Below are 72089 nucleotides of genomic sequence, written 5' to 3'. Positions count from 1 at the left end.
ATTTTATTATTTTTTATTCTATATATATTTTATTTATAATTATTTAATCATTATATATTGAATTATTGTTATTTGAGGGGAAATATTTATGTATGTGATTAATTCTATTAATTCGGATAATTAATCGGCATACCATGTAATTAATTCGATTAAAAATTGTAATCAATTGACAGCCCTAATTAAAATACTTATTTTGGGTGGCTCAACTGCATGCCATTTTTTTAAATGTACGCTACACATCCAAAACAAGCCAAGAATTGTTCCTGAATGACTTTAAAGCTGTTTTTTCATTGTCTAAATGGTCCACTTCACATTCACCCTTTAAGAAGCATAAAAACAAAAGTTGTTACTCAAATTTTTAATCAATTATACACAGAATTGAGCAACAGACCTGTCTGTGACTGGCTACAATGCTCAAATGCTGCAAAGCACATGTTAAAGGGATAGTTCACCCAAAAATGTAAATTCAGTCATTGTTTACTCACCCCTGTGTTGTTATAACCCTATATGACCTCATAAGGGAGAAATTGTGAAGAAATGTTGTGCTCAGTGATGTCATACAATGGCAGTTTATGGTGACCACCTCTTCAAGCTTCAAAAGAACACAAAAGTATAATTCAGAAGTCTAATAAATTATTCATGAGACTCACGATTGTTATGAAAGCATACGATAAGATTTGATGAGAAACTGAAATCTAATGTATTATTTAGTGAGAATGTTCACTGACCGTTGATCTCGTGTGTGTGTTCATGATAGGACACGAGAGCAACAGTTCACGCAGTCCCCTCGTGACATAGGGGCGTTCAAGAGGAAACTCGTTTTGTTTATCTAAAAACAGCGATAGTGACAACAGAACACAACACAGTTGCACACAAAACAGAGAACAGAACTTACTAAACATGTCTGAAGAGTTTATAGAATTGATGCATTTCTATGCCCAGCCTTATTTTTTTGAATGGAGTATTCGTAAATCAAACAGAAACATAGACGAGCTACAGGCCGCCACAGTCACTCCGTGTCCTAACCTGACAGCAATCGACACGTGATAAAAGATGTATTTTCAATGGTAATCAGAGTTTTTTCCTAACCAGCAGTGACGAGCGACAGTACATTCTATCGATCGCTTGTTTTCTATTTTCGGCATCATGCGGGTAACTCCTCCGCTGTGAACTGGCACCGGTCCAAAAACTTAAAAAATAAAAAATAAGGCTGGGCATAGAAATGCATCAATTCTTGGACTACAAACTCTTCAGACATGTTTAGTAAGTTCTGTTCTCTGTTTTGTGTGCAGCTGTGTTGTGTTCTGTTGTTACTATCGCTGTTTTTAGATAAACGAGTTTTCGCTTGAACGCCCCTATGTCACGAGGGGGCTGCGTGAACTGTTGCTCTCGTGTCCTATCATGAACGCACACAGGAGCTCAACGGTCAGTGAACATTCTCACTAAATAATACATTAGATTTCAGTTTGTTTCTCATCAAATCTTATCGTATGCTTTCATAACAATCATGAGTCTCATGAATAATTTATTAGACTTCTGAATTATACTTTTGTGTTCTTTTGAAGCTTGAAGAGGTGGTCACCATAAACTGCCATTGTATGACATCACTGAGCACAACATTTCTTCACAATTTCTCCCTTATGAGGACATATGGGGTTATAACAACACAGGGGTGAGTAAACAATGACTGAATGTTCATGTTTGGGTGAACTATCCCTTTAATAGAAAATGATATAGAAAATGTGGATGCAAAATGTATTATTAATTATTAATTGACACTTCTGATGATCAGTTAATTGTGGCAGCTGTTAATTGTAAACTCTTTTAATTTTATTTATTTATTCGATTAATTGTGCAGCCCTACAAACAGCTTTTCTCCCAAAATCAATACATGCACTTATTTCCTTTAAAAGCACGTCACATAAAGTGTTCAGGAACCATTCTTAGTGTCTTTGATTTTATCACTTAAATTGAGTACAAAAAAAACACGGCAAGTAAGTGTTTGGAAACATCACTACTAAACAGTCAACATCAACATCCGTTTCAAACTCTTTCTGATAAAGCCCACTTATAAATGTGAGGTCATGCAAGTGTGTAAGTGTGTTTAAAGTGGAACACACCTTCATTTTCAAACCACAGACACTGCATGAATAAACCAGCATCTCTATAGAATACAATCTCTCTGGTTTATGTGTTTGTGTAGCTGATTACACCTGCATATTTGACTGTGTTTGGCACACTTAAAAGCTCCTAAATAACCTGAAATAACCACTATTGTAGGTGATGCCTAACAAGACACAAACTCAGCACACAGACAGCTGTATTTCAGTAATCCTCACACAAACGCCGATGCTGAGAAAGTGAATCAGAGCAATCGCACGAGGATAATTGTGTTTCAGACTGATGCTGTTGATTCAGATCAAATGAGTTGTGGCAGAAACTCCCGTTTCCCAGCAGCCCTTTTCATCTGCGTCACACGCTGAACTGAGAGAGACACTGTGTCTACAGGAACATGAAAGAGTACGGCGGTAATACCTCACAGCCTGAAGAAAAAAGACCATTCGGCTGTTTCAAAAGGGAGAAATGGCTCATTGAAAAGTCATGTTAAACATTATTATGTGTAATTTGGGCTGCTTTTTTCCCCTCATACTGGCTGTTTTAAGTAGCATTTGGCCATTCTCTCCAGATAAAAGTGTTCGTGGTGCTTTGAAGCAAACGGGACGTACCAGCTACTGTTTCATGCAAAATAAGCACAATACATTTTTTATTAAAAGCCAACCAGATGCACATACGAAGCAGGTTTAATATAAAGGGGGGAAAAAAGAAAATCAGCACACAATTTTATTCTTTGTTTCTCTTTCAATCGACGTCCTGAGCTCATGGTGAAATAATTGTTTTACACAGCAATATTTCAGCTGCTTTCTGTCATTTATTCATTCCCATTTTACACCTCACAAAGAGTTCTTCAAAGCAGTTCTTATTAGAAAGTAATCTGAGAACTAAACATGTCCGAGTGTGCTGGTGTTGTTCTGTTTGTCTTACTCAACATTCACCTGAATAAATCTGCAGTAAAACAACAACAGAACCGAGTGTCTGACGGGAGAACTTGCGCTAGTTAGCCGACTACTTAGACAGTATCTTAAGACAGGGTTTTCCAAACTGGGGTCTGGGGACTCTCAGGGGGCCACAAAAAAAAAAATAAATAAAACAAAATTCAGAGAAAAATGGTGTAAAAACAAAAACAAAAAATAAACATACTGACTTGACATTGGTACAGTTTCATTCTGGTTTCTGAAGACTACAAATAAATTAAAAGGATTATACATATACATTACTCTTATAGTGGTTAGAAAAAATGTAACACTTTCTATGAAGCTCATATTTATAATGCATTAGTAATGTCTCATAATACACCTTATAATATGTTATAACGTCTCATACATAATTTTAAGTGTTATAATACATTATAATACTTACCCACTCATAGTTATATCTTAGAGTATAATGCATTATAACACAATCAACATTTCATTAATCTGCAGAAGCTATAATATATTATATAGATTTGTCATGTATATAATAGATATGCTTTAAGTGACAAAAGCAATGTCTTATAAACATCCATCAGATGTTTTTAAGTGGTTATAAGACATTACAAGTCATGCTGGAAGTTATATACATTACACATGCACTAAATACTAAATAACACACATTCAATGTACATTGAGATATTATGGAAAACACTAATAAAGCTACAACATTAAAATAGATCAGAAAAAATATGTATGTTGATCACACATGTAGCCGATCTTCGAGTATAAACAAAAATCAAATTGATTCTATATTTGAATCTATTCAATAAACTTTAATGTTTGTGCATCTTATTTGGAGACTTATTTAATATAGAAGTTTGGCTTGTAATATATAAGTTCATGTTATGGCGTTTATAAGAAGATATTGCTTTTGTAACTAAAAGCAGACAAAGCGCACTTATAATATGATCATTTTTTACACTATACAGCACTTACACCATTACCTTTATGAACTTCTGCTGCTTTAACATTGGATGTTGCTTGTGTTATAATGCATATACTCTAAAGGGGTGTCAAACTCGGTTCCTGGAGGGCCACAGTCCAGCAGAGTTTAGCTCCAACCCTGATTAAACACACCTGAAGCAGCTAATCAAAGTCTTCAGGAGTGCTTGAAGATTACAAGGAGGCATTTTGGAGCAGGGTTGGAACTAAACTCTGCAGGGCTGCGGCCCTCCAGGAACTGAGTTTGACACCCCTGTAAGTATAACTATGAATAGAGGAAGTCTTATAATGTGTTATAACTGTAGTTATAATTATTTATGAGAAGTTATAACTTATTATAAGGTGTATTATGAGCAGGGCTTGACATTAACCTTTTTGCTCACTGGCCACTGTGGCTAGTGGTATTCCAAAGTCACTAGCCACTCAGCGTTTTCACAAGCCAAAATCCCCTGCCCCACAAAAACTGATAAAGGTAACTGGAGACTGCAACTGCATGCATTTCTCTGGACATTTTATTTGAACAAGAATGATATGAGTTCAGCAGGATGCAGGTCTAATGATTTAAATCACAATCATGTGTCCATGGAAGTCCAGATGGTAACACCTTTAACCATTATAAATTGCCTTCATGAAAGGTTACCATTGGGTCTACCATTTATTAACAGTGGCATTTGTAATAAAGCAACAATCAGACCATGGAAGGCTCCACATTATTACTGTGTAAATACTAACAGCCTAAACACACATAAGATCTTTAACGACAACTTTCACTGTAATAATTCCATTGAGTACAAAAAGAGATGTTAGATTGATTAAACTCAGTCACCATTAACTTTCATAGCACCTTTTCCATAAACGGAAAATACATGAATCTTTTTCCCATTCATGGAAGAAAGAAAGTCCTATGGATTACGTTGAGAAAATGATGACAGAATAATTTAAGTCTTATATATATTCACCCTAATTGATGTAATATGCATCTATAGCAGATACCAATTAATGTTACTGCGTTATAGACCTTTCTCACACTCCGGGTTTTGGAACGCAGAAGTAAACGTTTGCAGGGTGAATGGGAGTGAATGGGAGATCACAGCAAATGTTATTTTCACTTACACATTTGCTCCAAGACCAAAGGGAAAAAATCCACTATTACGTCTGAATGACTTTCCAGAAAAGGAGAAAATAGAGAGCGATGGATTACGACAGATGAGAGAAGATGCCAAATTTACTGTCACTCTCTCAGCAGCTGTAATTGAAACCCCTTCACAGCTGTGCTAATTCAGTTTTTCAAACTAATTCCAGTGTAATATAACACAGATAATAATGTTATAATCTTACACTCAATATTTAAAACATTTTTAATATAAAAAAATTGTGAGATTTACGCTGATAAATAAGGCGGAAACACGTCATCACAGTCACAGGCAACTCCCGCTATTGATATAATTAAACGTCAAAAGACTGGACGAAAGTTGTTTATACGTCACCAGCTTGACGACACCTTCTGATTGGATGATTATCTTATCCATCTTCAAGATAAGACATTAGGGTGCTTCTAACTTCTGACACTTTGCCATTCCAACAGTAGAAAAATTATTTGTGTTTTTTCTTTTTATTAATAGTAAATGTCTGAATAAATGTGCTGGACAGAAAACAGTTATATGTGACATCACTTTGTCCTGAATCATGATGAGTGATATTCTAAAGCATCAGTATACATATTGAAAGTATGGCAGTATATTGATCACCACAGCCCAGTTTACAGTGTCTCTACATCACAGGTGGATGAAAAATAAAAGGGCTTGATGACATCAGCTGAAAATTATATTTAATATATAAAACAAAATGTGTGTGTGTGTGTGTGTGTGTGCATACGTTTGTGTGTGCGTGTGTGTGTGTGTGCGCGTTTGTGTGTGTGTGAGTGTGCATGTGTTTGTCTGAGTGTGTATGTTTGTGTGTGTGTGTGTTTTGTGTGAGTATGCGTGTGTGTGTGAGTGTGTGTGTGTATGTTTGTATGTGTGTGTGTGTGTGTTTGTGTGTGTATGTTTGTGTGTGTGTGTGTGTGTGTTTGTGTGTGTATGTTTGTGTGTGTGTGTGTGTGTGTGTGTTTGTGTGTGTATGTTTGTGTGTGTGTGTGTGTGTGTGTGTGTGTGTATTTGTGTGTGTGTGTGTGTGTGTGTGTTTGTGTGTTTGTGTGAGTGAGTGTGTGTGTGTGTGTGTGTTTGTGTGTGTATGTTTGTATGTGTGTGTGTGAGTGTGTGTGTGTGTTTGTGTGTGTGTGAGTGTGTGTGTGTTTGTGTGTGAGTGTGTGTGTGTGAGTGTGTGTGTGTGTGTGTGTTTGTGTGTGTATGTTTGTATGTGTGTGTGTGTGTGTGTGTGTGTGTGTATGTTTGTTTGTGTGTGCATGTGTGTGTTTGTGTGTGTGTGTGTGTGAGAGTGTGTGTGTTTGTTTGTATGTGTATGCATGTGTGTATGTCTGTGTGTGTGTGTGTTTGTGTGTGTGTGCGTGTGTGCGTTTGTATGTGTGTGCGTGTGTTTGTGTGCATATTTGTGTGTGTGTTTGTGTGTGTTTGTGTGAGTGTGCTTGTGTGTGTGTGTGTGTGTGTGTGTGCGTTTGTGTGTGTGTGTGTGCGTGCGTGCCGTGTGTTTGTGTGAGTGTATGTGTGTGATTGTGTGTGTGAGTGTTTGTGTGTGTGTTTATTAGAGTCGACACTTTAGCAAAGAGTACAAAGCGTTGAGGAGTTTTGAAGCACAGATGAAAGAGAGAACAGCATTCATTCTTACAGCTGATCAAAGATTTGACTCACGAGAGCCATTTATGTTACGATTCAAATGAGGGGCATTGCTAGGGTTGGAAGAGATAAGGGGCCCCCAGAGGACCACCGCCACCTCGTGATTAATTTTGAAATACGTAAAAATTAGTATAATGGACGAAAGTGTATACTACAACAATACCTTCAACATTCTGCATTTATTGCATTTTGAACATTTTGAATAAACATATTATGATTCCCAGTACTCTTGTTTTTCTTTATAAGTTATTGCCCTCTTTCTTGATTTTAAACCAATCACGAGCTAACAGTGAGCTACCTTCTGGAAATTACTGATATTTCTTTGTTTACATTGCATGGAGTTAAATGACTAACTCTAATATATTTACATGAATCACTATTCATTAGAAGTCTGGCCCTTTAAAAATAACTGTCTGCACAAATCTTCTCATCTGTTGGTCTGTCATGGGTCATGTTAAACCTCGAGCTCTCGATCTCCTCCTGACTGGAAGTGTCTGTCTGTTTTCTGAAAAACTTAAATAATTTTCTGCATGTCTTCACATCTGAAAATATGATTTATGATGTGCTTTAAGAGGTCAGCAAACATCCAACCATTGTACTACAAGGCTACAAGCATATTAAAGGTGCTGTAAGCGATTTTAGCTGTTCTATTTCCACGAGACTGAGCCATTGAATTAGCCACACCCCTCTTTCCAAAACCCTGCACTCCAAATATACCAAATGAGCTTTACTGAGAGCAGAAACAGTTGTTAAAAACAACAGCAGCAAAATAGCGCCCTCAACAACATGGCATAAAAATGGCAGTATGCCTCAATAATTCGCTGAAACTACAATACTATGAGAACATGCAAAATGATTGACAGGTCGAAAGCGTCAGAGACCGCGGCCCGCGGACACGTTTTTGTTTGCTGTTTACAGAGTCTAGAGTTGTCACAGAGACAGGTGAGATATCTCAGGACACTTATTTCAATAATATCTTTCAGGGAGTAGGAAAATCTTTTCCATTTCCATGAAAAAAATCGCTCATTGCACCTTCAATTTGGGCAAAGGGGTTAATTAAAGTTGCCATGAAACAGAAGACTTCTGTATTGTGATGTATTTCCGAGTGAGTGGCTTATCGAATAAGAAAAAAATGTAGGGTGGGGACTTGATTTTATCCATCGGTTAATGATTGGATTGAGATAGTGGAGGCAGATCTGAATGTGAGTTTGCAGTCGACACACAGATACACATACATCCCCTCTTCTGTGCTGCTTGAGCCAGAGCCAGTTAACCAGCGATCTCAACACACTGATGATCAAACTGACAACATAAATGCACAAACACATTGCGGTCTTTGCTTAATGAGGCTGTAGCCGTTGAGAAACAAGCAAGTTAAATATCACAATATTTCAGAGTTTTGAATCACAATACACTATATCCCTATAAAAAAAAATGAAAAAAACAATTGTCAAAATATGAATAACTACAGTCTTGACCAAAACAAAATAGGTATCGTTTGAAAGCTTAGAAGCTCTACTTTCCAATGCATGTAGACATTATGACCAAAACTGAACAAGTGCTTTGAAATCTGCAGACAAATCTGAAGGACATCAAGCTCATCAAATATCCATGTGTCATATGCTGTTGGAAAGCCCTCAAAGAGTAAAATACAAACAGCCTATTTGTTTTACTCACAGACAAAAATATAGTGATTGTCTTTGACAATTATGTTGGTGTTGCTTATATGACGTGTTTTTGCTTATAACTTCACAAAAAATAAACAGAACATAAAATATCACATACCATTACTTAGAGGAGGCGATTATCTTTCAAACGAGTCCACACACAAGGTAATCAGATGCATAGATCATTAGATAATCCACATGAAGCACAATGTTACATATGACCACCAGGAGATGGCGCCAAATACATGACACAGACTCAATGATGACTCAAATGACACAGAATGAAACTCATTCTGTTGAAATCTCATTACTAAAATCATGTCTGCATGCTATGCAAACCTTTAGTCATTGTTGTGTTTGCATGTGTAATTAGTTCTTATGTACAATTATGATGTTTTATTTGTTTGGAGATGCTTTTGGACACATGGAGACATATTTTTTTTTCCGATTAACATTTTTTATTGATTTGTACATATAACAAAGAAAAACAAAACATATATACACTGAATCAACATTTAACCCCCACTATTACCCCTTCCCCTCCCCAATCACCAACCCCACCCTGACCCTCAACAACATCCCTGTGGTCACATATAAATATACAAAAAAACAAAAAAACAATAATAATAATAATAATAATATATACTGTGTGTGTGTATATATATATATATATATATATATATAAATAATCATACACATTTAAAACTAAACTTCTCTATCCACAGCCCCTCCCCGAGAGACCCCCAAAAACGGCAAATAACTGCCCCATTTCCCGTCAAACAAATCCCAGATCCCCAGCCTTCTACATGACACCTCCTCGAAAGCTGCCACCCTCCCTATCTCCCGAAATAAGGGCGCTCCAGCCGACTTCCATCCCCTTAAAATAATCTGTCTGTCTATCATAACACTGGTCAGAGTGGATTGTGAGGGAGGTTAACCCTCTGGGGTCTGAGGGTGTTTTGGGCCCTGGAGAAGTTTTGACATGCCTTGACATTTATGATTTTTTCAGTTGCTTAAAAACATATTAATGGTTAGGATAACATTAACTGATAACACTGTATTCAGCACAAACTGGGCTACAATACTATGTGAGCAACATGTATGAACATGTTTGTATTTTTGAGAAAATAATGTTTATGTGTGGTTTTACATAAGTCACTGAAATAAGTCCATATAACACATACTAAACATTTGTTCACAAGACTTTTGAGAACTGGATCTTGTAGCCTAGAGTTTTTGCTACAAAATGATGTGAAAACCATCCTGATCACTCATTCATACAAAACAATTGTAAGACACTTTTAGTGTTAGAAAGGCCATATGCGAGGAGGCGTGGATGATCATGAATATTAATGTGATTCACACCTGAGGAGACAAAGACCCCTCCCCTGAGAGAGAATGAGTGTGAGGAGACTTAATGATTGAATGTATTATCTGCCTATACATTTTCTGTACATAAAGACTTTACTTAAAAACTTTAGACCTACACTACCGGTTAAAAGTGTATAGATCTGTAAGATTTTTTAATGTTTTTAAAAGAAGTCTCTTCTGCTCACCAAGGCTGCATTTATTTGATCCAAAATACAGCAAAAACAGTGATATTGTGAAATATTTTTACAATTTAAAATAGCTGATTTCTATTTGAATATATTGTCAAATGCAATTTATTCCTGTGATCAAAGCTGAATTTTCAGCATCATTACTGCAGTCTTTAGTGTCACATGATCTTCAGAAATCATTCTAATATGCTGATTTTCTAATATGGGCATATTTACAGCACATTTTACACATTTACACCTGAACAGATATTTACAAGCACAAGCTTCGTTGATGATAATGAGGCAGCATAAACACTAGTTATAATCTAATCTAAACATTCATATTATTTTTATATCATATTACATATCATATTTATATCATACAATATACAATTTAAATACCTGCTTTAGCCGAAACAACATTTAAATGTAACTAAAACTTGCCTATTAGGACATATTTCACATTTCAATACACTGAATACTGGCTGGCAAGTCTGGAAATAGTTCAACTAGTAAAATATGTCCATGTTTATATAAAATAGCATGTCAACTAATGTACGTAAAACTAAATGACTTACTCATCCGGAATTGTATCCTCGGCTGGATCAAGTCGCTCTTCAAAATGCAAACGTTCCTCGTCGGATTCCCGCTCTTCTTCTGAGGAAAATGCGAACTCTTCCTCACTATCCAGGAGCTTCCTCACCTGTGTAGCGTGCCATCTTCCAAACGTGCAGAACAGTGAATGAACATGATGTTTTTTAAGGCATTGTTGGGGGCGTTCACCATTTGCATTGATCGTCTCAGCACATTAGCGTATGAATAGCGCCCTCTGCTGGTGGGTGGGATCGCATTTGCGATAATGAGCTGAACCAGGAGAAACTGTACATCACTGTGTTTCATACAGATTACATTGCAGGAGAATATGTGTTTTAAATTTGAATTATTTTATTTAAAAGTAGACATTTTAAGCTTTCTTTAGACATATGTTTCATGTTTGTGTGATAAGTATTTGTGGAGTTTCAGTTCATTTTTGTGACATGTTTCTGAAATATGTTCGCGGAGACAGAGACGGCTGAAAGCACACCCTGTTTACTTTCTTTATTTTACAAAAGCACAAGGTTTTGTTGTTATTGTGAGTGTACACAAATAAAAGTAGACCCTTTATAGTTTCTAATGATGGTCTTAAAGTCACACCCACCTGCTGGTGATGCCAATCAGAAGATGGAGATGCAACCCGTGTTTTTTGGTGGTGTGTTAAGATACAAGAATTGTGGTTGAAGGTTCAGAGTTTTATGTGTGACGTATTGGGCACTCAGTCAATTTATATCCTACCTCTTCTGCAAATTACAGTCCCTTGCACTATCTGTATATAACAGATTGTATTTGTATATACATATATTTTTGTGTCTTATTGTGTATTTTTATATAAACTTTATATTCTATTCGCTTTTTTATTATCTCTGTCTTGTTGTTGTATTATTTGTGCACTAGAGCTTCTGTCACCAGGTCAGATTTCTTGTATGTGTAAGCATACTTGGCAATAAAGCTCATTCTGATTCTGATTCTTGATAAAATTGCTTACAGGGTTAACTGACGTTGCGTCATCATGGCAACAAAGTTGTAATATTGGATATAACTTGTCATGAAGTGTGATGCATGTATGTGTGCGTGTGACTGAATGCTGGTGGGGCTGTCCAGTCAGTCAAAGCTTCAAAGATCTGAGATGACCAAAAAACAGTGGAGTTGACAGGGTTCTCATGTTTGAGCCATTAAATACACTTAAACCATTCCTCTACACTACAGCGCTCTGAGAGAGAGACAGACAGAGAGAGAGATAGACAGGTTGTGGGGGCAGTCTGCGGCGATGAAGGGCAGTGTGCTTTCATTATTGCTTTGACCTGTGGGTCACACAGCACTTGCCGCAGGGGAACCGGTCATTAGTCACCTCTCCATCACCGCACAAATCGCACGCCCGGATGTGATTCATCCCCCCACCCTCCAAATGAGCTGATGACACTGAATCAATCCAACCACAAGGCACTGCTGTCTCAATGTCTGCTGTTCGGCCAATCAAATGCTACGGAGAGATTTCCCCGCGTTTGCAGTAGATATCAGCTAGATCTGTTTTCAATGAATATAATCACTGCAGCACTGCAGACACAGTCAGAGTAAAAACAGTCTGTGTGGAAATGAGTGATGTGAAGGACAAACATGCTCACATGTGTGATTTTAGCATGTTGCTTTATAAATCAAAAGTCTGACTTCTTAGTAAAATAATCATTATTTGACCATTATAAATTGCCACATTAGCCAAACATATTAGGTGGCAAATATTAAAAGTGATGACAGTATTGAAATGTGAGATTAATTGTGATGAAATGAGAATGCAGAGGATGTGTGTGGTTCAACACAATCACAGACACACAAACACAGCAGTATTGATCAACATGGCGAGGTAAATACCTGATCAATACACAGCAGTCACAGAGCATACGACACTGTAAGCAGGGCAGGGGTGCTCTCAAATGCTTATTTATATCAGACTGATACAGAACACGTATCAAGAGACTCTTTGAGATGTTCTTGAAAACTGCAGTAGCTGCAACATCATTTCAACATGACATTTGTGACATTTATCACATGCATTAATGTCCATCAGTTTATCATTATATCTGACTTACAACACAGATACACTTCACACTAAAGTATGACGTAGCTGCACACTTCTGCATACTACATACTGTAAAGAACATTTTAGTTTCCAGCAAGACTTTGACTGACATCTAAAGAAGGGACCAATCACAGTTTGTTTTGTTCTAATGTGGTGTTTGGGGTGAGTTTCTTTTAAACAAATGATACTACAATAATAGATCAGAATGAATAACATACATTTAAATAATAATGTGAAAGTCTCTGCAAAGAGTTGCACAGAAAACACTGAAGAAATGAGCAGAAGTGTGTGTAGACTTTATGTCTGTCCAAAAGTATTAAGTACTGATTACTTCACAGATATAACTCTGAAACAGTGGAATATAAAGTTCTGCCTGTGAAAAATCTAGATTACGCTGAGTATGTTTCAAAGATTTAATGTCATTAACCTGTCACACTTTGTCAAATCCATTGACACCTCCATTGTTCCTCCATTGTTCCTTAACGTCCTGAGACTCAAGCGTGACTGCTGTGTGCATTTTCCATTTCCCCTTTTGATTCGTAACTAGTAGCACCTAAAAAATAATCTAGAGCATATAGTTTTCCTAATAATGTATGTCCTCATATGTGGACAGTGAGACTAAGTTGTGAAATTTTAAATAATATCAAGTTATAGAAAGTCAGATTTATTTCATCAAATAGTTTATGATGTTTCCAGGAGTGTTGATTATTCATGTTACAGACATTACATCAGAAATTATCATAATTAATTCAGATTCAAAGTAATGTCCAGCATCATCCAATCACTGTCAATCATGTTAAAATAAAATGATACATTATAAATTCTGAATCTATGTACTGATTATCATTGTCACATGTCTGTCAAACATGTTGAGTGATCCAAACATCATCTGCAGCCTGAAACTGAACTTTTGATCAGATTTTAGGAGTGAATGCACTTAACTGCATAGAGAGCTATAGGATGCTCCCTTGCTCCCTATTTAGTGAATGACTTAACCTCCAGTGTGCTGTCTGTCTGCACTGGTCTCAGAACAGTTTGAAATGCACCTTATTTTCATCCTAACTCCATATAAAGCCTCTGAAAGACACATTTATACAGCTGTTGCATGAATACATTTATTCTCAATGTGATAATGTGCAGTAAATATAGGAATGCATTTACTAATGTTAATGAATAGTGATAATAAAATAAAATATAACAAAATGTATGTTAAAATGACGCAAAATGACCCTCAGATGTGTTACTTTGTGTTTATTAGCGCACCAAAGCATGAAAAATGAATGAAATATTTAAAGCAGCATATCAAACGAAACTAGAGACTCTACTCTTTACAACCAAACAGGAAGCAGTTCATGGAAATCGTCACCATGGTGTTTGGTCACATGACTCCATGCATCCGAAATTTAACCCTTAGATGTCTCAGAGTGTCCTGAACAGTATGCAATGTGTTTAAATGAATTTGAATTATGAGGTGCGTATAGCCAATCCAAAATAGCGAGTACTCGCATGAGGCCGCGGGGTCAATCCAATCCTCCGACTACTGGAAGTTGTGTAGAAGTAGAGCCCTGTGAAATCTGTTCTATTATTTGTTCCAAATTTAGTTTAATTTCTAAATTTTAAAATAAAAATGTTCTTCTAATTTGATTTTTTTCTGAATACCATGTTTTTAAGGTTATTTACATTTTATCATCAAAAATAATTAAATTGAATCCATAGAATTTTAATCAGATGAAAGACAAAACAATAATTTGTTTATCAAATGAAGTGTTTCTATACAGATCCTCACAGCACAACCCAAAACATTGGAGTTATTATTTGTCAGATTCATAGCTGCACTGCAGAGCATCACAGTATTAATGAAAGAACTGATGAAGTCTTTAGCTTGTTTGTATGCACTTACTAAATACAGTAATAATTATATTGTCAAATTTCAGCACTTTCAAAATCTGCGATTAACTACAAATAATTATGCAATTAATATCAATTAAAACATTTTAATCAACTGACAGCACTAATTATTATTTATTATTATTATTATTATTATTATTATTACTACTTTGAATATTACATTTTACTATACAGCAGTAGTATATAGCATTTATGTCATATTTTTTTATTTCACGCATCTATTTTGGTGGAAGAAAAAAAGAAGCATTTTTAGTTTGTATGTTTTTGAAAACAGCTTCACAGCTCCAGATAAGATGTACGGTATATGACTTAATGCGCTTATTAAACCACAAAAGGCTTCAATTTAATTCTATAAATACACTGTCTGCATGTGCCGTGTGCTTCAACGTGAATAAGTGCTCCGCTTTCAGTCATTTATCACTTGATTCTCATGATGCATGTTTTTGTATGAGCTTCACACATTCACTTTGAAGTATGCAGAACATGCAGACTGTTCATTTATTTTATTTAATTGCAGCCTTTCGTGGTTTAATCATTACACTGTGATGTGCATTCATGCATTCACTGTATTCCACAACATATCTGGATTCCGCGATTCCGTCCATGTCTTTTGCATCGCGGAAATCACAGCGCCCTATAGAAGTCAGCCAGTCCGATTGAAACTGCATATATTCAGATAGTGCGCACCAGTTTAGTGTTCAGTATGTATCAGTTGGTCAGTGAGCAGACCGTAGATCGCTTGAGGCAGAGACTTTAAAACTAGAAGATCAATGAAGGCAGTTTGAGACAAACATGTCAAGCTCCATTTATAAACTTTGATCAAAAGCTTCAAATCGATCTTGTCAAACTCTTTAAGCCAAACGTCCGTGGACATAAACATCGTGACTCAACGTACATTTCCTCGAGATCAGGTCAAACAGATATTCAAAAATTCATTTTGACTGCAGAACATCGACTCTTCAAGATTCATTTGAAGGGTTTCATTTGATAAATATTTCGATATTATTTATTCCACACACTGGGAATGAAAAGACTGAGGGGTGAACTTTCATATCACATTCACAAACCACTTGAAATCTAGTTGAACTATGTGTGCTGGAAGAGTGATGCACTGGATTGAAATAATCATTGTCATTCTATTCAGCACAAACACACCTCCTTTCAATGTAAATAAATCTAATGATAGATTCTACTTAATTAATCACAACTGCAGTGAAGTATGTCAGATTGTGATATTCTGCTGTAGTTCATTCTCAGTGAAATCCCCTCAGAATATGATCATTTAGGTATTTATATAAGTTTAGATTAGATTTATCACGGCAGGTTTTCAGCAGATGAAGTTTATTTCACCTGCTGTAACATTATAATGAATCTATTAGCTATAAACTCGACTATCTTAGAACAATCTGATTCATTGCTGTATAAGACCAGAACTATATGTTCATCAGTAGAAGCAATGAGTGTTTTCCTCTGAATAACAAACACTGATACACTGCAGTAACATTCATATAAAAACATGCAACACAGTCATTACACAGACAATAAACACTAGTCAATGCTTTGACACACTCTGACGTGTCTTTGCTAGTAATTAAATCCACAAATAAACATTATCTGAAACTTAAACTAACATCCACAACTTTAAACTTCCTCTCCAGTCCACCTAAAACATTTTTTGAAATTAAACTGCAAAAACAACTTGTTGGCAAATCATCATGATTATGACATCACAACCATGAGCTCATTAACATAAAGGAGTTCATTTACATATAGAAGTCTTAAAGGTACAGTGCAGGGTTTAACAATAAGGATGGCCTGATGGAACTTCCCATGTGCACATTTCGCTGATTTAAACTTGTCACCAGGGTAAATGTATCTAGTGAACATATACAGTATCTAGTTATTTAGAGGTTTTCATCGTGATATTCTCTACTGTGTTTATGAATATAACACTGGAGTTACATTATTGTTGTATAATGCACAAATCCTAGTTTATTCATAAAGAAAACATAGGATTTAATGAAAAATATATAGGATTTAATGAAAAATATAAATATATACATATGAAATACATAGCTAAAATTTTATAAAATGTATATATATACTGTATATTTTTGTGGTGCACTGACAATTATTATTTGGTGAAATTAATATAGCAGAAAATATTAAATACTTTTAACATTGAATAAGTTCATTTAAGCATGAAATTTAAAATATTAAGTAAATTCTACATTTGCATTCAATTCAAATATGAAAAAAAAATAATGTTCTAACTTATAGGTAAATATTATTTATGATTGTTTGACAACACGTCATCATTTATTAATCCTAAAGTAGAAAACCTTGTCATATTTATTCTAACCATAACCTCTTCTGTGTGTGGTACATAATTAAACATGTGTTCATAAGGAAAGTTCCAATAAAATGTTCATTTAAATTCTACAACATTTATTAAAGTACCACATGCATCAGATATGTAAGTAAAAGTTACTGAATTAATTGAAATGTTTAAGTTGAATTTACTCACTCAATTTAATCAATATTATATCATGGAGTTAAGTAGATTTTACTTAATTGTTTACTATTCAAATTTACTTAGAAAAACTGTGCAAAAACGTTTGAAATTAAAAATAAGTTAATCTTACTAGTTTTATTATTTTATGTTTTTCAGTGTGGGGCGAGTGACAATTTTGGCAGGACAAATACAAATCTGAACTACAGGGTGGGGCAGCAGATTCAATTCCTTATTAAATTCCAGATTGAAGTCTGTTTAATTGTAAGGGTCATAGAGAGGGTGGAAAATGATTAGAAAAAAACTACATGATGTTTCTGCAGAAAAAAAACCTAGACTGACATTGTACTGTAAATGACTTCAGGAGAAAAAATCATATGCTATAAAAGTCCTTAATAAATGACAACAAAGAGACTCAGTTCGTCTTGTGTTAGTGGTGAGACACTCGACCTGCTGAACTGCAGAACACTTGTTTCTATATTATAATCACCACACATACGCACACACTCACACACACACGCACTCACACACACACTCACACACACTCTCACACACACACACACTCATGCACACACACACACACACACTCACACACTCACACACACACACACTCTCACACACACTCTCACACACACACACGCACTCACACACACACACACTCATGCACACGCACTCACACACACACTCATGCACACACACAAGCACGCACACACACACACACACTCACTCATGCGCGCACACACACACACACACACACTCATGCACACACACAAGCACGCACAAACACACACACACTCACTCATGCGCGCGCACACACACACACACTCATGCACACACACAAGCACGCACACACACATACACACACACACACACACACACACACACACACACACTACTGCACACACACAAGCACGCACACACACACACACACACACACACACACACACACTCACGCACACAACACAGCTGTCCTCACTGTACATCATAAAACATTCAAGTGCACTTTACGGTGAACCCCCTAAAACACACACACAGACTTTTAGACACACACAAAGTTGTTGGCTCATCATATATCGAATAGAATGTGTTTGAGATAAAGTTGTACTGACATACACAATTGCGTGCACACGCGCACGCACGTGCACACACACACACACACACACACACACACACACACTCACACACACACAGGTTCAGTGCCAATGAGTGTTATATGGCACACATCAAGAGGGCTGCCTGGTCGACTGGAACCATTCACACCATCTGCAAAAAGCACTTCAGCACAAACACACACACACTAATGCTCAGTGTGTACTGTGTGTGTTTGCAGTGTGTATCCACATGTGACAGTAACACAGAACACAATCACACACACACAGAAACGCAGCGACTGTTCAGTCGAATGTCTCTGAAACACTAATGATGGCAGAAGTGTTGTCTTTATAAATGCTTGTGTCTATCTGTGATTCTGTGAGTCCCGTTCTGACCAGCATTCATCATCTCCAGCCTTGATGTCAACGCACCCCTGAAACTTAATAAAGCAGTTTAGCAACTGAAAATCTACATATAATAATGGCAAAATGTGCTACTGAGAAGTGTTGTTAAACGAACAGTTTGGTGATTTGAAGTGACGTTACTGACGAATACAGATGAAGAGAGTCGCAGCAGACACAGGTAATCACACACGCCCGAGCGCACTCCCTCACGATCCCTCTCTCTCTCTTTCGCTTCAACACACACACACACACACACACACACACACAGGGGCATCGGACCGCGGGTAATGGTGGACCTGAGTAACAGGGGCCCACAGACAGGCTTCATTGATATTCCATTATATTATCATTTGTTATATGTACAGTAATATCATTCTACCGGTTCAAATAAAACATCTGCCTTATAATCTGCCTTGTCTCCTCCCGTTTTAGCAACCCCCCCCAACAAAAGCAAAAGTGGTCTTGTACATCAGTGCCGCACGGTCCAAACTGAGTACACGTGATGATGTCATTTGCTTAGTATGAAAATGAATCCAAAATCAGACATGAGCGGGAGGTAGCAGACAATTTTGTAGCTACTTGAATATTTGTTTGATATTCATGTAAACATGGTCCAAAATTAACACTTGGTATGCAGCAAATGTGAGAATAAAATAAAATAAAAGGGAAATATTCACCAGGTGGAAGTTAACATTAATAGCAACTGCATCATTACATGGTTTTCACTGAACAATGAACTGCAGTCAGATCCTTGCACAAATCAGATCAAACACTCAACATCTGCCGCTACTCACTCATTTACTGTATAAACATATTTTACTACAGTGCAAAATTTACCATCATATGTTTATCAATTATGCCTAAATGTTATTTTTTTTCCAGAACTCCATGAGATACTGAAACAGGGCTGTAGCTAATGGTGGTAACGATTCTAGGGGCCCACAGGTCCAGGGGGCCCCGCAACCAATTTTAAACTGTATATTTTCATATGAAAGGGGCCCAGAGCAATATACAGTCAGGGGGCCCAGAATTCCTTGCTACGGCCCTGATGTGAAATTTTCCTCACATTAATCCACCAAAAGAATATGTGAGGAACAAAATCACCTTTCGGTGCGCTCAGATGCCGTTGTCTATTTAAAGAGACAGTACCAATTTAGCATGTGTTCCAATTATCAATGTAAATAATTGTAAATAGAACAATTTATATATGTAAACTATAAACATGTAACAAATATATGTGCAAAGTATTGAAAATCAGAATCGAATGGTCGTTAACAGAATACAAACCATCAAACATGCTAATTCTCACTCCATGAGAGAGAGGATAACAGATCATCCAACGTTCTTAGTCTCCATCCGAGAAGAAGAGTCTTCCAGAAGAAGATCAACCAAGTACCAAGTCTCACTACAACAGACTATTGCAACGGCAAGTTTGGAATCCCTAAACCAGAGATATTACAGCGACAAGGTTTAGCTCTGGCGGGCAAACCCTCTCTTCAAGTTTCGTGCATCTGTGTGTTCCAGGTGATGAATCTTGCACCGACATAAGGGCTGTATATCTGCGGGTTCCACATTGCAAGAACCCTCTCTCTGCTTCCAGGAGATCAGCATTCCTCAGCTCCTTCGTGTCCAAGGCTGTTGAATCAGAATCCAGCTCCTTCCCCACTGTAATGTGGCCCTGAGCCCCAGTGGAAGACGTAGCCATCACCGAACTCATCGACTGATCAAGGAGGATGTAAATATCACTCCTAAACCTCTTTCCAGAGACCTTGGCATTAGTGTATACTATCAGTTTATGATTTTCTAATGTTCTTTAGATTACATAACCTGTCTTGCAAATAATCTATGAGTTAATTATTTAAATTATCTTTCCATAAGTTACTTTGCCATTGCTACATCCAATTCAACCACTTGCATCTTTCCATCCTATGCATATTATTTACCTATTCATTTATTTGATCTTTTAGCATATTAGTACCATTTTGTAGTTTTGTTGGTTATTCTTGTTTATCTTTTTGTAAATACAACTCATTTTATTACAGCTGTGTGTTCCTTGTGTTGATGATATAGAAGAGCTCTAAAGGGTAAAGCTGTTCTCGAATCCTTCAGATTATTCAGATGACCAACTCAGTCCAATTTACATATTCTTTTACTGTTAAGGTGAAACTCCTTGTGGCTGGTGCCCGAGGATGGAGGGAGGGGCCGTCTGATATTAATAGTCACACACACATACACCTTAAGTGAAGTGTGATCAAAAATCACCTCATACTTTGGTGTCTTGTGTGAGGCCCAGTTCATTTCAGTTGATGTCAGGGTGATTCTCACTACATCAGTGATATCTTTCAGGGAGTAGGGCTTTTTTTTTTTGCATACATTTCCATGAAAAAACAGCACCTTTAAGGCGCGGTCAAATTTACCTTCGCACAGTGAAATTAGACAGAATCTCAATGGGAGTCCCCAACGATGGACCTTCTGTGGCGAATAATTCTCCACTCTTTGACAGTTGATTTCGCTGCATTGACCAATAGGAAGTTGCTTTGTTTGGTACTGACCTCTTGATATTGTAATCACGATTATTAATGTTGATTAAAATATTAAATTACCGTGACGTCACAAAGTAAGTTCTGCACTCTCGTGAATGCTCTCATTAAAAACAAAGCTGTCTAATCAATTATTTACACCGCATCTATACCTTGATTGGAACGAGAGTGTTTTAGTTTTGTTGTGTTGCTCATTTGCAGTGTATTTAACATCTACGTTCAAAGCGAGCGGTGCAATATGCAATGAATCCAAAATAATTCCAAAGTGCTTTTCGCTCTTGTTCTACAGCTTTTTTTCGAGTGTCAGGTGATGTTTCTTCAGTATTCATTTTCGTGTGCCACCGGAAACAGAGGTGGAACATACAGAAACTGGGCATTCGTTTATTAGCGACGGTTTAAAACTTACGCATTAGGATCAGTTAAATTTACATGTATTCATTTGGCAGACACTTTTATCCAAAGCGACTTACAATGGAGGAAAACATAAGTGAATCATCTTAAGGAGACAGCGGTACGATAAAGTGCCGTATTACAAAGTTTCACTAGCATCAGAATAGCATTCAAAACAGAATAAAGTGCAACAAGAATTTTTTGTAATTTTTTTATTAGAGACTGGTTAAGTGCTCATGGAAAAGATCTGTTTTTAGCCGTTTTTTGAAGACAGAAAGCGAGTCAGTTTCACGGATGGAGTTGGGAAGGTCATTCCACCAACGTGGTACGATGAAGCCGAAAGTCCGGGAAAGTGTTTTGGTGCCTCTTTGTGTTGGTACAACAAGGCGATGTTCCTTAGCCGACCGCAGGCTTCTAGTGGGCACGTAGCTCTGCAGAAATGATTTTAAGTATGCTGGAGCAGACCCAGTGACTGTTGTCATTACTGATAGGATGGAGGACTCATCTAAGCGGCTCTGACTGGCCATTGCCGGATCATTGCTCAACGCACATGTTAGTGATTGGTTAGAATACTCAAACGCTGCAAAAACACATTGTAAATAGAAACCATTGATGCAACAGGAGCAGACTTAAATTGAACGCTGTAATCGTCAGTTTTCACAATTACATAATCGATGCAGCCGTAATCGTAATCGCGATTAGTTTTTCGATTAATTGTGCAGCCTTAGTGTGTGTGGTGCTTCATACACAGCTACACTGAATATTCACAACAGACAAGGATATTATTTTAGAGGCAAGTTTCTTTTTAACTTCCTTCTCCAAAAGTGCAGCATTAAAAAGAGGCTGTTTGGCAATATGTTTTTTGCTGGTTTCACACTCGCTCAACATCCGCCCACACCTTCTTCACCCGCAGAATTTCGCCGTGCGAAGGTAAATGTGTCCGCGCCTTTAAACACTCACTTGAAGTAGAGATGCAACTAAATTTCGGCCACCGAAAATTTACGGCCACCAAAAACGGCATAAAATGCTATTTGCGGTTTTTGTCCGGAAGAGAAAAAAAAGCCAAAACCGTTACTTTATAATCCAATAACAGAACCACTCACATGGAGAAAAAGCATTGTTTATGTTGAACATTAAAGTCCACATCCCCAGAAGGGAAGAGATCCCTCTCTTGGTCATTAGTGCATTAATGAAGAGCGTTTTCAGTGCTCCAATATTGTGTGTTATTGTGTGTCATGGTTGGCACAGTCAAGCTCCAATATGGCATTAAAGAAGCATAAAAACACTATCAAAGTAGTCCATATGACTCATGCATTATATTCAAAGCCCATTGAAGCCATACAATAGTTGTAAAATCGCAAAAGATGTGTTTTCACAGTCTGAATGTGTAGCGCACTTCCATTAATGAGCGCTGCTCTGTTGTTGGCACACAGCATGTGAGCTGTTGGTGATGTATATAACTATACTACTGTTATTATTATTATTGACAATAATAACATATTACAATAACAATTATATTGGAATGACTTTAGTTGTGATAAGATATCACATTACTCAGTCAAACACAGAGATCCACTAAAGAATCCATTCCACATTCCAGGTCCACATACGATGTAAAAATAAAATATGTGCCAATAGAACTGAAGATTTTCACTGGAATTACTGAAAATGTTGCCGCTGCATTATCCAATAGAGTAGTTAACAATAAAGGTTTTCTACATTTTTATGTAATTTTTTTCTGTCTAATCTATTTTATATTGAAATGTGTAGTTATAGAAAAAGTGGTTTTGGTGCATCCCTAATAATAACATTTAGAATTTAATTATTCCAAACATATTATAATTTAAAATGATAATTTTTGGTTTTCGTGCTAGTGTGTCCAGACTTTTCGGTTTCTGACAATAATTTTATTTTTTGTGCATCACTAACTTGAAGTGTCACTCTATGTTCTTTATTAACACATGTTCCTGGTCTTATTGTGAAAGATTCATCAGTGCATTTTATTCCAATGACAAACCATGTTTGTCTTCATAATCTTTCATAACTTGCTGAAGTCACCTCTGAAACGACTTTTCTTCTGAAGTCACCCAGACCACTCTGGCTTTTGGCAAGCAAGTATTCAAATAACTATTCAGTCATTGTTTTAAGCTACTGTTGTAGATATTGCAGACTTTCTGAAAATCTTGTCAATAGTTAATGGTCATTTAAAGGTGCAATATGTCATATATTTACTGTACTAAAGCATACAATTATCATAATATGCTATCAGAGATTTAGGAAACATGCTAAGTTGAAATACTGGCTTCTCCGAAAACAATGCTACAGCCAGTATATTCTGCTTTGAAATGTCCGTTCTGGGCCGGAATTTACATTTACATTTACATTTATTCATTTGGCAGACGCTTTTATCCAATGCGACTTACAAAAGAGGAAAACATAAGCGAATCATCTTAGGAGACAGTGGTATGAAAAGTGCTGTATTACAAAGTATCACTAGCATCATAATAGTATTCAAAACAGAATAAAGTGCAACAGGAATTTTTTTTTAATGACTGGTTAAGTGCTCATGGAAAAGATGTGTTTTTAGTCATTTTTTTAAGACAGAGAGTGAGTCAGCTTCACGGAGTTGGGAAGGTTGTTCCACCAATGTGGTACAATGAAGCTGAAAGTCCGGGAAAGTGTTTTGGTTCCTCTTTGTGTTGGTACAACAAGGCGATGTTCCTTAGCCGACCGCAGGCTTCTAGTGGGCGCGTAGCTCTGCATAAATGATTTTAGGTATGCTGGAGCAGACCCAGTGACTGTTCTGTATGCCAGCATCAGAGCCTTGAATTTGATACGTGCATCAACCGGCAGCCAGTGGAGAGAGACAAGGAGTGGTGTAACATGTGCTCTCTTTGGTTCATTAAAGACCAGACGTGCTGCTGCATTCTGGATCATTTGGAGGGGTCTAATTGCACATGCAGGGAGGCCTGCAATGAGAGCGTTACAGTAGTCCAGTCTAGTTATGACAAGTGACTGGACAAGCAGTTGTGTGGCATGTTCAGAGAGGAAGGGTCTTATCTTCCTGCTATTGTAGAGTGTAAATCTACATGATCTTGCGGTCTTTGAGATGTGGTCTGTGAAATTTAGTCTGTTGTCGATGGTTACCCCTAGATTTCTGACCGATTTAGAAGGCGTTACTGTAGTTGCTCCCAGCTGCACGGTGATGTTGTGTTCAACAGCAGGGTTGGCTGGAAAGACAAGGAGTTCAGTCTTGGCTGGGTTGAGTTGCAGGTGGTGCTCCTTCATCCAGGCCGAGATGTCCGCCAGGCAGGCAGAAATTCGAGCAGTCATTGTGGTGTCGTTGGGCTGGAAAGACAAGTAGAGTTGCGTGTCATCAGCATAGCAGTGGTAAGAGAAACCATGTGCCTGAATGATGGGTCCCAGTGATGTTGTGTTTATAGAGAAGAGAAGTGGCCCAAGCACTGATCCCTGAGGTACCCCAGTAAGTAGCTGATGTGGCTTGGATACCTCACCTCTCCAGGCTACCTTGAAGGACCTACCTGAGAGATAGGAATCAAACCAGTGCAGCACAGTTCCTGTGATGCCCAGCGAGGAGAGGGTAGAGAGTAAAATCTGATGGTTGACTGTGTCAAAGGCTGCAGAATGGTCCAGCAGAATCAGGACTGATGATCTGGATTCAGCTTTCGCCTGTCTCAGCGACTCAGTGACAGACAGCAGGGCAGTCTCGGTGGAGTGTCCACTTTTGAAGCCTGACTGATTGTCATCCAGCAGCTTGTTCTGTGAGAGATAGGCAGAGATTTGATTGAAAACTGCCCTTTCAAGTGATTTTGCCATGAATGGGATGAGAGAGACTGGTCTGTAGTGTTCTATTTGTGTGGGATTAAGTGCAGGTTTCTTCAGCAGTGGGGTTACTCGAGCCTGCTTAAATGTAGTGGGAAAAGTGCCTGTAAGTAGAGATGTGTTAATTATGTGTGTGAGTGCAGGTAGGATGGATGGAGAAATGGCCTGGAGAAGGTGAGAAGGAATGGGGTCAAGGGAACAGGTGGTGGGGTGGTTGGAGAGGAGGAGTTTAGAGACCTCAGTGTCAGTCAGAGGAGAGAACATAGAGACAGAAGAGTTGCATACAGGAGACAGGTGTTTGACTTGGTGTGGTGCTGAGATTGTATTGCTGATGGCTGTAACCTTAGTAGTAAAAAATGTGGCAAAGACATCTGCTGTCAGTGATGTGTCAGGCGGTGGAGGGGGAGGACAGAGAAGTGTGTTGAATGTTCTAAACAAGCTGCGAGTGTCTGTGGTGCTGTTGATCTTGTTCTGGTAATAGGAGGTTTTTGCAGATTTAACGTTATCTGAAAAAGTTGCAAGCAGGGACTGATATTTACATAGATTTGCTGGATCTTTAGATTTCCACCATCTCCTCTCAGCTGCCCTGAGGTCAGTCCGATGTTCATGAAGGACGTCAGACAGCCAGGGACTGGGTGGTGTAGCACGTGCTGGCCTAGAGGAGATAGGACAGATGTTGTCTAGACAGGTTGTTAAAGTAGAGCTTAGTGTGTCTGTGGCAGTGTTTACATTAAGTGTGGTAAATACATTTTGTGTAGGAAGAGAGGTAGAGACAGCAGTGGAAAGGCGAGAGGGTGAGAGGGAACGGAGGTTACGGCGAAAGGAAACCAAAGGTGGAGTCTGTTTTACTGTAGATGGGAGGGTCATGTTGAATTGAACAAAGTAGTGATCAAAGACATGTAAAGGAGTAACAAGAATATTTGAGTTGGCACAGTTACATGTAAAGATGAGGTCCAGCTGGTTGCCCGATCTGTGAGTTGCTGTGGTGTGTAGTTTTTCCAAGTCAAATGAGGCCAGGAGAGTATTCAGTTCAGTGGCCTGGGGCTTGTCTTGGTGTATGTTGAAATCACCAAGAACCACAAGTGGCCTACCATCCTCCGGCAAGGAGGACAGCAGGACATCCAACTCCTCAAGAAAGTTGGTCAGCTGACCTGGAGTGCGATAGATGACAACAACATGTATTTTTGTGGGTTGCATTGTAGTAATAGCATGGAATTCAAAACTAGTATTGTTACATAGTGAAGAGTGTGGTGAAAAAGTCCAGTTGTTATGAATGAGCAAACCTGTTCCCCCACCCCTACCGGTGTGTCGAGGGGTGTGAGAGAAGGAGAAGTTGTTGGAGAGAGCAGCAGGTGTTGCTGTATCCTCTGGACGTATCCATGTTTCTGTCAGTGCCAGGATGCTGAGGCTTTGTTCAAGGCTGGCTGGCAGTTCCAGAGTCCCGCTGAGAAAGAGAGCGGAGCAGATGCTGAGGTGCAAAGTGGCCGTAGGTTGTGTGGGTTGCGTTTGGTCTTGCATCGATATCGTGTAAATGGTCTGTAACAGATAACAGGGATGTGCTTGAAGGCATGTGTTATTTGTGAAGTAGACATGTTAGTATATAAAAGGAAAATAAGAAAAGAGACACAATAACAAGATACTTAAGTGCTATGTTGAGTGGCGCCTTGTCGGTGTCCTTGCTCGGTGGACTCGCACAGGTAGACTCGCTGGTCTTTACCCAAGTAGGTCTTCACACGAGGAGGGCTTTACATGAGGTCTACCACTTCCGCTGCCACTCCTGCGTCAGCATTCAAGTCAAATATATACGTGATGATAATGAGCCGTTCAATGAAAAAAGCAGGACATGCCTTAATACTACTTAGCACAACAAAGCTAGTCACGTGGTCAACAGAAATTAAGGGTTGCGCGAGGTGACAAGCGCGACTTCTGTGCACCGCAAATAAATTATGCTGCACTTTAGTAATCAATAATACCCTAAAACCAGTGAAGCACTGTTTATAAACACTAAAAACCACGATAGTTTTACACACACTGGACAACCAACACTCAATCTAGCAGTGAATAACCTGGGACAAGTCAAAACAATATAGCACACACACACCAACCTATGTTTAAGCGACGTGAGTTCAAGACAGTAAACAAAGAGCACAAGTTCAAGACAGTAAACAAACAGCACAAGTTCAAGACAGTAAACAAACAGCACAAGTCTAGCAATGAATACCACTCTTCAACAAAGTAAAACAATGTGTTTTGGCCTGTGTGATCCCGCCCACTGCCCATTTCCCAAGAGTATTTTGACACCCCTGGTTGCCAGATTTGAAACAAGTTAGTGGACAAACATAGTGCTTTGCAGCCATAGAAGCCATCTAGCTAACAGTGACAGAGATATAAAAAAATCCACGTGAGCTGGTTTATAATTTGCAAACAATAAAAACATTGCAAATGTATACATTAGCTGATCAACTTACAGTGTAAGGCTTGTCGCTTGCCATTGTCAGTTTGCTCATTCCTGTTGCGTGTCCTCAACCTGGGGAGGAGGGGGTGAGGGAGATAACTCTCTCCAATATTTTTAATTTGGACTGCAGTACCCATTTTAAACACTTGATGTCAATGTTACATATTGTTCCTTTAATGTTGGTTAATTTAATAAAGTTTATAGCAATATTAGCAAATATCAACACCTGCATCCATTACCATGTGCTGTAGGAGATCAAGCTCACTCTCAATATATGTGATCAGTAGCATTTCAAAGATGGCCTGAAATAATTCTTGTCCATGCGAGTTGTCATGGTACATGTGGCTTGATTTCACTGGTGTGAATTATTGAACTGATTCATCCTCTTCATAATGTATCAGGATGCTCTCTCATATTAAACACTCAGAACTGTATGCTGTTGGATTATTTGTGGCTCTGAGATATTTCTAAACTAACAGCAGTAACTTCTATAGTGAATTCCAGTGAGCTCTAACGGCATGAGGTGATGTTGTGTTTGTTTCTCAGTAATTTCCCAACAGACATGTCATGGTCACATTGATAGGATTTGGAAGTGTTTCAGACATGTCGAGGCGGAGATAGTTCTTGACAACTTCTGATGTCATAACCCTAGAAGACTCATATTAAAGTTTGACACAACAACCATTTCTGTTGAAGCCAAAACATGTGTGAGATGTGTGTTACGCAATATGCTTAATGTTGCTGTATACATTTTGGGTTATTATATTTGAAGTAATACAAAACAAACTTGACTCAACTTTCTTTTTCTTGTTTTTAATAAATAGCATGTTAATATCAATTAATATAAATATTATAGGATTGGAAGCTTGTTGATTGTGTAAAATAAATGGCATTCTACAAACATCTGTACTTGTTTAAAACATCAAATGGAACATTACGTTTTGCCTCCACTCATCTCAAACAACTTCTTACTGGCTGTATCTGCTATTTAAGGCTGAATATAACAAAAGCCCCAGCATGATGGACACATGCAGTGAGTTCTGTCATCCGTCACTGAAGAGACTGATGGAAACTGCTCTCATCAGAGTCATCATTATCACTACACTGCATATGAATGCACACTCACACACACACACACACACACACACACACACACACACACTTACACTTACACACACACACAGACACTCAACACACACACACACACATACACTTACACACACACACAGACACTCAACACACACACACACACACACACACACACACACACTTACAACACACACACACACACAACACACACACACACACACACACACAGACACTCAACACACACACACACACACACACACACACACACACAGACACTTACACACACACACAGACACTCAACACACACACACACACACACTTACAACACACACACACACAACACACACACACACACACTTACACACAACACACACACACACACAGACACTCAACACACACACACACTTTCACACACACACACACACACACACTTTCACACAACACACACACACACACACACACACACACACACACACACACACACACACTTACACACAACACACACACACACACACACACACACAACATACACAAGCACACACTCTCTCTCACACACACACACACAAACACACACGCACGCACACACTTACACTTACACACACACACACACACACACACACACACACACAAACACACACACAAACACACACACCACAAACAATCACATACACACAACACACACACACACACAAAAAACCACACACACACACACACACACACACACACACACACACACATTAATATGCATGTGAATGCTTCTTCAGTGCAGCACCTGTATCACGTGTGAATCACACACACAGAAAAGGAGTAGCAGCATTCAAATGTTATGTTTAAATGCACATCACTGTCAGAATGATTCCAGTGGAATAACAACTCATGCTGTCTTAACAGAGTACTCAGAGTGCACAGATCATTTAACTGGACAGCGGAAAAATGTAAATATAATAACAAACAACTTTTAAATAGACCTAGGGACTTATTTTAACCCTCCTATGGTATTAAAAATGGCACCTTCCTTTGGTATTCACTGTCATTTTTGACTGGAAGGTTTAGATGTTCAACTCTTTTTTTTTTTTTTTTTTATGATAATAATGCTAAAACAAAAATAAAAATAATAATCTTCCCTGAAGAACAATAAAATTATGCATTTATTTTGGTATTTTATGCTATTTTGATGTTATTTTAATGTACATTTAAAAATTTTACCATTAATTTGCATATTCAAATAAGCAGATTTTTGAAAAATAAAAATAAAATAAATACAATTCAGAACCTACACTTCTATAAGTTGAAACATGAAGCAAATATGAGAATGTGGCATAAATTGGAGGCAGATTGCTGCTATCTGGTGAATAAAATATAAATAACATGAGTTGAACACCATGTCATGCCAGTAACAGCCAGTAGATGACTGTAGACACATACTGTGTTGTCTGATGACTTGTTGTAACATAATTTTATATTTCATCACAAGATATGCAATTGGATATATATTTAGACATTATCAAGCTATTATTTGTCAAAGTTTATTGATTTGAAGTGTCAGTTTTTGCAGATAATGTCATTATGTTTACAGTCAAACCTGACCATGGTGTTACAAAGAGAAAACACAGAATAAGCATTTTTTCTACCAATAATTTATTTTAAACATAAATATTTAATTACTCAAAGTAAATGCATAATAATGTCAAGAAAATGAACATTAAGAAACAGAAATGAACTGCAAAATTCTGACAATTCAATTAGAGTATAAAACAGAAGAATCAGAGCAAACATTTAAAAATTTCAAACTTTCTATAGTAAAAAATATTTTGTGAGTTTGTGTGTTTGTGTGTGACAGTGTGTGTGTTGTGTGTGTGTGTGTTTTGTGTGTGTGACTGTATTTGACAATAAAAAAAATTACAGCAATTACTTAGACTTATCGAATAAAGCCCAATTCTTTTTTTTCTTTTCTTTTTTTTTCTGTATGTTCAGATGGCAAATGGAGGAAAAGTCACCAAGCCTTGTACTGCTCAGATAAAGGAACCCATTTTTATTCAATTTAAAAACAAAGAAAAAAATTTGGCCAAAAATGAACGAATACCATACCAGCGATAGCGTTAAGTGCAGCACAATGCTTTAAGTCATATGCTCAAAGTCAGTGGGCATGGCCATGAAGTTTTGGTATTTTTATGCAAGCATGCGTAAGTATAGGCGCGAGTGGGTTTGACGAAATCAGGCACACAATGTGTAAGAAGGCTGGACCAAGTGCAATTTTATTCTCTTCTCCGGTTATTATATAGTCCATTTCCTCAAGTGCCAGTGATATAAACAAAGACAGCACATTTATAAGAAGTTGGTCATGTAAATGGACTGTATGCAATGAATTAAAAGAATAGAAATATGCACTTACGTTCTTTTGTGCATTAATTGTGTCCTTGCTGAATGTCAGGCATATTTCTTTGACAGTGAAACACTCATTTTATACACATGGAAAATGTGATTCATGTCAGAATTTGGAATTATGCTCCGTTAAATTACAGAGAATGTAAGTGTCACGTATTCCCCGTTTGTGCCTAGACTTTTATGTTGAAATTCTTATTGCTTAGTTCCCCGTTCCTGTTTCCGGTGTTAGTTTTGTAGTCATTTGTAGTTTAATTTTATGACTGGTTTACCCTGATTGTTTCCCCAGGTGTTTTGTGCCTTATTTCCTGTGTTTGTTTCTTTATATTCTGAGTTACTTTGTTTACCTTATTGTTTGATTAAAGATCTAAATGCAGATTTTAATCAAACAATAAGGTAAACAAAGTAACTCAGAATATAAATAAACGAACACATGCAACACTGATGAAGAAACCAGGGGAAACAAGGGCTTAAATACACAGGGGCAAACAAGGGAATGAGGAACACCTGGGGAAACAATCAGGGTAAACCAATCATAAAATGAAACTACAAATGACTACAAAACTAACACAGGAACAGGGAACTAAGCAACAAGAATTTCAACATAAAAGTCTAGGCACAAACAGGGGATACATCTACTGACACACAAATCTTGGCTATTATTAACAGTGATTGTACACAATAAATCATACCAAATCCAAACATTTTACTCTTTCAAACTTCTTCGACCGGCCCCTTTTGCAGCGACTTAAAAATCACTCTGCAACAACAGGTGGAAAAATACCAATAAATATATATATATATATATATATATATATATATATATATTATATCATAAATACAATTGTCAGTATAAACATAATGATAATAATTGAAAACTAAGCCATTTCCTTTAGATACACTATATTGCCAAAAGTATTCGCTCATCTGCCTTTAGACGCATATGAACTTAAGTGACATCCCATTCTTAATCCATAGGGTTTAATATGATGTCGGCCCACCCTTTGCAGCTATAACAGCTTCAACTCTTCTGGGAAGGCTTTCCACAAGGTTTAGGAGTGTGTTTATGGGAATTTTTGACCATTCTTCCAGAAGCGCATTTGTGAGGTCAGACACTGATGTTGGACGAGAAGGCCTGGCTCGCAGTCTTCGCTCTAATTCATCCCAAAGGTGCTCTATCGGGTTGAGGTCAGGACTCTGTGCAGGCCAGTCAAGTTCTTCCACACCAAACTCGCTCATCCATGTCTTTATGGACCTTGCTTTGTGCACTGGTGCGCAGTCATGTTGGAACAGGAAGGGGCCATCCCCAAACTGTTCCCACAAAGTTGGGAGCATGGAATTGTCCAAAATCTCTTGGTATGCTGAAGCATTCAGAGTTCCTTTCACTGGAACTAAGGGGCCAAGCCCAGCTCCTGAAAAACAACCCCACACCATAATCCCCCTCCACCAAACTTCACAGTTGGCACAATGCAGTCAGACAAGTACTGTTCTCCTGGCAACCGCCAAACCCAGACTCGTCCATCAGATTGCCAGATGGAGAAGCGTGATTCGTCACTCCAGAGAACGCGTCTCCACTGCTCTAGAGTCCAGTGGCGGCGTGCTTTACACCACTGCATCCGACGCTTTGCATTGCACTTGGTGATGTATGGCTTGGATGCAGCTGCTCGGCCATGGAAACCCATTCCATGAAGCTCTCTACGCACTGTTCTTGAGCTAATCTGAAGGCCACATGAACTTTGGAGGTCTGTAGCGATTGACTCTGCAGAAAGTTGGTGACCTCTGCGTACTATGCGCCTCAGCATCCGCTGACCCCGCTCTGTCATTTTACGTGGCCTACCACTTCGTGGCTGAGTTGCTGTCATTCCCAATCGCTTCCACTTTGTTATAATACCACTGACAGTTGACTGTGGAATATTTAGTAGCGAGGAAATTTCACGACTGGACTTGTTGCACAGGTGGCATCCAATCACAGTACCACGCTGGAATTCACTGAGCTCCTGAGAGCGGCCCATTCTTTCACAAATGTTTGTAGAAGCAGTCTGCATGCCTAGGTGCTTCATTTTATACACCTGTGGCCATGGAAGTGATTGGAATACCTGAATTCAATTATTTGGATGGGTGAGCGAATACTTTTTAACACAATCTCATAATTATTATTTATTTTATTTTTCTCTAAACTGCTACGACAGTGATTATCAGGGACTTCATTTAATGTTCCACTATATTTACAGAGTTTGGACATGAACTTTATTAGCACCTGCTGGTGAAATCTCCAAACTGCAAATGCAGGAACTGAATTTGGACTTTGCGCTAAGTTAAGAGGTGGTATTGAAACGTCTTAGCGCAATGACAACATTCTCAGGAAAATAGCAAATTGCACTTTGCGCCACTTCATTTACATACAATACACCCACAGTAGCGCAAACACTCCCACCCACGCCCACTTGCACTTTGTGCTGGCACAGAAATTGCACGTAGAATTAGTGCTCTCACGAAAATTGGATAAGATGTTGTGCACGGTCGAAAATGAGTAGATGGTATGTACTAATAAAGACTTATTTGTTCTTTCTTTCTAGCAGCATAAGACACAATAAAGATATATTTGGTGTGCTAGTGTGCTTATATTGAAGTGAAATACTGTATGTTCATGGCATCTCTGCCAGCAAATCCTAATAAGAAGGGGTTTGGGAGGCATTCACACTTCTGATATATCTACAGTATACTGTGGAGTGATTCAGTTTTATATTTTAAAGTCATTCGATCATTATTGATATTGTATTAATAACTTACTTGAAATTATAGAATTATTTATTCATACATATTTTATGGCCAGTGTGGGAAAATTTTTAAAATGAAAAATTAAAGTGTCTTTAAACAAATGCAAGACTGCCAAAATATATTTCTTGCAATAAATAATGATCATAAATAGCTTATTATGTAAATTTATAAAATTGTCTTGTTGAAGTGTGCTTTAATTTGGAAAGGGAGATACTGGGGGGAGTGACTGTCTCTTTGCTCACAGCTGATTGGTCCAGAATCTGGATGAGATCTCTGATCGGGAACATAAACTGTCCCCTGAAAGCCTATCCACTTTACTGGTACTGCAAATTCAGAGTTTCCTTAAACTAAGTTTAAACTTATCTAGCTAGCTGCTTAATCCTGCTTTGTGAAATAGGCCACTGGTGTAAGCGCTGACTTCCAATTACAAGTGATTAGAACACACAACAATCACAATCATTAATCACTTAACAAGCTCGTTAATCAATCGGAACATATTAGCAACCCTTAGTACAATCATCATTAATATTGCACATGTTCTCCCACTGAAATGCTCATTCGACAGTCAGGCATTGACTTTCATTTGGGATGCAGATGTAAATTTACTGGTCCAAAAACACTTTAAACTGCAGTACAGCCCATTGAAGAGACTGTACGTCTATCCCTCACAGCCTCGTTTTAATTCCCATCAAAAATCAAAGATGATTACAGGTATGCTAATACCACCAGTTCTGTTGTATTTTGACAGGTATTACAATACATTTATTTTTATAATCCCAGATACACACAAGCATACTTCTCCATTTTTATGTCATCTTTTGATATTTCTTACGATTGTAGTTATGTGAAATTAAAATGACCGTAAGCTGGCCAATTTCAATAAACTGTCTCTCAATACTCTATTTTATACAGACGCAATTTGCGACATACACAAAATTCTGTTAGGAAATGCCTTGAGGGCAGTTTCTTTTGCGCTAAACAAAAACGTATGCAACAAAGCGTTTTTTAAGAATGACATCATGGGGGGGGGGGGCCTGGGTATCTCAGCGAGTATTGATGCTGACTATCACACCTAGAGTCACGAGTTTGAATCCAGGGTGTGCTGAGTGACTCCAGCCAGGTCTCCTAAGCAACCAAACTGGCCCGGTTGCTAGGGAGGGTAGTCACATGGGGTAACCTCCTCGTGGTCGTGATTAGTGGTTCTCGCTCTCAATGGGGCGTGTGGTAAGTTGTGTGTGGATCGTGGAGAGTAGCATGAGTCTCCACATGCTGTGAGTCTCCGCGGTGTCATGCACAACGAGTCACGTGATAAGATGCACGGATTGACGGTCTCAGAAGGGGAGGCAACTGAGACTTGTCCTCCGCCACCCGGATTGAGGTGAGTAACCGTGCCACCATGAGGACCTACTAAATAGTGGGAATTGGGCATTCCAAATTGGGAGAAAAAGGATGATGTCATGACGCACACCAGTTGATCTGTAAAAGGCCATTTGAATGGAAACGTACGGGAGACAACAATTTCCGCAAACATTTTTTTACGCATTTTCACTTTGTCAATAAAAAAACAATGCAAAAAAATGCGCAGTTTAGGGCCTGAGATCGCAGTCCGGAGTCCTGATTTTATAACTCTATACTCAACAATTGACTCATTTGCGTCTCTTCAATCGCATTTTATGAGAAACATCTGAGACAAAGTTGATCCTTAAATGAAACATGACAGGTGATAAATGAAACATGTTATGCAGAGCGTTCCATATTCAGTCACTTATAAGGCTCCACTTCGTTTGGACACTGTCTTAGTGGCTAGCTGCCTATGTAAACAGACGACAGCAAGGCAGTTCACTAGACTTTGAATCAGAGCTAGTATGGCTTTCCGAAGGAGCTCAACCCTGAGTTTAGGAATGAAAACACAATCGCAGAATTATGGCTGTGTCTAGAAGGTAACCCTCCAGCAGCCAAAGTCTCGCGAGAGTCTCGTTCGCTGTTACTGAGATTAGGTGTAGGGTGAGCACAATTCGGTTAGGTGAGTCTCGCGAGACTTTGGGCAACCGGGAGGTTACCTTCTAGACACAACCCAGAAATATATCATCAAATTTTAAGACAAGAGAATGTTAAAAGGTTGACATGATGATTAAGAGACAATCACTACCAAATGAAAAATCATTTGCAAAAGCCATCAAGAATGAAATAGTAAACATTCTTACAATCCATTCACAGTTCATGTGATCTTCCTGTCAAGTGTGTAGATACAAACTGCTCACAATACTAAACAGCACATTCTCTTCTCAGTTTAACAATGACTTTGAAATAAAACAAATTAGATCTATTAGTTGAGTGTCATCTCGTTCCCAAACGTGACCGTAAACATAACACGTGAGATCCTGAGAAACCCGTTTCACTGTCAGAGTGTCCGACACCAGCGTCAGTGACCGACAGTAAAGAATCCAAGCGGAACGGGCCTTAAAATGCACTTCCATTTGGGTGCTCGTCCATGGGGAACGACTGTGGTACTCTGAGGCCTGTTGCTATGGTGAAGGAAAATCACTCGTTAAGTGGCGGCATCTCTGTGGGAAATCACAGCGAATTCCATGGGAAACATCTTATTTATTTATTCATTTATTTCTAATGACACAAGCATGCAATCTGCTCACATGCATGACCAAGTGCAGCTTTGATTAATTTGAAGGACAGTGGCTGCATACTTATACACAAAAAAATACACTTTACCACACACACACACACACACACTCAAATTTCCATTCAATACTACAGGATCAATATCAACCACAACAGGCAAAAATATCCAACATTTTACTTATCAAAATCAGAGAGCCATGGATCGGATTTATTCTAGTGTTTGTGTGAGTGTGTGTGTGTTTGTGTGTGTGTTTGTGTGTGTGTGTGTGTGTGTGTGTGTGTGTGTGTTTCAAATCAAATCAAATCAAATTACTTTTATTGTCACACAACCATATACACAAGTGCAATAGTGTGTGAAATTCTTGGGTGCAGTTCTGAGCAACATAGCAGTCATGACAGAGATGAGACATACACCAATTTACAATAACATCAAATTAACACAACACAATTTACATATCTAATATACACATAATTACACACAACACAATATACAAATAACAACATACAATGTACAGTATACAATACACACAATATAGAATACACATTATACAATAAAAATAGTATATATAGTATATATAAAATATACAGTAGATTGTATTGTACTGTATTGACATTCAGGCTGTCGGCTGATAGTAAGTTGCCAGTGTGTTGTTAAGAGAGAATATAATTTATGACAGTTCGGTGTGAGATAATAAGAGTAATAAAGTGCAGTGCTGATGTATTTGATCGTGAGAGATCAAGAGTTCTGATTGCTTGTGGGAAGAAGCTATCATGGAGTCGGCTGGTGCGGGTCCTGATGCTGCGATACCGCCTGCCTGATGGTAGCAGTGAGAACAGCCCATGGCTCGGGTGGCTGGAGTCTCTGATGATCCTCCGAGCTTTTTTCACACACCGCCTGGTATATATGTCCTGGAGGGAGGGAAGCTCACCTCCGATGATGTGTTTGGCAGTTCACACCACCCTTTGCAGTGCTTTGCGGTTGTGGGCGGTGCTATTGCCGTACCAGGCGGAGATGCAGCCAGTCAGGATGCTCTCTACAGTGCAGGTGTAGAACCGTGTGAGGATGTGGCGGTTCATTCCAAACTTCCTCAGCTGTCTCAGGAAGAAGAGGCGCTGATGAGCCTTCTTCACAATGACTTCAGTGTGGATGGACCATGTGAGTTCCTCAGTGATGTGGACACCCAGGAACTTGAAGCTGCTGACTCTCTCCACTGGTGCTCCATTGATGGTGATGGGACCGTGTTCTCTGTCTTTTCTTCTGAAGTCCACCACAAGCTCCTTTGTCTTACTGACGTTGAGGGAGAGGTTGTGCCTCGGTCACAATGGACGCGGCCTCAGGGTGTGCGGTTTCCTGTTTGCTTATAATCCCATACAGTTCCTTGAGTGCCCGGTCTGTGTCGGCTTGTGGCGGGATGTACACAGCTGTGATAATGACCGCTGTGAATTCCCTCGGTAGCCAGAATGGTCGACACAGAAGCATGAGAAATTCCAGATCAGGAGAGCGAAAGACTTGATAGAATGTACGTTCCTCTGATCACACCAGGATTTGTTGATCATAAAACATACACCACCACCTCTGCTTTTACCTGAGAGGTCTTTCGCTCTGTCTGCTCGGTGCACGGAGAACCCCGCAGGTTCAATGGCTGAGTCTGGAATCTCCGCAGACATCCAAGTTTCTGTTAGGCAGATAATGCAGCAGTCCCTCGTCTCTCGTTGGAAAGAGATCCGCGCTTTCTGCTCGCAGAGCTTGTTGTCCAGAGACTGAACATTTGCCAGTAGAATACTGGGTAGCGGGGGTCGATTTGCACGACGTCTTACTCTGATGAGAACGCTGGCTCTCCTTCCATGGCTGCCCAGACAATGGGCTCCACTGGCGTGTTTGTAAACAGCGGGTCAGCATTGAGGTATTTAAAGTCCGGTTTTCGGTGTGCTATTGCAGAACCAATGTCCAAAAGTGTTTGTCTGTCGTAGACAATAAGGCAGACAACATTCAAGACAAAAAAACATAAGAATTGTAGACAAAACAAACAAAAAACTGCAACACTGGGTCGAAGCTCGCAACGCAGCAGCCATACTCAGCGCCCTCTTGAGTCCAACACACAGTTTGTGTGTGTGTGAGTGTGTGTGTGTGTGTTTGTATGTGTGTGTGTGTGTTTATCCCGTGCTAAAGCCCAAAGTATACTTTGGTCAGACACTGAGCGTCTGCGTACAGGGCCCATGATGCAAATTTTGTCATCAGCAGAGTGCGCGAGCACTGAACGACGATTTTTCTAACAACGCATCTTTGAATGTGCAGAATGGGAATGCGTCTGGAATTATTTGCACTAGAGGGTTCACGAGGTGGTAACACTCACAGTTGAGCAGTTGCATTCATGAAGAAGCACAGATGATGTAATTACCAGTAAAACAACAGGAGACGAAGTTGGAAACAACAACAGTGGATGTGCATGTCATGAATGCATGTGTGAGCAAGTCAGGACATACCTGCATTTGTATATCGAGTCTGAAGGAATATAAAGACATCTTTGTGTCTAGACTCCTGAAGAGAAATAGTCCAGTATCTCAGTCGTAGCGTGCATGCGCCAAACGCCTGTCTATGTGCACAGTCAGATGAAGTTGTTGGCTACTTTGAAATGTGAGTGTTCAGCTATACACAGACACTCAGTGTTCGCATCAGAACTGGAGTACACTTTGGGCTTTAAGCTGTAGCAAACGCTAATAGGTATAATAATTTAATCTGCAATTAGGGAAAGTGCAGGGAGGAGATCCCATTTGGAGATGAGCAGGAACAGTTGACTCACATGGAGGACATGGAGATCCAGATTGTTCATTAAAGTTTTGTTGTTGTTGTTGTTGTTTGTTAGTTTTTAAATTTTCAACAGCCAAAGTTGTGTAGTTTTGTGTATCTCTATACAGGAAAAACTTTCATAATTGTTTGAATAATAATAATTAAAAAAACAGGCTACTAATACTGAGAAAAAGAACTGATAAAAAAATCTGAATATTTATGTTGTCATTCTTTTATCAACAAAAACAATAAAAACAACAACAACAATAATAATAATAATAGCAGCACAAACACTTTGTCATAACATCGAGAGTGGTGGCCCTTGACTTTGTGTTGTTGACAGAATTTGGCCCTTGATGTAAACTAATTAGGTAACCCTGCTGTAGCGTGTTGTATGTCATGTTCTGCAACAGGCTCGTAATGTCACAGATATAGAAATGTGCAGCGACGGCTGACGTTCACTTTAATATCTCATGCAGAGATGATGAAATTATTTCCTGTGACCTCGTCTTGATTACTGCAGTAAATGATCTCGTTTTTACCGATTTGAATGAATGCAGTTTGTGATTTCATGTTATTTCTATGTATCTGTGATGTATGACAGAGTGCATTATGGGAGGATGTGTGTTTTTACGGCTGCACAATTAATTGCAATAAAATCACGACAAGAGCGTGTGTTATTTCTAAACCGCTGCAGGCTGCAATTTTTATAAATTATACTGTATATTTATACTGTAGGATTCTCATCATTCTGACTGGTGCAGATCTTTTGCACATTGTTAAGATCTCACAGATCAGAATGCAGTGTGCAATAAAGGTACTAGTGAGAGAGAACAGAACAGAAAACAGAAAGGTGTATAAATAATAGAGGAAAAACTAAAATGCATAAGGAAATAACTGATGCTATTACACTTATGCAAGGACAGTTTTTCCCTCCTGAAAGGTGTTTTTGAACTCTTACTTTTTTACATGTAAAATGTATGAATAATAAAAAACATTTGCCAAAATCGCAACTATGATATCTATTTAAAACAAATTGCAATATGTTTTTTTGTCTGTATCGCTCAGCCCTATTGTGAGTGTACTATACAATAATGAAATACTACTGCATGACTCCATGCGCTATAGTATGTGAGAGTGCAGATTTTATTATTATTATTTTTATCACATTTTAGCTTTTTAAAAATGTACAAATTTCACATTTTATCAATTTATATGATGTCATGAAATTACATTTATAATAATGATACAAACTATTGTCAGTTTAAAATTTCATACACATTTTTAAAACAAAATATTCATAAGATTGGAACCTAATAATGAAAATAACATTTATTTATTAAAGTTACAATATTTCATGTTATTTATATATATTTATATATTTACACATTACACTTGCATTACTACATTTTGTTACATGTTTGTTTATATGCATGATTTATACAATTTACAAGTATTTACACTGAGTTATGACTACCGACTCAACTGGCCAAGAACCGCCCATTTAGACAGGAAAAGCCATCTAACTGACATGTTTTGTGACCAATCACAGTCGGTTTTGTCATTTTGTCATTTATTCACACTGGTTTGGTGAGAGTGGATGCTGGCGCATCTGGCTGCTGCTTCTCCACCCATGTCTTGCTGTTTTATTAATTGATTGAGTTTATTTTTATTTTATCTAACTGGTTTTATTAGTTTATCTTAGCTTCTGGATTTTATTCCAATATCGTAAATATTTATTTGTCTGGGGTTGGCTGTCCTGCTGTTGGCCTGACTTCTCCAGTGCCTTTGCTGTTTGCCGTGGCTGCTGTGGCTCTTTGAACTGTCTCCCTGACAATATGAGATCAGTGTGTATGTGGCTGGTTTGGCTACTGGCTTGGTGAAACTGGCTTGGACAGCACTTCACGACTCATGATACTGTGAATCGGCCGCTTCTGAGCCTGAAGGATTTTACTGGATTGGATGTCATCATGCTGCTTTGCCTTGTCATCTTGTCTTAATTTGTCATCTTTATCTATGTTGTAATTGGTCTCTGTGGAAAGCAGGAATTTAATTTCTTGAATTCTAACATGATATGGTTAATATAATTCATTGATCTGATATTTCTGTTACTGAAATCACTATTCTTGTCATGTCATCATTTGAATGTTTTATGGTTAAAATTAATGGTCTGTAGTTACAGACAGGCACTAAAAGCTGCCAGGTCAGCATATTTGAGCAAACTCACAGAAAATAACCACAACAATCCTAGGTGTTTATTCAGTACTGTGGCTAAATTGGTTAGGAATAAAGCATCGACTGAACCAGATATTCACTCGCAGCACAATAGTAATGACTTCATGAATTTCTTTACTGATAAAATTTAAATAATCAGAAATAAAATTGGAATTATGCAATCATCTGTCACAGCACCTCAGAACAGTCTCATAATTTTCCTCATGAGCAACTTCAATCTTTCACTGTCATGGGTCATGAAGCGCTAACAAAACTTATTGAAACATCAAAAGCCACAACATGTATGTTAGATCCAATACCAACTAAGCTCTTAAAAGAGGTATTCCCTGTAATCTCAGAACCTCTTCTTTACCCTTGTGTGACCTTTGGGACATTTTTGTCTTTTTCATTTTTGTTTTTTCGATCAGTTTGGCTGTGTTAATGCCTACGAGCATAATTTTTGCCAAAGGTGTGTATTTTTTGGGGAATTTTGATATATCAACCTCAGTTCCTGTAATACATCTATAATACACTGTGTACACAAAATAGTCACACTCAGGACCTTCAGGACAAAAATGTCCCCATTGAAACCCATTAAAACTGCAATATTTGATCCCAGTGCCATTAAAGCATAAAATCATGAATTCTATGATATTATGCTTTCATTCCGGAGCCCTGGCTTCAAAATTTACATTTTAATATTTTCCACCAGATGGCGCCATTTTTCTCATGTTTAGCCTATGGAGCAAATACAAGCTTTTCCCCTATTTTCTGTTTGCTGTATTATAGAGCACTTCAGGCCAACTGAATAAATGATGCAGATTAATTGTGTGTGTGTGTTGGTATGGATGTCAGAGTGTGTTTTGTATGTGTGTATTAAGAAATGTGTGTGTGTGTGTGTGTGTGTGTGTGTGTGTGTGTAAAACAACAGTGGCATTATCTAAACAAACTGGCATTTAAAGGGTTAAAATCCTGAAAATTAATGAATATTTGGTAGTTATAATCAGGACTGATGTTGGTTAACTCACTGAAAGTGGAAAATAATATTACAGTTTTTTGACGTGGACATTTTCTAAGGACATCTAAGTAACTTTTTTTTTATTGACACACAAGGGTTAATATTATTAACTCCTCGCCCTGTTTGGGATGCAGACACACTCACTCAGTTTAAGTCTAGACTAAAGACTCATCTATTTAGCCAGACATACACTTAATTTATCCTTCAACTCACAATAAGGCTGCTTTAGTTAGGTCTGCCGGAACCAGAAACATCTATCATGATCTATAACTCTGCATAAAATTGAATGGCATCTACTCTAATATTATACTATTTGTTTCCCTGTCTCAACCTCGGGATTCATATCCGGAGATTACCAGAGCCGGTCAGATCCAGCTCCGTTCCTGCTTGGTGTCGGACTCCACTGCTGCGTGTCTTTGAGTGATGATGACAAACTACAGCCGGTGCTAGCCAGACATCACTTCAGTCTTTTGAGTTCAGAGGATGAACTGATGCCAACTCCAACTGAAAGACATGGGATACTTCATATGCCACTGCCTGAACATTGGATTTAGGATGGACCCCAACGAACCTCAGCGAAAGGAGCTGCCGGTTGAACTGCGATGCACCTCACTGATCTCTGCCTGCATCACCTTGGTCTATTGATGGACTACACTCTTATAATGGAATACATAGACTATCAATTAACTGCCAACAAAACAAAGGACAATGCATCAATGTGAACTTCTGCAGTTAATCCAGGATACATTTCAAAGACATTAGTCATTAATCTTACAGTTCATTCAAAATCTTTGTTTAAACACTGACCCTTAACACTTAATTAATTTAATCATTTTAAACCATGACTTGCACTATACATTGCACTATTACACTATAGTAATATTGTCATTATATTCATGTTGTTTAGTCAGAGGGGAACTGGCCCCCACAGTGAGTCTGGTTTCTCTCAAGGTTATTTTTCTCCATTAATCAGCATCTTATGGAGTTTTGTGTTCCTTACCACAGTCACCTTCAGCTTGCTCACAGGGGTTATAAATATAATTATTATTTAATTATTTAAATGTATACACAATTTACAATTACACAATGATGACTCTAAGACTTTATAGATATTACAGTTTCATTTTCTGTTAAGCTTTGAAATGATGCATGTTGTGAAACTTATGAACTTTCTCTGTTAGTGCCCCAAAGTTATGGAATGCTCTCCCTCCAGCTATTTTTTCAAGAACTCTTTAAAAACTCATCTTTTTAAACTTGTTTTATTGATTAGAAGATTGTTCTCTATTAACTTCTCTTTTGTTATTTTGTTATGTATATATTTTATGCTCTGGTGTTGTGTTTTGGGTATGAGAAAAAGTGTATTACAAATAAAATGTATCATTATTATTATTATTATTATTATTATTATTATTATTATTATTATTATGGGGCGTTTAGGGGCGGGGTTATCAGAGATGTATCATACCTTAATAAAAGACCGACATGGGGAAAAAATAATTGACATAATGGCGCGCGAATCTCCACGAGCGATTGCACATAAAAGACACGGGAGAAGAGCATAAAGTGTGTAAAGAGACTAAGTACAGCACAGAAAACCTCATTATAGAGAATTTCACAAACATTACTTAGTAAACAAAGCAGAAATGCAACTCTGCTCGTGGATATCCACTTTACTTTCTGCAACGTGCCTCAAGCGAATCTCTGAATATTTTGAAAAAATGAGTGTCCTCAAAAGCACTCATTCTATCTGCGCAGAACCTTGTGAACACAACTCAGCTTCCAGATGAACTGATAAAATGTCCTATGTCTGCTTGTGGACGTTCCATCAAACCAGACAATCAGATCTGCGCTGAGCGGTTTGAGAAAGCATTTTCCAGTTTGTGTGCTAGAAGCATCAGACGGTTAGTGCACGGACTGTGGACGTGCCATCTGAGGCTGAGACTAACACTGAGTTTACATTGATTTGTATAACAAGTGCTGAAATGGTACTGTCTCTTTAAGAATACTGGAAGTTCCGCATGTGTTTACGGTTGAATGAGCGCATCCACATCCATGCAATGTTTGATTAGAATCAATTTATCTTTTAAATTTTTGATCAATAACTGACTGTAAACAACAGAAAGGAGTGCGTGGATCTCATCTTTGGACACATTACATGCAACACATCAAAGCAAACTTGACTCGCAAAATGTGTATTGACTTGCGTTTACAAATTTTATTTGTAAGAGTTCTCAAATTCAAATCTACAAACGCTCGAGTTTTGCAACACTTTTTTACCTCCCAACAGACGTCTAACAAGTGTGTTACTCTGATGTGTAGATGCTGTGAGACGGAGAATGTTCTTGTTTTCAAACAGTTCTTGGAAAAGTTCATGCAAAATCAGAGTTGACATTGTTAAATGCAATGTAAATGTAACTATGCATATCATAGCTCAACTAAAGCGATGGTGACACTGCGATTATGACAACTCTGCAGCCAAATAAGGTCAATTTCCTTCAGAGTGCTCATGAGACAACATGCAGTGAAAGGATCTCGGTGCTAAAGTTCTTCTTCATCACTACACAACTCAATCGCTGGCGAGTGAAATCGGAATATTTACTAAGCAGTGGCTAATAACACACATTTCTTAGTTCCAAAGCGCGAAATTTGGTTGCATATGTGAGTGATTTACTCACAATGTAGAGAGCTGTAAACACATGAAATAAAGAGCAGTGATTGGACAAAAAGGCTGAATTCAATACATTAGTTAACATGAATTAACTATGAACAACACTTTTACAGCACTTTTAATCTTAATGTTTATTTAAATATATACTATTGCATTTTTATATTTAAAGTTAGATAGTAACAAGGTAGTCAATGCATTTGGTGAACTAATAATGAACAGCTGTTCATAGTTTACGATACCCAATGTTAAACAAATAGAACTTTATTGTACAGTGTAATGAATGAATGAATGAAATATCTTAATAATTACAACTTCATTTAACCCTTAAACACATGGGAATTTAACCAAACATTATTACATTCAGTATTCCGGTCATTAGTGACCCGACGTATATCTATCACAAATGGATCTATAAAATGCCCAAATAGTGTCACATTTTCAAAATATTTTCAAGAAAATTAGAAAATATCAAAATAGAATATATTTAGATGTTTTATTATTCATATGTCAAAGAGATGTTACAAATCTAGAACAGGATTCATTACTTCCACACTGACATTTCATGAGATGCAACTGGCTGTCAAACACATACTGAGCTACACTTAACATGTAATCTACACATAAACTACACATATGTATTTTCTCTGGCACTTATTGAGTCTAAATAGATGCACAACTTACACAACTTTTCATATCATACTGTTCATGTGTTACACTTGCTATAGTTTACTTCCACATTGTTCATTCATCAAATAGAAATGTCAAATGTAAATCAAGTCAATCACTGACACATCAGCGCCACCTTGAGTAAGAACATGTATAATATCTATATGTACACGCATATGAGATACTGATAATTCACTGTCACACAGAAAATCAACATGATATATTATTTATTTGTATGAATATATAGAACTCATTTATCTTGTAATAAACAAAGAAATAGATATCCTGTGATAGTAAAATTATGTAGATATGAAACAATCATAAAAATATAATTTATTGATTAAAAAAACACTTACAAACCTAGGGTCTCTAATGACCCTAGACACTTTTGGTAATTATTATTATTATTATTATTATTATAATTTTATTTGTTTAGTTTTTTTTGCACTATTTATAAGAGAACAATTGAGAAATACTAAAGAGGTGTGGGCACAAATCCAAAAAACTGATGAGGTGCAGGGGGTGAAATGAGGTCCCGGTAAAGACCCAGATATGCATTAAAGGGTTAAAGGAATATTCCAGGTTCAGTACAAGTTAAGCTCAATCGGCAGCATTTGTGGCATAATGTTGATTACCACAAAAATTAATTTCGACTCGTCCCTCCTTTTCTTTATATCTGTGTTCCAGTGAGACACTTACAATGGAAGTCAATGGGGTCAATCTGTAAACATTAAAATACTCACTGTTTCAAAAGTATAGACACAAGACATAAACAATATGTGTGTTAACATGATTTTACTGTCATAAAATCACTTACTAACCACATCTGTGGAAAGTTATAGACAATTTTACAACTTTGTTGCCATGACGACGTAACACTGTAAACCCTAAAACCTTAAAATTATGATATAAACAGCTTTACAGCTGAAATAATACACAAGTGTTAACAGAAGAATTAATGTAAGTGCTTTTATAAAATTATAAGCTTCACATTTCTGACGTTAAACCCTCTAACAATTGACTCCATTGACTTCCATTGTAAGCGTCTCACTGGAACACACATTTAAAGAAAAGGAGGAACGAGTCGAAATTCATTTTTGTGGTGATCAACATTATGACACAAATGCTGTCCATTGAGCTGAACTTGTATTGAACACTTTTTCAGAAATCTGTTCCCATCATTTGCAGAATTGCAAAGAATTGAATTTCTTGTTTCCAGATATTTCTTTGCAAAAGATAGGACTACTAAAAGAATAGTTAATTGAACCGTTATGGTAACAGAAGTGTTAAATTCCTTACAATTCCTATCCTTATCCTTGACAGAACTAATCATTCCATCTCATCAGTGTCAAAGTGGTTCAGCTTTACTGTTACTGCCAAACCAGATGCCACCGTGCCAGCCTCAATCTGTGCCAGCCTCTCATTGCTCAGTGCTGATCCAAGATATCTGGCATGTCGCAGATCATTTTCTATCAGAGGTCTGATTAATTTTCCTGCTCTAATCACAGTGCAGACGAGAGCAACAGCGCCTGCACAACAAACGTGTTTGGAGGAATGATAACAGACAGGAAGAAACGTTGCTGTTTTAAGCATGCTGTGAGATGCATTTATTGACACACACAGCAGCTGATTTACCCAGAGGAGAACACAACCGAGAAACAGCCTCAAATAGACAAATCATCCAGAAAACTATTATAAAACGGATAGTTGTGGTCCTGGATGCTGATTGGTCAATACAGTGTTCCAATCATGCTAAAATACACACTAGTGTGAAACACCTCATGGCTTATATTAACTACTAACTTCAAGCACAAAGTGTCTTTTGCATCATAACTTTTGAACCATAAGGGCTACAAACAAAATGATTTATCTTGTGATTCCTTGGATTATGATGAATCTTAAAACTCCAGACTAAATCTTTGCTCCACCCTCTAGATTTTCCACAATTTTGGATTTCGAACTAGTCCCAAGTCATTCGCCCGATCAGAACCAAAACAGTGCAGAGAGATTCTGTCAAGTCCCAGTATCAATAATTATCAAAAAGGTTTGAACTAGGGTTGCCACGGTGTACGGTGTTACCGGTTTTACTTGGTACAAAGGACAACACCGGTGTGAAACTTTATACAGGGTTAAAGGGGAAACATTATGACTTCCAATATCAATACAATAGCCTAACGAATAGAATAGCCTTAAATAAAGAATAGTTGTACCTAAATAACACATTGAATGCCAGCTGTTCTTTAGCAACGTATCAAAGTACTCGCACTGACAGAAGACGTTTAATCGCAGGTAGAGAATGTAATGTGCATGATGTGTAACTGTAAGACATCTCGGATTCAGAATGACACAAGACATGCTGTTAGACACACAGACACGTGCTTGAAGAAACACACTTTGTTATATTATTAAGAACAGATGACAGAAAAGCCGTCTATGCACATGTATGACGCGCTGATTGTACGGAGGCGTGCAGTCTCGTGGAACACACGCATGTAAAAGGTTCTCACTCTTTCTTTGTTTCAGTCTTCTGAATTTTATTTTGCAAGAACAGTATCATCTATGAGTGCTGTAAATGACCTCAGACATCTCAGCTCAGGAGGTGCTTTGAGTTCATTGTGAACGCAACTCTGCAGCCTATACATCTGTGATTAAACATAAAATAATACAAAAACACCTCCAACCATGAGTTTTATTTCAGTGATTATTATCATCATCATAATTATTATTTTTACATTTATAATTGTTTTTTGATCTTAATTTGTATTAGTAATGTTCCGCCTGTTGTCATAACAGATACTTGCCTGACGGTAAATGGAAAGGTCGTTATATATGATTTTTTTTACTACTTCATTATTTTAATTGCTTTTTCGTTTCATTTGAAGTGCAGTTTGAATTTAGAAATGCCTTTGGTTAAGTTTTTCGTTTTGTAAGTAAATTAATTTAATTTTCAATGCAAAATCACTAAAGCAAGAATATTCACGATCCCTCAGCCGGGGGGGTTGACGGTGTAATTTGATATTGTAATTTATTTTTTGTTTTTTTATAATACAAATATTGTGAAAATATTTCTTGCATATCGTCCAGCCCTAGGAGAGAACAAAGCAAATTTATTCACACACATTCAAAGTCATTACCCTTCTGAAGCAGCTAAATTGGGTCCTGTGATGAAAGGTAATAAAACACCAACATTAAACCCACAACAACCCACAATAAGTGATGTATTTGCCCGGACAATGAAATAACCGACCGGGTCGCCCATGATGGAGAGAATGCACGGATGAATTAGGTTCATTGCCACAGAGATGTTGCCCTTCACAACTGTTGTAAAACCATCTTTCAAAAACTTGAACAACACACATTTTAATTGCACTTCACTGTTTTCCGGTTCCATTTGAATTTATTTAAAATAAATAAAATAATAAAGTTCAAAGTTTGAAATCAAGCTGCCGTGTGTTATTGTGTAGGCTATTGCTTAATCAAAATTACTCCATAGTACCACTTAGCATCCAACCAGCGGTAATACCGGTGTTAGTCGGTTTGAACGTAAATAACAAATTAAATAACTCTTCTTCTTTGACTTTTACCGGAAATGGTGCCTTTCCTGGTGCCAGCCTTACAGCGTTAAATCTGTTTATAAACTAAAATGCGCTGTGCGTGGCATGACGGAAGCCCGCAGGGTACAGCATCATGAGCACAGCAGCTTGCATAAACTGCCTCCGGTGTCCTCTCTTCTCTCAATTCTTCAAGACTTTCTACCCACTCACTATACAAGAACTGTAATACTGTGATTTGCTGCATATTTCATTTTATTCTGTAAAGGAGCCGTTCATTCAGGTACAAGGGAACCCCCTGAACACGTTTAACCACTGATCGAACTTCACATGTTTTTAAGGTAGGCAATGATTTAACTGAGTCAAACATTTACACAATGTAGTTTGACATATGTGGGGATATCTTGTTTACTTGCTACTATATGTCTAAAACAAACTTTTTATATACCTTAGTAGAATCAGAATCAGAAAGAGCTTTATTGCCAAGTATGCTTCCACATACAAGGAATCGTTCTTGGCGACTGAAGCTTCCAGTGAACAAACAATACAACAACAAGACATAGATAATAAAAAAAATAAATAAAATAAAATAAAACCAAAAAGCGAATAGAAATATAAGTATATACAGACATACACAATAAGACAAAAATATACATATAGTATGTACAAATACAAATCTGTTATATACAGTAAGGGAATGTAATGCAGAAGAGGTAGGATATGTTAAATAATACAACTGACTAGACTGTGTATTGCACATTAATTATTGCACAAAGGGGCAGTTTTAACTGTTCATGAGATGGATAGCCTGAGGGAAAAAACTGTTCCTGTGCCTGATGGTTCTGGTGCTCAGAGCTCTGAAGCGTCGGCCAGAAGGCAACAGTTCAAAAAGGTTGTGGGCAGGGTGAGTGGGGTCCTGAGTGATTTTTCCAGCCTTTTTCCTCACTCTGGAAGTGTATAGTTCTTGAAGGGAGGGCAGGGGGCAACCAATAATCCTCTCAGCAGTCCGAACAGTCCTTTGTAGTCTTCTGATGTCTGATTTCATAGCTGAACCAAACCAGACAAATATTGAAGTGCAGAGGACAGACTCAATGACTGCTGAGTAGAACTGTATCAGCAGCGCCTGTGGCAGGTTGAACTTCCTCAGCTGGTGAAGGAAGTACAACCTCTGCAAGGCCTTTTTCACAATGGAGTCAATGTGGGTCTCCCACTTCAGGTCCTGTGAGATGGTAGTGCCCAGGAACCTGAATGACTCCACTGCTGCCACAGTGCTGTTCAGAATGGTGTAGGGGGTCAATGTTGGGGTGTTCCTCCTAAAGACTACAATCATCTCCACTGTTTTGAGCGTGTTCAGCTCCAGGTTGTTATGACTGCACCAGTGAGCCAGCTGTTCAACCTCCCTTCTTGGTGTCTGTAGCTTCAAAAACACTCCAGTCAGTGCAGTCAAAGCAGGCTTGTAGTTCCAGCTCTGCTTCATTGATCCATCACTTTACAGTCCTTACTACAGGTTTAGCTGAGTTAAGTTTCTGCCTGTAGATCGGAAGAGAGTTCCAAAGTTGCTCTTGGGAAAGAGCGATATGCATCATTTAATGTTGTGTAGCAGTGATCCAGTATATGATTGTCTCTGGTGAGGCATGTAATGTGCTGTCTGTATTTTGGCAGTTCACGGATGAGATTGGCTTTTTTAAATCGCAGAGAATAATAATAAGTGAGTCCATGTCTTTGATTTGATCAGCCAGCTGTAGCAGCGCTGTGTTCAAACACGTGTTTGGCACGATATACACACTCACCAGAATAAACGAGGAAAACTCCCGTGGTGAGTAGAACGGCTTACAGTTAATAAAGAGCGCTTCCAAATTAGGACAGCACGTCTTCTTTAATGTTGTTACATCTGTACACCAACTTTCATTGATGTAAAAGCACGTTCCACCGCCTCTCGTTTTCCCTGTTAACTCCACGATGAGAACCGCTCTGAACAGCTGGAAGCCCGGCAGATGTAACACGCTGTCCGGAATGGCTTCACTCAGCCAGGTTTCTGTGAAGCACAAGGCAGCGGAGTTTGAATAGTCCTTGTTTGTGCGGGTGAGGAGATGTAGTTCATCCGTTTTGTTAGGAAGAGAGTGGAGATTCGCTAGATGAATACTCAGCAGCACTGTTGGAAAGCCACGCTATCAGAGCTTGACCAGCGCACTGGCTCACTTCCCTCGCCTGTGTCTCATAGCGCGCTTAAACAACACAGCTGCGCCTCCGACTAAAATGTCCAGCAAAACGTCTGAATAGTCAAAAACCGGGAAAAGATTATCTGGTATGTGCTGCCGAATGTTCATCAGTTCATTCTTGGTAAAACTCATTGGAAAAAAATGACTAAACACAGGATAAACAAACAAAAACAGCAAAAGAATTGTAGAGCTCCACACTGAGGCGGCCATCTGCGGCGCCATCATCATTTAAGTGGGAAAGATACAATGCCAGCATTGTCAGAAATTAATGGGGACTCGGAGCAAAAATGCCACTGAAATTAACAAAAATATCCCCAAAATTTTAAATTAGTGGGCAAAAAATGCCCACGCAACGAGTTCCCGTGTTTTATTAATAATATCTGATACAGTTACAATTACATACATTGCGATCTTCTTTTGACATTTCACTGAACATTACTCTTTTTTCCCGCCATCCGGTTCCTCGCACCATCGTGCGCACAGACGGGCTCTCTGCTTCTATCGATCCGTATCAGTTCGTATTGTAATCCTGCGTTAAATTATGTAACCATTCGCCCCTCTTGTTCAAAATAAACTGTCCTAGCGGGTAACACTCTCGCTCACGGTACTGTACTGTACTTCCCTGTCCTGTGCTACTGTTTATCTGTCTGAAAAGCCTCACCCGCTAGAGGCCAAAAGTGCACAAGGGATGCACGTTATACAAGAAGGTATGAGAAATCACAAAACATAATGTAACCAAATACTACAATTTACTTAATAATAATATCTCAATATGTTAAATAACCATAATGTTAATTAAGACTTTATTATTACAACTGTAATACAATAATACATATACAGAACAGCCACTTTTAGTGTTTGAATCAATCATATCTCTCACTAAACACTGTGTGAAATGTTTATTTTTGCCTTATTTTATTCAGTTGGCATGTAGGTGATGATAACAGTTTGCTTAATAATCTCATTCCATATCTGGATAATTGCTGCAATATCATAGAGGATACATTTCCTCCTGTATGATATTGCATTATATTAGTTTTGTACAGTATGTTCACTTAATAGCCAAAATACTTGGACATCCGTGAATAAGAATAAACCTGAAATAGGAATGTGTTTCAGTCACAATGCACATTATGTAGTTTAGAGACGAATCTCTTGCAGCAATGCAGGTCTTTGGTATTTAGAAGCTGCTAGTTTAGGACATGTGAGGAGTCTGTTTCTCAAACTAGAGACTGATTTACTTGTCTTTTTGTTGTGCATCTGGCCGTCCACTTCCCTCTCTATCCTGGTTAGAGATTCTTTTTTCAAAACAGTAATGCATGGAATAGCCTTCATCTCTCTAAAACAATAGACTTTAGGAGAAAATAGAATTTCTATTTTTGCCTATTTTTGAAACCAAAATTTGACTTGCAAGTGTAAATCAACTTGTAAGAACTCAATACCTCTACAAATGGGGTAAAACCCCACTGTATTGTGATTTCCACATGGTAGCGCAACCATTTTCAATTGTTATAATAATAAGAACATGTTCTTGAATACCAAATTAGCACTTTAGAATGCTTTTGTAAGGAATAGGTGACGCAGTATATGTTTGCCATCACGGGTAAAGAACAAATGGAATAAATATCACTTAAAACAATTATTTCAAACCGTAATAATATTGGCAATTAATGATTTTGACAGTATTTTTGATCAGTTTAATGCATCCTTGGTGAAAGGAACCATAAGTTTCTTTCAAGAACAAAAATGTCTTTGTGTTCTAAAAATGGATGCGTATATACTATATATAATATAATTTTCATGAATAACTTGTAATTACTTGAGTAGTTTTTCTGCAAACTACTTATTTACTCTTACTTGTGTCATCATATTTCTCAGTACTTCTACTTGTACTCAAGTGAATTATTTCTTCAGTAGCAGTACTTTTACTTACTCTTTCCACCACTGCCTAAATGGTTATAACTCAGATATTATCACCAAATTTTGGACATTTATGTAAGAGGTCAATCTGAGGACACATGAAAAAAATTGTGCATCTCTGCCTCTTGGTGGTGCTGCCATATCTCTGTGCTACCTAACATGATGGATCTTTAAATTAAGGCACTTTATCATTGTTTTAGGTGCTAACTAATAAATACTAAATATTTGTTGCATATGTTTTTAAAGGCCCGTAAATGCCTGAACCCAGTTAATTGCTGCTTGCAGCTATATTACATTTATTTTCTGCATTTTCTTGGTCTAAAATGTTTAATTCTAAAGCAATAGTTTTACTTCACCTTATGATCTATTGAACTCATTTCAGCTGCCATTTAGAATTCATCTCTAGTAGACGTCCTTGCAGGTAATTAATGTTTAATATTTAGTGGATGAGATGGAGTTTTCCGTATAAGACATCACGCAAAGCCTCTGTCCAGGGTATAATTTGGGTCCATCTTAATCCTCATGTGTCACTGAACGACGTTTTGCAGTGCACTCCATTAAGGATGGACGATTAATGTTGACATCATTAATACACTGGAGTGAATATTAAGCATTCAGTTCAGCACGAGCACACACACACACACACACACACACACACACACACACACACACACACACACACACACACACACATACATATTAATAAGCAGGAGGCGTGTTATGAGCTGCTGCTGTGGTCCAAGAACAGATCTTCATCAGTGTGGCTGTTTAAAGCACAATTAATTATTAACTTATCAATAAGTACACTATAGATCTGTGTTCTAAACTCTAGTGCTGCCTTCTTAGACAGCATCATACAAGAAAGCATCCAAATGGTAGACAGCAAAATTATGCCTTAATTTTGCAATGCCACATTGAGGTTTCTTTATTAAGACATCATTGCATAATGCATACTTTATTATTAGACAATCCCAGAATGCATTGCAATGTCATAAGTCAATTAATTTTTATTTGTACAGCGCTTTTCACAACACACATCATTTCAAAGCAGCTTTACAGAAAATCATGCATTAAAAGAAAATGAAACTAATATCTGTAAAGAAACTGTAAAGTCTTAGTCATCGTTGTGTAGTTCAGGGCTCCAGACTAAAACTGAAACATTTAGGAGCCAAATGGCTGTTTTAGCTGCCACATCACAGAATCGCTCGATTTAGATTGTTGTTCAAAAACAAGATAGAAAAACAAAGAAAAGACAGCTCCATTAATCAGGTGTTTAATATACAGTATTTACTGTATAGTTGAGTGCACAGATTTGCATTCCCCTTTTTTCTCATAAGTTTTCACACCCCTTTCAGAGTTTATACAAATATAAGAGATAAAAGATATTTTTTATTTAGTACTGCCCTTCAGAATCTACATTACAGGCATTTACATAAAGTATAATATGCATATAGTAGGGTGTTGCCTTCTTGAGCTTCAGTGAATGTTGTGTATTAGTTGTGTATGAGTATCAAAAAGCTGGATATTACATCACAAATATATATATATATATATATATATATATATATATATATATATATATATATATATATATATATATACACTATATTGCCAAAAGTATTCGCTCATCTGCCTTTAGACGCATATGAACTTAAGTGACATCCCATTCTTAATCCATAGGGTTTAATATGACGTCGGCCCACCCTTTGCAGCTATAACAGCTTCAACTCTTCTGGGAAGGCTTTCCACAAGGTTAAGGAGTGTGTTTATGGGAATTTTTGACCATTCTTTCAGAAGCACATTTGTGAGGTCAGACACTGATGTTGGACGCGAAGGCCTGGCTCGCAGTCTTCGCTCTAATTCATCCCAAAGGTGCTCTATTGGGTTGAGGTCAGGACTCTGTGCAGGCCAGTCAAGTTCTTCCACACCAAACTCGCTCATCCATGTCTTTATGGACCTTGCTTTGTGCACTGGTGCGCAGTCATTTTGGAACAGGAAGGGGCCATCCCCAAACTGTTCCCACAAAGTTGGGAGCATGGAATTGTCCAAAATCTCTTGGTATGCTGAAGCATTCAGAGTTCCTTTCACTGGAACTAAGGGGCCAAGCCCAGCTCCTGAAAAACAACCCCACACCATAATCCCCCTCCACCAAACTTCACAATTGGCACAATGCAGTCAGACAAGTACCGTTCTCCTGGCACCCGCCAAACCCAGACTCGTCCATCAGATTGCCAGATGGAGAAGCGTGATTCGTCACTCCAGAGAACGCGTCTCCACTGCTCTAGAGTCCAGTGGCGGCGTGCTTTACACCACTGCATCCGACGCTTTGCATTGCACTTGGTGATGTATGGCTTGGATGCAGCTGCTCGGCCATGGAAACCCATTCCATGAAGCTCTCTACGCACTGTTCTTGAGCTAATCTGAAGGCCACATGACTGTAGCGATTGACTTTGCAGAAAGTTGACGACCTCTGCGCACTATGCACCTCAGCATCCTCTGACCCCGCTCTGTCATTTTATGTGGCCTACCACTTCGTGGCTGAGTTGCTGTCATTCCCAGTCGCTTCCACTTTGTTATAATACCACTGACAGTTGACTGTGGAATATTTAGTAGCGAGGAAATTTCATGACTGGACTTGTTGCACAGGTGGCATCCTATCACAGTACCATGCTGGAATTCACTGAGCTCCTGAGAGCGGCCCATTCTTTCACAAATGTTTGTAGAAGCAGTCTGCATGCCTAGGTGCTTCATTTTATACACCTGTGGCCATGGAAGTGATTGGAACACCTGAATTCAGTTATTTGGATGGGTGAGCGAATACTTTTGGCAATATAGTGTATATATATATATATATATATATATATATATATATATATATATATATATATATATATATATATTATAATAATAAATAAATCTTAGTCTTTCTTTACTGTGACTAGATGGCTCAGACACAGAGACTACAAGAGTGCAAACTGAATGAAATCCCAGATACAGTTTATTGTGCTACTCCAATCCCAATCAATAATTACCAGAAAAAAACAAAAAAATGAAAAAACAAAAAAAAGATTTGGTGCATAACACGGGACTTTTAATTATAAACAACCCTGAAAAACTCATGGGACTAATGTTTTGAAATGTCTGGGCTCTCAGTTGTGAACTCACTGACGGCTAATTTGCTGAGAAAGTGACTTGAATTCAAATTGCCAATCTGAGCTCCTGATTCATTATAAAGACCTGGCTCAATAGAGTAATTTGTTCATGAATCGGACATCATGGCATTAAACTGAGTGAGTGTGTCTGCGTCCCGAACAGTGTTAGTTTGTAGTCCTTTTGTAGTTTCATTTTATGATTGGGTTCCCCGGATTGTTTCACAGGTGTTCCTCGTTCCCTTGTTTGCCCCTGTGTATTTAAGCCCTTGTTTCCCTTGTCAGTCTTCACTTGTATTGTCATGTTCTGTACCGGGTTCCCTGTGTTTTGTTTTTATTCTGAGTTACTTGGTTCATCTTTTGTTTCTATTAAAGACACTGCATTTAGATCCTCCATTGTATCCTGACTCGTTACAGTAGTGAACAGAATTTTAAAATGAACACGAAATTTAACAGGTAGCCAGTGTAACGATGATAAAATGGGGCTAATATGATCATATTTCTTGGTTCTAGTCAGCACTCTGACAGCTGCATTTTGAACCAATTGAAGTTTATTTATTGATCTTGCTGGACATCCTCCCAGTAATGCATTACAATAATCTAGTCTTGAGGTCATGAACGCATGAATTAGTTTTTCTGCATCAGCAACAGAGAGCATGTGTCGTAATTTAGCAGTATTTCTGAGGTGGAAGAATGCTGTTCTACAAACATTAGAAATTTGATTTTCAAAGGACAGACTGGTATCAAATATAACACCTAAGTTCTTTGCTGTAGAAGATAATGAAACAGTACATCCATCGAGAGTCAAATTATATTTTGGTGACTTATTTTTAGAGGTTTTTGGTCCAATAATTAGTACCTCTGTTTTGTTGGAATTGAGTAGAAGGAAATTTCTGGCCATCAAATCTTTGATTTCATTGATACACTCTGCTAATTTGGAGAATTGTGAAATGTTGTCAGGTTTTGAAGAAATATAATGTTGGGTATCGTCAGCATAACAGTGGAAACATATTCCACGATTCCTGATAATATCTCCCAGGGGAAGCATGTATATGGAGAAAAGCAAAGGCCCTAAATCTGATCCCTGTGGCACTCCATATTAACTTTAGTTTGATTTGACAGTTCTTGTTTACACAGACAAAGTGGTAGCGGTCTGATAAATAGGACCTAAACCATGCTAATGCAAGTCCACTAATGCCAACATAATTCTCCAGCCTATTCAAGAGAATGTCGTGATCTATGGTGTCGAAGGCAGCACTAAGATCTAAAAGCACTAGAAGAGAAATGCAGCTGCGATCAGATGATAAGAGCAAGTCATTTGTAACACTGATAAGTGCAGTCTCTGTACTGTGATGAGGCCTAAATCCTGACTGAAATTGTTCATATATACTATTTCTCTGTAGAAATAAACATAGTTGGGAGGACATTACCTTTTCTAGTATTTTTGACATAAATGGGAGATTTGAAATCAGGCTATAATTAGTTAATTCCCCAATTTCTTGGGACATGTCCTAAGGATAGCGAGGAGTTAATAACATTAAGAAGAGGTTCTGAGATTACAGGGAATACCTCTTTTAAGAGCTTAGTTGGTATTGGATCTAACATACATGTTGTGGCTTTTGATATTTTTGATAAGTTTTCTGAGGTGCTGTGACAGATGATTGCATAATTCCAATTTTATTTCTGATTATTTCAATTTTATCAGTAAAGAAATTCATGAAGTCATTACTATTGTGCTGCGAGTGAATATCTGGTTCAGTCGAGTCTTTATTCCTAACCAATTTAGTCACAGTACTGAATAAACACCTAGGATTGTTGTGGTTATTTTCTATGAGTTTGCTCAAATAGTGCCTGTCTGCAGCTACAGACACTATCCTTCCATGCACCGTGAAATACCTCTAATTTTATATTCTTCTACTTGCGCTCCATTTTCCGAGCTGCTCTCTTGAGAGCATGAGTGTGACCATTGTACCATGGTGCAGGGCTTTTTTCTTTAATTTTCTTTAAATCGAAGGGCGGCGACACTATCAAGAGTGCTAGAGAAGACTGTATTTATATTTTCTGTTATTACATCAAGTTCTTCTACACTTTTTGGCTTATTGAGTGTATGAGACAATTCTGGAAGATTATTATTGAAGCTATCTTTAGTGGTCGAAAGAATAGTTCTACCTGAACAGTAGCGTGATGTAGATTGAGTGACATTAGTTGATCACAGCATACAAGAGACGAGGTAATGATCTGAGATGTCATCGCTCTGTGGTAGAATTTCAATAGTATCAACATAACTCCATATGACAGAATTAAATCTAGCGAATGATTATGGCGATGAGTTGGTCCTGTCACATTTTGTCTGACTCCAAGAGAGTTGAGAATATCGATAAATGCTAATCCCAATGTGTCATTTTCATTATGTATGTGAATGTTGAAGTCACCAACAATTAAAGCTCCATCTACAGTAACTACAAGATCTGATAGAAAATTTGCAAATTCACCAAGGAAACCAGAATACAGCCCAGGTGATCTATATACTGTAGCAAGGGCAAAAGATGACAGATATTTTTTATTTGTATCTGACGGTGTCACATTAAGCATTATTATAACAATAACCTGGGGGAATAGATTCATTTAAACTAATATATTCATCCGGTTTAAGCCAGGTTTCAGTCAAACAGAGCGCATCCAAAATATGATCTGTAATAATTTCATTTACAATTAGTGCTTTTGGTTGAAAGATATCTAATGTTTAGTAGCCCTATCTTTATATGATGTTTATCTTCAATTGTTTTGTTATTTTCAAGTTTTACTTTAATCACATTTTTTCTAAATAATTTAGTGTGAGTTTTGTGTTTGGTAGTTCGGGGAACAGACACAGTCTCTATATGATATATAGGTGATACAGTCTCTATGTGTTGTAGTTTATGTGACCTGTGTGACGTCTCAAGGCAGCTAGCAGACGATCAGATTAACCAGTTTGTCTGCTTCCTGACCTGGGCCCCAGTTAGTCACATACTATCATTATTAAATCTAAGAGCCAAATTACTAGAGAGGAGAGCGGCACCTTCCCTGTAGGGATGGAGTCCGTCTCTCTTTAGCAGGTCAGGTCTACCCCAAAAACTCTTCCAATTGTCTATAAATCCTATGCTAAATAATGAACGTACAGGAATAAGCAATGCTAAGCAGGCAAGCAAGCTACAAACAAACAGACTCGTGCAGCATACAATTATTCCAAGATGGCAGATGGAGTCGAGAAATGCCCAATTATCTATACATTTTACGAAAATCATTTTTATTAATTAAACGTAACCTTTTTTCTTCCGTTTAAAACAAAAGGAGAGGCATAATATTAGGGACTGAAATAATCAGTCCCCATAGACCCTCTTTGCATCTTTTTTCCATACAATGAAAGTGAATGGCGACTGAGGCTGTCATTCTGCCTATCATTTCCTTTTGTGCTCCACGGAACAAAGAAAGTCATAAGGCTTTGGAGCGACATAAAACACGACAATATTTTTTTGTTTTGGGGTGAACTATCTGTTTAATATTAAGAAGAACAAGAAGAATAGTTTAAAAAAAATAAAAATAGTTCAATATAATTATTAATGCACTATTTCACCCAATATTTGTGTGTGCTATGTAGTTATTTTTATACAACGGTCTACAGCCTTATTTAAATGGAACATGTTGTACTTCAGGTAAATTTAGTGTTTTAAAGACATAAGTTTAATCCCAAACGCTGAGTTTTTCTTGCATAACCTTGATAGAAGTCATGAAGCAATCTCAGAGTCCTCTGAGCAATCTAAACTTATTCTGGCCTGAATCTAACCAGCAGTGAAAATCCAGCATATATAAACTGGGATGAAGCAGTCTGATTGTAAACTTGTCCAATCAAAGACTCTTAAAGGAAATGAACCTGATGATGTTTCACTGGTGAAGTTTTAGTTCTCTGTGTATCTGTCAGACTGCAGTGAGTGTGTGATGAGTCAACAGCGCCTCCTGTTGACTGTCCTGATGCAATGACATGGCATTAATACTGAAGTCCTTATTGTTCACCAGACTAGATATTCTTTAACCAACCACAGACATTACAAACTGCCATACATTTATCAGTAAGAAAGTAAAATAACATATATAAAAATATGACTCATTGACACAACATCTCATATGGAGTATTGTTTCCTCATAAATTGGAGAATTTTACTTGAAAAAAAATTCTTAAACCTGAATGTAAAGCTTCTGCATTAATATATTAATTCTCAAAACCATATGTTGAAAATTGAAACATGAAAATGGATGTGAAAGAACTCCTAGTTTTATGCTTGTTAACGTGATGCATGTAATGTCTATGTAATGTGTAAACATGACTATTCCTACACATCTGTAGGATGTGCGTCTATAAATGATATAGTAAAGAATGGCTATAAATGAATTCTGCTGCAATGCTCAGAATGCCACATGACCTATTTATAAATCACTGACAACTTAAAGCTTACTACCAGATGACACACACACAAACTTGTTTTTATATCATTGTGGGGACTCTCCATAGACTTCCATGCATTTTATGGATTTTGTACAGATCTAATGAGAATTGCTATCCCCTAAACCTAACCCTCACAGAATCCTTTTTGCATTTTTACATTTTCAAAAAAACATCGTTTAGTATGTTTAATAAGCCATTTCCCTCGTGGGGGCTGGCTGGGCCCCACAATGTAGGTGATCTCAGGTTTTACAATCCTTGTGGGGACATTTGGTGCCCACAATGTAATATAAACATGTACACACACACACACACACACTCACACTTACCAAACCCACACTCACACGCGCACGCACGCACGCACACACACTCACACGCGCGCACACACACACACACACACACACACTCACGTACGCGCACACACACACACACACACACACACACACACACACTCACGCACGCGCACACACACACACACACACACACACACACTCACGCGCACACACACACACACACACACACTCAGGCACGCGCACACACACACACACACACACACACACACACTCACGTGCACGCACACACACACACACACACACACACACACACACTTAGCTAATTGAGGACATACACTTCTGGGCTTTTTTATTTGTTGATTTATTTATTTTTTGGCTAATTCAAAGTAGACTTACCCAAACTTTATAAATTTATTGTCCTATTGAGAACATCACCAAATGTCTATTTGGACACATTAAGCTCACTTTTGAGGACAAATCTGTCCACAAATTTGTCAGATGTGAATTGTCTAATGTACAATTGACACATGAAAAAAAGCCATAAAGCCTTTAGAGTTAAAATAATGAAAACTGAGTTTATGAGCAGATCTATTTGTAGTAATGGGTTTATTGTTCAGCAAACACTTTAAGGCCATTTCAAGAATCCATTAAAGATTTTCAATGCCAACAGAGTTAAATGTGTTTGCTCAAATACTTCCAACCCTCTACGGACACATTGGAGAAAGAATTGCCATTGGCTAGTAAATTTTAGCCTTTACTTGCCAAACGTTATATGACATGGAAGCACAATGCAACTGAAAAAGATATTAAGCAAACTGCAAAGAGGGCCATCATCTTCACATATATAAAGTATTCATATATATGATTTCATATGCTATAATATGTGTGTGTATGTTTTATTTCATATTTTGGTTTTTATTATTTAAATCACATTTGAGCTTCTTAAAAATGTAACTGAAACCTAATAATGAAAATAGAATTCCACGAATGGCATTTAAGTGCTACTATATCAAAAGTACTCTGTAAAAAGTACATTAGGTTTTTGAAGCAGGTCTTTGCCCATGTTTTACCAAACCCCTGTGTAGATGCTGCTGAACCTATTTGTTAAATGTTTCAATATTTAGTGTTTGTTGAAGCTGAAATACTTCCTAATGTATGACTGCCCCTTTAAATATATATATATATATATATATATGTTTGTTTATATACATCATTTGATTTACAAATATTTACATTGATAAGTAGGGTACAATGGGGCACAATTAAAGGCACAACATAAGGAAATATTACTTTTTTCTGGTCACAGAATGTGTCAATGTTAAATACAAATATTTATTTTTATTGAATATTGATGGAGCAACATAATTTATGTGAATGTAAATATGTGTTAAAAAACAGGTGTTTAGGAAAGTACTGTGTTAGTTGTTGTTGCTATTTAGTGTTTTGGGAGAAAATAAAATCAAAGGGGCCTTTTACACTTTTAGCCCTTTTGTACCCTTATAAGCGCTAAAATGGTTTACAGTTGGGCGCACATTAACGAGAGAGAAGTTCCACAGTTGTTTTTACCTCATCCGTGTAATGTGTGATTAGAACTAATGTTTCTTTTTTTCTTTTTGATCAACAACTGACTATAAACAACAAAGTATATTAGAAGAGACCTTATGAAAAGAAAAAGGATCATGTCACATGGATCTCGTTTTTATACACACATTACACAGAATGAGTCAAAGAAAACTTTACTCACATAATGTGTATTGTCTTACATGTACACATATATATTGTTCAAGTTCTCAAATCCAAATCTTCAAGTTCTCGATTTTTGCAAAACTTTTACCTTCCAACAGACATTCAAAAGGCGCGTTACACTGATCTGTTGATGCTGTAAAACGGAGAATGTTGTGAAAAAAGTCAGTGGAAAAGTTAAAGCAGAATCAGAGTTGACGTGGTGAAACACAATGTAAATGTAACACCACCGGCAACTCAGCCTAGCAAAAACTGAGTTGCTCGTCTTTCCAGCCAACCCTGCTGTTGAACACAACATCACCATTCAGCTGGGTTCAACTACAGTAACACCTTCCAAAACGGTAAGGGTAACCATCGACAAACAACTCAGTTTCACCGACCACATCTCAAAAACAGCACGATCATAAGAAAGATTTGCACTCTACAACATCAGGAAAATAAGACCCTTCCTCTCTGAACATGCCACACAACTCGTTGTTCAGTCACTTGTGATATCTAGACTGGACTACTGTAATGCTCTCTTAGCCAGCCTTCCTGTATGCGTAATTAGACCTCTGCAAATGAACCAGAATGCAGCAGCATGTCTGGTCTTCAACGAACCCAAGAGAGCGCATGTTACACCACTCCTTGTCTCTCTTCACTGGCTGCCGGTTGATGCACATATTCAATTCAAGGCTCTGATGGTGGCTTACAGAACAGTCACTGGGTCTGCTCCAGTATACCTAAAATCATTCCTGCAGAGCTACGTTCCCACCTGAAGCCTGCGGTCGGCAAATGAGTGGCACCTTGTTGTACCAACACAAAGAGGCACCAAAACAATTTTCCAGACTTTCAGATTCATGTTGAAGCTTAGTGAGGAGCAGAATAACACCCAGCAGAGTAGGGCAATCTTTCTCCTGACACACGGGCAGAGATGAGATATCCTCTGTTGAAGATCAGCTGACACGCAGCAAACTGGAAGGCGACCACATTCCCAACACACGGGCAGAGACAGGCAACCAAACAGATACACGAGACAGGGCCAACTAGGCAGAGAGAGTGAGGTAAGTTACTTCACATCAAACAACAATCTAGCAAAGATACTGAGAACACGAAGGGTTTAAGAAGGGAGTGAATTAGTGGAGAACCAGGTGCTGCTAGGCACGCTAATTAGTGGCATGATCAGTGTTCCCCTGGGAACAATCAATGTACTGTATAAGGTTATAGGAGATAGTATGATAATGTAGAAACTGAATGAGACTGTAAGAGACAATAAGAGACAGTATGACACTGTAAGAGACTGCAGAAGGCTATGAAACTATAAGAGACTATAGAAGACACTATGACACCATCAGAGACTAAGAGACAGTATGACACTGTCAGAGACTGTAGAGGACTATAAGACGCTATAGAAGACTATGAGACTGTAAGAGACTATAGAAGACTATGAAAATGTAAGAGACTATAGAAGATACTATGACACTGTAGGAGACTATGAGACTATAAGAGACTATAGAAGACTATGACACTGTCAGAGACTGTAGGAGACTATGAGACTATAAGAGACAGTTAAGAGACTGTAGAAGACTATAAGAGACTGTAGAAGACTATGACACTGTCAGAGACTGTATGAGACTATGAGACTATAAGAGACTATAGAAGATACTATGACACTGTAGGAGACTATGAGACTATAAGAGACTATAGAAGACTATAACACCGTCAGAGACTGTAGGAGACTATGATACTATAAGAGAGAGTATGACACTTTAAGAGACTGTGGAATACTATAAGAGACTATAGAAGACTATGACACTGTCAGAGACTGTAGGAGACTATGATAATATAAGAGAGAGTATGACACTTTAAGAGACTGTGGAATACTATAAGAGACTATAGAAGACTATGACACTGTCAGAGACTGTAGGAGACTATGATACTATAAGAGAGAGTATGACACTGTAAGAGACTGTAGGAGACTATGAGATTATAAGAGACAGTATGACACTAAGAGACTGTGGAATACTATAAGAGACTATAGAAGACTATGACACCGTCTGAGACTGTAGGAGACTATGATACTATAAGAGACAGTATGACACTGTAAGAGAATGTGGAATACTATAAGAGACTATAGAAGACTATGACACTGTCTGAGACTGTAGGAGACTATGAGACTATAAGAGACAGTTAATAGACTGTAGAAGACTATGACACTGTCAGAGACTGTAGGAGACTATGAGACTATAAGAGACTATAGAAGATACTATGACACTGTAAGAGACTGTAGGAGACTATAAGAGACTATAGAAGATACTATGACACTGTAGGAGACTATGAGAATATAAGAGACTATAGAAGATACTATGACACTGTAAGAGACTGTAGGAGACTATGATACTATAAGAGACAGTATGACACTTTAAGAGACTGTGGAATACTATAAGAGAATATAGAAGACTATGACACTGTCAGAGACTGTAGGAGACTATGAGACTATAAGAGACAGTTAATAGACTGTAGAAGACTATGACACTGTCAGAGACTGTAGGAGACTATGAGACTATAAGAGACTATAGAAGATACTATGAGACTGTAAGAGACTGTAGGAGACTATGAGACTATAAGAGACAGTTAATAGACTGTAGAAGACTATGACACTGTCAGAGACTATAGGAGACTATGAGACTATAAGAGACTATAGAAGATACTATGACACTGTAAGAGACTGTAGGAGACTATGAGACCATAAGAGACTATAGAAGATACTATGACACTGTAGGAGACTATGAGACTATAAGAGACTATAGAAGATACTATGGCACTGTAAGAGACTGTAGGAGACTATGAGACTATAAGAGACTATAGAAGATACTATGACACTGTAGGAGACTATGAGACTATAAGAGACTATAGATGATACTATGACACTGTAGGAGACTGTAGGAGACTATGAGAATATAAGAGACTATAGAAGATACTATGACACTGTAAGAGACTGTAGGAGACTATGAGAATATAAGAGACTATAGAAGATACTATGACACTGTAAGAGACTGTAGGAGACTATGAGACTATAAGAGACTATAGAAGATACTATGACACTGTAGGAGACTATGAGACTATAAGAGACTATAGAAGATACTATGACACTGTAGGAGACTATGAGACTATAAGAGACTATAGAAGATACTATGACACTGTAGGAGACTGTAGGAGACTATGAGACTATAAGAGACTATAGAAGATACTATGACACTGTAGGAGACTGTAGGAGACTATGAGAATATAAGAGACTATAGAAGATACTATGACACTGTAAGAGACTGTAGGAGACTATGAGAATATAAGAGACTATAGAAGATACTATGACACTGTAAGAGACTGTAGGAGACTATGAGAATATAAGAGACTATAGAAGACTATGACACCGTCAGAGACTATAGGAGACTATGATACTATAAGAGACAGTATGACACTTTAAGAGACTGTGGAATACTATAAGAGAATATAGAAGACTATGACACTGTCAGAGACTGTAGGAGACTATGAGACTATAAGAGACAGTTAATAGACTGTAGAAGACTATGACACTGTCAGAGACTGTAGGAGACTATGAGACTATAAGAGACTATAGAAGATACTATGAGACTGTAAGAGACTGTAGGAGACTATGAGACTATAAGAGACAGTTAATAGACTGTAGAAGACTATGACACTGTCAGAGACTATAGGAGACTATGAGACTATAAGAGACTATAGAAGATACTATGACACTGTAGGAGACTATGAGACTATAAGAGACTATAGAAGATACTATGACACTGTAAGAGACTGTAGGAGACTATGAGACTATAAGAGACTATAGAAGATACTATGACACTGTAAGAGACTGTAAGAGACTATGAGACTATAAGAGACTATAGAAGATACTATGACACTGTAAGAGACTGTAGGAGACTATGAGAATATAAGAGACTATAGAAGATACTATGACACTGTAAGAGACTGTAGGAGACTATGAGACTATAAGAGACTATAGAAGATACTATGACACTGTAGGAGACTATGAGACTATAAGAGACTATAGAAGATACTATGACACTGTAAGAGACTGTAGGAGACTATGAGACTATAAGAGACTATAGAAGACTATGACACCGTCAGAGACTATAGGAGACTATGATACTATAAGAGACAGTATGACACTTTAAGAGACTGTGGAATACTATAAGAGAATATAGAAGACTATGACACTGTCAGAGACTGTAGGAGACTATGAGACTATAAGAGACTATAGAAGATACTATGACACTGTAAGAGACTGTAGGAGACTATGAGAATATAAGAGACTATAGAAGATACTATGACACTGTAGGAGACTATGAGACTATAAGAGACTATAGAAGATACTATGACACTGTAAGAGACTGTAAGAGACTATGAGACTATAAGAGACTATAGAAGATACTATGACACTGTAAGAGACTGTAGGAGACTATGAGACTATAAGAGACTATAGAAGATACTATGACACTGTAGGAGACTATGAGACTATAAGAGACTATAGAAGATACTATGACACTGTAAGAGACTGTAGGAGACTATGAGACTATAAGAGACTATAGAAGACTATGACACCGTCAGAGACTATAGGAGACTATGATACTATAAGAGACAGTATGACACTTTAAGAGACTGTGGAATACTATAAGAGAATATAGAAGACTATGACACTGTCAGAGACTGTAGGAGACTATGAGACTATAAGAGACTATAGAAGATACTATGACACTGTAAGAGACTGTAGGAGACTATGAGAATATAAGAGACTATAGAAGATACTATGACACTGTAGGAGACTATGAGACTATAAGATACTATAGAAGACTATGACACCGTCAGAGACTGTAGGAGACTATGATACTATAAGAGACAGTATGACACTTTAAGAGACTGTGGAATACTATTAGAGAATATAGAAGACTATGACACTGTCAGAGACTGTAGGAGACTATGGGAATATAAGAGAATATAGAAGACACTATGACACTGTAAGAGATTGTAGAAGACTATGACAGTGTCAGAGACTGTAGGAGACTATGATATTATAAGAGACTATAGAAGATACTATGACAATGTAAGAGACTTTAGAAGACTGTAAGACTGTGTGAAAGTGTAGTAGATTGGTAGCTTAAAACAGTTTTCCCAACCTTTATTGCAGAAACTATTTTTTGTTGTTTTTGATCAATAACTGACTATAAAAGAACAGAAACGATATTAACAGGAGACTGTATTTTATAACAAATGGATTGTGTGGATCTCGCCTTTGGATCTCATGTGGATCTCCAAACTTTTACTCTAAACATGCAGTGAAAGGATCTCGCTGCTCAACTTCGTATAGAGTAAAAGTCAATCTTGGGAACTTAAGAATCGATGTCGAGATAGATCGCGATTATTCGAATCAATATTTTTACCCAGCACGTAACCCTATTATTTCTGGTTAAACAGGTTAAATAAAGCAAAATACATTCATTTCACATACCCCTCTAGAACCTGCTTACATACGTCCTGGGGGATGGTTGGGAATCACTACTGTAAACTTTAGTAATTTAAATTCTGTTGCTTTTAAATGTAATAAATATGATGAACAAGACACCCAATGTACCTGTTATTTAACTTCCTCCATAAGACGTGCCTTTCCATCAATTTTTAGCATGCACCTGTCGAGGAACAGTTCTTGCTCAACTCAAAAGAGTCTACTGTCATTTTTCTTTTTTTTTTTTAAATGAGTCTGCCTCTTTTTAGTTTGTTTGTTTTGCACATCATAGGTCTCTGTCTCCATAAGGCCTACTACATATAGTTGGAAACTTATTTGTAGAATGGATAATTCAGACACAAAATTCTGATTTAGCCAATACCATCAAATCCAGACAGAACATGAATCAACAAACAGACACAAAGTGTTACAAGCTAAAGTCAACACATCAATAAAACATTCACCTGAACTAATAACACATGGTTTTTACGCAGTTTATCATGGTGTGTACAGTTCCTTTGACTCAAAGTTCAGTTATTAACATGATTAACATCACATAAGCAGGCTTTTGTGTTTAATTGGTTTGTCATCACTGTATTTCCTGTAGCTAATGTCTGTGACATTACAACTCAAACAAACCTCAGAACTGAGGATGTTTACTGCCAATTTGAAAAGACAGTCATTAAAAACTAATTTGTCACCTTGTTAAATAAACGTGTTAACGATAATGTTTCATCAGACTCATTTAGTGGCTAATAGATCACTCATTGATTTGTCGACTGTTAACAGTTCAGGATGACAGATTTCAGGAGCCAGTCAACCCACAACAATACAACTATAGAGTCCCACAAAAACATGCTACTGAGACATAAAACTGAAAGACAAATGTCTACATTAACATTTAAAGCAGTAGGAGAAAAGACCATTATGGCTATTAAAGTACCACTCACATATAGAGTTACATAAATAATTGAACTTTTTTTCATGTTATATTGTCTTAAACCCTATTCGGAAGGGATTAGATTCCCATACATATGTTTGTCAAGTAATTATTACTGGATGTAATGTTTACCGTTGATTTGAATGGGGATAAGCGATTTCTATATAAATCACAGAAATGGGTGTGTCTACAGTATTTACACACTGCCGTCACACGTAACTGACCAATCAGAGAAGGTATAGCTGTGCTGATTAATTATGCAGGAAATATTAAACATGATAATATGCTGTATCTGGGATTATTAGAAGAAACTGATCGGAATATCTGGCTAAATACAACAGAACTGGTGACATTAGCAAGCTTGTAATCCTATATTACACTCTTGAATTAAAAATATGGACTTGACATTGTCATTTTATTTGTCCCTCAGATCAACACAATTTCCCCCATTCACTCTGCTCAAACCACAAAATGATGTGCTTGTGTACTTTTCTAATTTTCCTGACCAAAAGAAAACACTTGTTTCTGCACTGAAAAGTGCAGATTCACTGAATCGATTCACACAGGATTAAAATGGTGGAGAATCTCTGGTAATTGTTACATTACCCCAGGTCCCCATATAAAACAAATCCTGTCTGAATAGGGCTTTAACCATAATACATTTATCTGACAATTTGCCACTCTATGATGATAAAATTAAATGTATTTTTTAAAGTGATACAGAAAACAACTGAATTCATCCCTAGTCAAAAATCCTCCTTGAATTTATACCATAAATTGGAACCAACCCTGAAGGATCTTAATGGGAATTTCAATAAAACGCAATAAGAACACATACCTTCCAGTAGGGAATAGGATAAAATTTCCCTGTATATAAAAGGAATTTACAGACAATCACTCAGTATTTTTATACTAAATATTTCCACATGTGACTTCCTTAAAATGTCCAGTAGACGGTCATTATTCCAATACAATACAAGTAGAGTTCTACTGTTAAAGATTACACAATTTCCAATAGGCCTTTAAAACTCAAGAAATTCTGTAAGAATGTAACTTGAAGTATGTCCAATAGGATCATAGATTATTTTATGCCATTAGATCCTTTTGAATTGGTTACAAATTATGAAAGAAATTCCAAAAGGAATCCTGTAGACATTCTTTGAGGACAGTGACGTCAGTTCATCAGATGTGAAGGTATGCCAAGCAGTTATCCGCTTGTTAAGACGTGACGTATCAACCTTCCGATAATACTGTTTCCGGGTCCAAGCCTCTACTCCGTTGGCTGAGGCTCTTGACTTTCAACATGCCACAGTGCTGTGTCCTTTGTTGTCTGAATAGATCCGAGTAAAAAAAAAAAACATTCAATTGTCATTCTACCACTTTCCTTGTGATGAGAAAGAGAAGAGGAAATGGTTGCAGTTAATATGGTAAGTTACAATTCTTAAACAAATGAAGAAAAACAAAGTTTGGCACCAGTGGGAGCTAACGTTAGCACCCACTAGCAAAAGTCAAACTGGCCCTTTGCGGATACCCCTGATATAGGCTATGGGTTTTATAGTTTTTGATCTAACTGTAGATACTACTGTCTACATCCTGCTACCTGTTTACATCCTGTTCTTACCAGTTGTCATTACGCATATACATTAGTGCACAACCTGTCTACATTACAGTTTATCATTACTGTACACTTGCTACCATTTATTCTTACCCCCGTATTATATTCTATTATATTACTATATTTTAACTTCTGCACTATTTTATTACTATATTTTACTTCTCCAACATCTACAACCAGGTGATATGGTTATGGAAGACAAGGGCTTCACAATTCAGGACATTTTGCCAGAGGGAGTTTTGCTGAACATCCCATCTTTCCTTATCAATGAACAGTTCACACAGGAGGAAGTGAACAATAACAGACTAATCTCCAGTGCATAGAGACACGTGGAGCGTTCCATTCAGAGGCTGAAATTGTTTTGCATTTTGGACCATATCCCATACCAGTTTAGAAAAAACAACAACAAGATACTGAAAGTATGTGTGTGTCTTACAAATGTACAAATACCCATTCTCCGCGAAACTGAATGAATTAACTGATTGTCAATGTGTGTTGAACATTGTTGAGTAACACTGATTCATGCCTGTTAAAGGAGATACTGGTGTGCTTTGCCCCCTTGTGGGCATCTTCCCATT

Source organism: Myxocyprinus asiaticus, chromosome 3, assembly GCF_019703515.2.
Source record: "Myxocyprinus asiaticus isolate MX2 ecotype Aquarium Trade chromosome 3, UBuf_Myxa_2, whole genome shotgun sequence".
Classification (NCBI taxonomy): domain Eukaryota; kingdom Metazoa; phylum Chordata; class Actinopteri; order Cypriniformes; family Catostomidae; genus Myxocyprinus; species Myxocyprinus asiaticus.
The sequence above is the reverse complement of the archived record's forward strand: the minus strand, read 5'-3'. Positions refer to the sequence as shown.